This window comes from Lampetra planeri, chromosome 1 (assembly GCF_965212315.1).
Source record: "Lampetra planeri chromosome 1, kcLamPlan1.2.h2, whole genome shotgun sequence".
Taxonomy (NCBI): domain Eukaryota; kingdom Metazoa; phylum Chordata; class Hyperoartia; order Petromyzontiformes; family Petromyzontidae; genus Lampetra; species Lampetra planeri.
In genome coordinates, this window is record NC_136107.1 from 31,689,603 (window position 1) to 31,761,691 (window position 72,089).

Here is a 72,089-nt window from a genome sequence, read left to right on the forward strand (position 1 = left end):
CAATATACTTTTGACGGTCACAGAACATGGAAACCCTAACATCACCTGCCAGGAGATTCCACTGCTGCAGTCTGGAGCCCAACAGCTCTGCCTTACTCTTAGTTCCAAATCCCTGACAAGGTCTTTCAGTTCACCTTGTGTTATGAGGTGTGGTTCAGAGAGGATGGGAGAAAATCTGGGTCATGTGACCTTGATGGTTCAGGACCAGAAGTTTCATCCTCTTCCTCGTCTGACTCAAGTGAGAATGATTCTGGTGCATCAGGAACCGGCAGTCCTTCTCCGTGGGGCACTGGGTGTATATCTGATGGAATGTTTGGATAATGCACAGTCCACTTTTTCTTCTTTGATACACCTTTCCCAACTGGAGGTGCCATGCAGAAGTAACAATTGCTGATATGACCTGTAGGCTCTCTCCAAATCATTGGCACTGCAAAAGGCATAGATTTATATTTCCTGTTCAACCACTGGCGAAGAGTTGTTGCACAAGTGTTGCAGCATATGTGTGGGACCCACATCTTGTCCTGATCTCCAGTTTTGCAGCCAAAATGAAGATGATATGCTTTCTTAACCATAGTGATTATACTGCACTTTTGTGATACCAAAGTCACTTCACCACAAACATAGCAGAAGTTATCTGCTTTGTTCACACACGTACGAGGCATCTCTGCTAACATTGGCAAAACAGAAATGTGTCCCTTTGCAAAATCAAACACTGACAAATAAGAGAGCACAACACTGTATGATTTCTAGAGCTGATATAGGGCAATTTGTTCAGCAGAAGGATGTAAGCCTAGTTATGATTGCATCATCCATGACTTTTAGGAATAACATGATGCAATTGATATCATGTATGATGCAAAACCAGGTTCAGAATGCATCATTCATTGTTTTGCTAAAAAAGCAAATACTTTCCAAACCCAGTCATAGATGTATTCATAGATCCAGTCAAAATGCATTTTAGTCATTTCTGGTTTAAGTTGAGATCAATTCCCTTAATAACTCACTTCTCCTACGCCATTCCCAAGTCAAAGGTCGTATATACTGATCCAGTAGCATATCTTTAAAACGAGAGGCAATCAACAATTTTAAGCATCATTTTCATTCTCAGTGACCCAGAATTAGTAAAGTTGGACCACATTTTGGATGTAGACCAGTGTTATCATTCAGACCTCACCAAGATCATTAATTAATATCTTGAATGTTTAATTTCCAAACCTTGTTATGGATCTGCATGTCACGTCAAATCGATAAGAGCTGCAACACGAAACTAATAATTCTACGCGCTCGTGATTTACCGGCGCTCAGGGACCCAAATAATATTTCTCATCTATTTTGGGTTCCCATTTGCCACTCAAGCGGATTCGAGCACCATCACGAAGGTAATGGGCTAATTCACATCAGCTCCCCCCCGCCCCCAGTGACATTGCTCACATCACACACCTGCGTTGCCATCTGACACACCTAGAGAAGGTGGGGGGTTGTTTTTGCCATCCTCATCACGCCGTCTCTCCCACTCGTGCACAACAACAACACCCGCCACTAAGTGGTGGTGAGATCACCACGGCGCCCGTGTCAGACCAGGTGTACTTTGAGGCCACGTGAAGTGTCGAGGGCTCGCTGACAGGAGATTATGGGACAGACCCAGCAGGTGCCATGGGTTGACTTAGATGACTGGCAGATACACCAGCTGTGCCACCTACTGTGCCAACTTGATACATTTTATCCACCCGGCGCTCCGCTCATTGTTGTGAGCGTCGCTCCTCTGCTGTCCGTTGTTGTTGGAGGGCGACTGCCTCCAACTTGACCAGTAGCGTCCTTCACGAGCCTCCTCCATCGGGGCGGATCTTGACACCGCCGGTACCAGCCTTCAGCAGGTCCACTCAGCTCTATGCACACACACCACCCCTGTCTCCCACGCACTAACCAAGCCACCTCTCTGTTACATACATCGGTACCCTGAAGCGAAGCACACGTGGAAAAAAATCCACCAGAATACCATGACATTGTATTGTTTATATCCACCGGTGGGTATAATCACGTACTTTTATATATTTTCCAACGGTTTTACTTAACTTGACTACTGTGTTTGTCGTGGTCAAATCTTGTAATCAAAATGTAGTCCACTTCCCGTTGTCCAATCAATTCCACATTTTGCACACGTACTCAGATTCGGTGGCAATGCACGCCTCTATCAAAATCGGCATCAATTAATTCGCTACTTTAAAGCAATTAATATTTTGTATGGACGCCTTATTATTTCTTTATATATTTGTGTAGGTAAAAAACGCCGCGGTCCCTAAACTCTAGAATCGCCTGCTCCGTGTGAACCAGTTACGGAAGTAATCAATCAATTCAAGTTCGCGCTGATGTGGGAACAGGAGCCGCATCATTGACGTACTTCTCGACCGCGAGTTAAACGAAGTTGTTAATAAAACCGTTGTTTAAAAAAAAACATAGTTTATTTAATTTACACCCATCTCGTACTTATGTGCGCTAGGGTGTGTGTGAGAATGATTGAGCCGTGGGTGAATGAGTGTGCCTGGGCAGGTGAACGCACGTGGGTGGGTATAGGAGGCTGGGCGCATGTTAGGACAATGTGAGTGGTGGTCGTCCCCCACCCCCTCGTGTATCGTGCTGGCTTTCATATGTGCTTGCCTCAACAGAATATTCAGGATAAAGCGGATGATCTTTGTCTTTGTGTGCGCTATATTTTCATCGGCTGCAGGAAAGCTGCCTGGCAGGTCCCTCCATATGAAAGCTCTTAGCCTTCTCTGCCGTAATTATGCCCTCCCTTCTCTACGCTTGCGATACGTGGAGCCCTTTGAATGAACTTCTGCGCCGGCTTGAAACAATCAGGCTGGCCTGCCTACGATCAATCCTGTATTTTGCCGGGACTGGCTTGTGTGAGCTCACAGTTTCTGGAAAGCTCTGGACACAGTACCAGCAGTCAACGTATTTGTCCGGAGAGACGGGGCTGAACGGGCGCGGCACGGACTGGATAGATGGGCTGATGCGGTACAGAAGGATGTGGAGGCTCGCGACGATGTCTACTGGACAGCAGGAGGCAGTCACTTGCTCCAGCTACAGAGAAGAACGGCGGAGCGACGTTTACAACAACGGGCAGAGGAGCCCCGGGATGATGATGATGATGGTGATACAGTCCACAATTTACCTCCGTAAGCGGACACGGTACACCCAAGCACGCCCCGCGATCTTCCCGTGAGCCATCCGCACTTCGCGCGGCCTCAAAGTGCACCCAGCCCGGCACAAGAGCTGTGGCGACAATCACGGTCAGCGGGGAAACCGGCGGTTGTGAGCGGGTGAGTGAGTGAGTGGGAGAGTGAGCGGGTGGGTGAGTGAGTGAGCGGGTGAGTGAGTGAGCGGGTGGGTGAGTGAGTGAGCGGGTGAGCGGGTGGGTGAGTGGATGGGTGAGTGAGTGGGTGAGTGAGCGGGTGAGCGAATGGGTGGGTGAGTGGGTGAGCGGATGAGTGGGTGGGTGAGCGAGTGAGTGGGTGAGCGGGTGAGCGAGTGGGTAAGTGAGTGAGCGGGTGTGTGAGTGGGTGAGCGAGTGAGTGGGTGAGCGGATGAGTGATCCGAGTGCGCACGCGTGGGATGAATAATGTGCACCTAGCTTGGCACAAGCGCCGCGGTGACGTCAACGCCATTGATCGGTGAGCGGCGTTTTGTTGTTCTGGGTGAATGTGCGGGGGGGGGAGGTCTGCGTGGCTGTGCATTGGCGAGCGCGGATAGATTATTGTGCGTGGGCTACTAATGGGAGCGCGTGGCGAGTGTGTGGGTGTGAGCGTGCCTCCCTGTGGCCATCCGCACTTCGCCATCTCTCCGCTCTGTGGCAACAGAGACGGCGTGTGCGCGCTGGAGAGATAAGAGGGGGCGGGAGAGAGAGGGCAAGGGGTAGGAGGGGGAGAGAGAGAGGGAGAGGCAGAAGGGAACGAGAGACGGAGGAGGAGAGAGGAGCAGGGGAGGAAGAGAGAGACGGAGAGAGAGGGAGAGGGACAAGACATCTCCTCCCTGTTTCTCCACTCTCCCTCCCACGCAGCCAGCGTGTCCACATTGTATCCACCACAATCCACCTCCATATTTCCCTCCTCATTCATTCAGACACCCACATCATCCTCGTCATTCTGCTGTGTGTGTCCCCCCACACACCACCCCCCCCCCCCCCGGGCCGTTCGCGACACAACGATGAAGACCCACGCTGGCTGCATGTGCGGGCGACGAGGCGAGACCAGGAGCCACATCGCCAGGTGGGAGACGAGGCGATGCCGGGTGTCGCGTGTGTCGTGTGTGATGCCTTCCATGGTCGCTCCACGACCTCGTTCAAGTCGTTCTCTCGCTGTGCCAGCAGGGAGCGAATCCACGGGTGCGTCTGGCGTATGGGATAGTCACGCGTGCACTGTATGTGACCGTGTATATCGTGTGCGCACATGCAAATACACACACACGTGTTTGTGTGTGTGCGTTTTGTGCGGGGAGCGGTGGCGCAGCGGTTAGCGCGCTGCGCTACGAACCTGGCGATCCGAGTTCGATTCCCGCTCACGGCCAACGCCGGTGACGATTATTTGCACCAGTCCCTTGACTCCCTAGATCGACTCGGCGTCGAATGAGTACCTGTAGCGCTGTATAAACATCGCCACTAGGGAGACAAAGGCGGCCGGGCATGGTGCTGACCATCCACTCCCTCGTGCGCCGTGCCGGCCTTCATCGGCGCTCGCTTACAGCACTTGCCCCAACAGTCTATTAAGGCTACAAGGGGAATCTTTGTGTGGGGAGCGGTGGCGCAGTGGTTAGCGCAATCTATTACGAACGTGGTTAACCTGAGTTTAATTCCTGGCCACGGCTAATCTCAGTGGCGAGTGGTATCTGAATGTACCGGTCCTGGGATTCCCCTAGGTCGATCAAGGCTTTTTGAGTACCTGGTGTGGTGTGTACTCGTCAGCACTGGAGATACAAAGAGGGTCGGGCGTGGTGCTGGCCACCCACCCGCTCGCGTGCTCGCTAACAGCACTTGCCCCAACACTCGGTTAAGTCTATGGCGGGGATATGATAATCTAGTGTGTATATGCATACGCGTTTGTGCACATACTGGATATGTTACATTTGATACGTTGCTTTAAATATATGCAAATGAGCACACCGTTCACTCCGTCTTCCATCACGACCTATTTTACGTGGACGAACTTCAGTGACGTAATTCTGATTCTTTTCTGTAAGGGCGGGAAAGGTAACATTTGGTTACGAGTGGAATCGATTCTTAGAACTAGCGAAATTCACAAACTAAACTCTTTCAAATTGGTCACCAAGGAAATACAGCGGTAGAGTTTGATTGGTGTCACATATAGGACAGGTTCAGACTAAATCTCTTGCCTATATCCAGACAATAAATATATACGAACTCTGTCGTAAGTCGAGGCATTCTTAAGTGAAGCAACTGCGTGCTCTGGTTGATTAGAGTCGTGTGTTTTGCCCATTATTGAAGCTTCAAACTGGCGTCGGAAATAACTGCGTTTGGATCGAGTCCTCAACATACAGAAACGAGTATTTCTTAAATAATTTAACCTACAGCACATTATTATACGTTAAAGTATGTGTGTTTAGGAGCGATATTGTTTGTTCTTGCAATGACCCTATATACTGCGACCTAAAGTTTAATTAGCTGGACAGGAGGCGCCATTGCTTTATACCAGGCCCGTGTTTCCACCAATGTCTACTCAGCCTTAAATGAGTACATTCCTTGAAGACACCAGTGTGTTGTCAGCCGCATCAGAAAATCATCAGGCTGATGAGAACATCTCCTTTATGAGTGGAACTTTAACGACAAGCCACAGCAGAGCGATTGTGGCCATGCGACCCGAACTATGGACCATACATTTAGTAAACAACTCAAGTCTGCACTTCTTCAATGGAGGTGGAATAGCAAAAACTACACGAACTCTCTCTCTCTCTCTTGAAGCCCTCTCCCAATGGATAGCAGCAGACCTCGACATTGACACCGAGCTCCCCAACATATTGTTGCCACCATACACAAGAGTAGAATAGAACGAGTACTTTGGAGTCCTGGTGAGCATCAATGAGCGTTTGGGAGATAAGGCTCATTGTGAGTCTGAACTTTAATAGGAGCTCGTTCTTAACAGGTGTCCTGCCCCCAGTCGATAAGGCTACACGGCGGATATGTGTAGCTGTGTGTGGAGGAGGCTCGTGAATGACGTTACTGGGCAGTTGGAGACAGTCACTTTCCAACAATAACTGAGGGCAGAGGAGCACCGGGTGGATAAAACACAGCAAGTTGGCACAGTATGGGGTACAGCTGGTGCAACTGCTAGTCATCTCCGTCAGCCAAACCATGGCACCTGGGTCTGTCCCGTGACCTGTTAGCGAGCCTTCGACACTTCACGTGGGCTCTAAGTGCACCTGGCCTGGCACAGGCGCCGTGGTGACATTGCCGTCACCTCGTGGCGAATGGCGGGTATTCGTGTTCTATAGTGTCCACCAGATTCCAGGTTGGAGCTGGGTCGTAACCGCTCTGCTAATCCACAGGGGGTGCGCACACTGTGGATTACGGCACTGTGCCGTGCAGTCATCCAGGGCGCTCCAATCCAGTCGTATGGATTGTCTCTCTTTACTTACTAAGCGTATTTAATTGCAACCTCGAGTTTCTGTTTCCCTAAACTTATAATTAAAATAAATTAAGTAAACGAAAACTAGCATGACCCACATTTTGTGTGCTCGCTAACTACACACAAACATCTATGCAGGATAAAGGAATCTCACTTGAATAATATATCTCCACCTAGATTTTATCTTCAAAACTATTTGCACTATCACTAGGTCCTTTCTCACAACGTGGTGTTACTATCACAGTATGAAGAAGCCAGTCATGTTTTACGAACATTTTGTTTGTGTTTCTGTGTGTGTGTTTGCCTTTTTGTATTTGTGACTGTGGGTGCATATTTTTTTGTTTGTTTATGTGTATGTACCCATAATACCATCAATAGGTCAAGGCTTTGGGCTATTCTTTATACTTTCAGGGTCCCTGACCCTCTGCCTACAACTATTAAGGACCTTCATGATGGTGGGCAGTCCTGAATAATCCTGCGTGGCTGGGAGTCAGAGCTGTTTCCTGTTCACCTTGAGGTGCAACAGGAATGTCATCTGGCCCCTACACTAGTTAACATGTTTTTGTTTCCACATTGTTCAAGAAACTTTCCATGGCTGCACTGGAGCAGCCCATCTGGCACAGGTAGGAACAACAGGTTCCACACTGCCCACCAAGGATTATTTGTCTGTCTGTCGTGCACGAATGCGCTGTCCAACCAAGTTCCTACCTGCCCACTCCAAAGGAACGTGTTGGGGAGCTGATCAATGCCTCGGTGTGGTCAAGGGATGGCTCCCTATTGCTCAAACATGTTATCTATGCTGATGATCTGGTAATTGCTGTTCACTCTGAGAAGGAGTTGGAAGTTATGGGCAAAGCACCTACCTGGGTATTTTATGTCATGATGGGGCATTTGTGGAAATCGTGGAGGAGTTTCCATACTTGGACAATGTGCTTATGCTATATCCAATCTATCAGCTTCATACAAAGTTCTGGGTCTTCTCACCCATGATTATGCATTATCTTCTCGATGCTTGTGAAACATTAACCCCTTCAAATGAATATCCGCACCAGTTTAAAACATTCAGACTGGCCTGTCTGCAATCCATTCTGGATTTCACCAGACTGGAGTGTGTGAGGAACTCGCAGAACCTTGACATATCTGGACACAGTCCAATCAGTGAGCGCCTCAGGCAACGCGAGTCTGCTTTGGGTCGGTCATGTAGCTCGCATATCCAACCACACCGCATGCCCAAGCAGCTTCAGTTTGGCTGGATAGAGGGGGCTAAAACATGGGGAGAAGATGGGCTTATGTGGTACAGAAGGATGTGGAGCTGATTGGATTTGTTGAGATCACCTTCTGTTGAGGAGGCTTGTAAAAAAAACGCTACTGTGCAATTGGAGGCAGTTGCCCTCCAACAACAGCAATGCTCACAAGTGGAGCACGAGGCGTCTAAAATACAGCAAGTTGGTACTGTAGGCAGCACATAACACCTGGGTGTGTCCCGTGACATCCTGCCAGCGAACCTTCGACACTTCACGTGGCCCTCTGCATTTAGCTTCGCACAAACGTCCTGGTGAAGTCATCGGCATTCATCAAAACTGATGCAGGGCTTCCCCTTTTATCAATTCCCCTTGATCACCATTGGGGAGATAAAGGCGGCCGGGCGTGATTCTGGCTTGCTAAGCTGCTCGCTAATGTCACAAAAGTGTATGCGGGGCTGTACGTGGGAGGATCTGTCAAATATTTTGTCTCTGAGCATGTGAGTGTGTAAGGTTGCTGATGACAACATGATTTTAATCATGCAGCTGGTTCAGCCTGTTGATTTAAGCTGCTCAAATGCCTGTTTGCTGAGCAATAGCAGTGCTTGAAGAAGAAAAAAACCCGGCACAAAACCACGCGACACACGCCAACGGATCACGTTACCACCGATCGTGTCGGTCGTCTCTGTGTTTCTGCTCAGCCGTTCCCATTGTACGGCGCGTGTCTATCAGCCTGCGCTGTCGCCTCCGCTCACGACCGACGGTGTCACCATTCACTGCCACCCACCCCACATCTCCCAAGGCGCCACTCGGGGCAGCGTTGCAAGTTCGAACGTTTGGTCCCTTTTTTTAACACGCTTTTATTTAACTCTGTCTGTTGTTGTTGTTGTTGTCGTATCCTCAAATATTGTAACTCAATTTTAACCCACTTCCCAATGTGGTGTCGACTGCAAACTTGGTATACTTATGTCATTCTGATGACAATACTATATTCTATCATTAAAATAAAAAAAATATTTTTAAACCATGTTTTTTTATGTCTTATGTTTCGGCTTGGGTCTAATTGTCCACGCTCAACTGACGTTGGCTGTAATTGACCACGCACGGTCCCTTACGTTATGGCAAGCCTCAGGGCCACTTCCTGGAGTCGTGGAGTTCTGCCATTACTCGTACGGTACATTTCATTAAAGCGTGTTTAAAAAAAAAGTATTTTTAAATATTATTTATTTTGTCTCCATTGCGGTGAAAGTGGCGGCCTTATAGTGGCAGGTCACGAGATTCCATTATACGTTGCGTGCAGTGAAACGTGAATGTAAAATGATTGATTCTCATGCGGATTGATGTAAACGGTATGAGCGTAACAATGGCTGCGTTAAGGATTCTAATCTGTGTTACTTCTTTGTCGGGCATTGCATATTCAAAAACTGAGTTTTTAATTCACACATGCTCACGGTGTCTCCCTGTTCAAACGAGCTCATCGGGTGTTGCTCAACACCGTTGACAGAGTGGAGATTCCACATTTACATGGTGGGGGTCAGTGTATCGATAACATGGTTGTTGTTGGTTTTCCACAAAGTAGTACTTTTTTATCGACCCCCAAATGCATGATGAGTTCAGTCGAAATCGCATCCATTGTGGCTGTGAGTCACTATTCATAGTCACAGCGCAACTCGCTGTTGACTTGGCAATGTCATACTGTGCTCAAATTAGTGTTTGGTGGCTTAGAATTCCAAATTTTTATGCCAAGGGTAATGTAGATCCATGCGCGGACTGAGCAGGTAACATGAATAAATAAATCACAGTTCAGAAACTTACTTGCTGTACTTCCATCTACTGGCCACACCCCACCTCTCATCACTGCAGTACAGGGATAGGATGTCGAATGTGATGCATTCTGTTTAACAAAGTGAATGTGTTCATTGGCAAACATAACCCATAGCATTCTGTTGATTTACGATTTTTTCGACCGGGCTATAAAAGTGTCTGAAATACACACACTGGGATAATCACATTCGTCCAATCCATTTGCCGCTGACATCTCGGTAAAACAGTCTGCACCGGGGAGTGACTTGGCGGCAAAAATCAATGCCTCTGAGTTGTGTGGCTGTGCATGAAATATACAACGGCAGTCTCTTCCGAGTCCGAAATCACTGGACTTGGGAACAATAACTGCACAGGATGCTCCGGTCGCAGCACCGAGCGAGTCCACGGTTCGATTCCCACCAGAAGCCACGTCATGCAAACAAACTGGCGTCATGTTGTTTAACAATGTGTTTATGTGTTCGGGAAAACGCGCTCATGCCAATTACCTAATGCCTACTATAATCACCCAGGGATGTCCTTAACGCTCCTGACGTCAATCCACATCGAACAGCCCCCCTCATTAATAATCATGAGCAGGTGACGTCACTCCACATGGGGGGTCGAGGCGCCTCCTCCCCCCTCCTCGGCGTCAACTCACAACCCTCACTACAAAGGCAGAACCCTCACGTTACGTGCTCTCCGTAACGCGATGAACAAGAGATTATAACCTGAAACTTGCTTGAAAGTTTCAGATTTAATGCAAAGCACCCGTCCTTGGACGGGCAAAAGGCTCGTCACCCCAGATAAGGCCTGATCTCATTGGATGTCAGATGGGTTGAACCTCTTTAGTAATTGGGAGATTGCCTGGGATCACCAGGCGACGCAGGCTTGGGTGGCAAGGTGGTTAGCAGATGGTGGGCACAGCAATGGATTATTACATTTATATGTATGGCGCTTTGAATGTATGTGTGTTGAACTTCTTTCGCACCGTACGTAGCTACCCGTGCTAATCGGAGGTGCGGCTTGGTATCCCGTTTGCATGTGCGGCGTTCCCTTCACCGAGTGTGGCTTTCGTTTCCAAAGGGCGTCACCATAATTGCAGCCTGATTTAAAGTGGCTGCTTAAAGACATTGTGATGTCATAATGCATGTGAGTAAGCCATCGGAATGCCGACCATGTCTAACACCAGTGGTGAGTGGTGTCTGAGCTGGCACAGTGCCTCCTCTTTATCAACCCGCACTGACCGGCACGGTGAAGTAGAGTTCAATAACACCATGACTGACATTTAGGAGTGAACATTGGAGTGAATTCACAAGTTGTGTCAAATATAAAAACTGTCCGTACCGTCTTCGAATGGAACCAAATCTTAGGATGAAACAATTGCAATTGATACCTATGTTTCCTGGAGCCACTGTTAAACAACTATTCGCTCACGAATCAACACATAGTTCTGATAAAAGCGAGTGCACCATTTGGTTTTGAAAGGGATTCGCTATTTTTCACTGCAACAGTGCGTTTGTTTCACCGAGCTCGCCGTTTTTCACCGCACCGTTGACACGCAACCCCCCCCCCCGCTCATCATTTCAGCTTATCTGGCCGGGGAAATTTGACAGCAGCTGCCACCATTCACAATTGTGCGTAAGCGGCATCTAGGGTTACCTGGGAACGATACCTCTCTCCGACTTTCTCTCGTCGCCAAATAAACGAAAACCGAACGTTATGAATCATACAACTCACCATGAATGTGCATGAGCCCGGTTTGCAAAGGGATACCCTCCCCCACCCCTTTTCCCTTCGCGTCCTCAACGACTCCCCTCGCCCCCACAGCCACCGAGCTGAGAATATATACTGGACTGTGCTGACGAGTCCTAACTCGGATGAAACCGGTGCCACAGCTGTCTATCACTGCACCGCTGCTGGTGTCAGTCGGATACATTTGCTCGGTCGGTCACACGTGCTCAAATTTATGTCGATGGTGATTGAATGCCAGAGGACCACTCGATGCACTTATTCAGGAAATGCGGATGGGGTTTTGCTATTCACACGTTTCCGTGTCTCATTGGAACCTGTACTGGTGGAGACGTTTTTTTTCAATGGAAATAAAAGGCATCGCCTCATCCAATGTAATTCTACAGACGTAATCCAAGATTCCACTGGAGACTTTGCTCAACTTCACAGTATCTGTGACGACACCGTAGCCTTACTAATCGCCATCACGAATGAACAGCAAACCTGGAAATCGATGCACAAATTGTCGTGGCAATTGAGAGCACGTGACCTCGAGCTGACTGTGCAATGGCCAAACCCTTCTTCCATCCTGCACATGCTCAAGACACGTTGCAATCCACTCTTCATGATCGCGTCGACAATGCAAATCTGTCTTCTTGGTTCTTTCGGTAAAGTCACGTAGAAGGGAAATAATAAAATAATAAAAATAAAACATAATAAAAGAATATATTATTTAGTCACGTAGAAGGGAAATAATAACATAATAAAAATAAAGCATAATAAAATAATATATAATAGCATAATAAAATAATATATTATTTTAAATAATATATTATTTTATTATGTTTTATTTTTATTATTTTATTATTTCCCTTCTACGTGACTTTACCGAAGGAACCAAGAAGATGAATCCCTGCAGTCACGAAAGCTTTAAATCGAAATTTAATGCAAATCTGCCCCGCTTGATTGTTGGACTTCTAAGTTGCCTCCCCAACCCTGCCGTCCAATTATTGGCATTCTCCGCAATATACCTGCACTTGGAAACCAACAATAACCTATGTATTATATTATTGGTTCTTTCGGTAGAGTCACGTAGAAGGGAAATAATAAAATAATGAAAATTAAACAATAAAATGGGAAAAAAGTGGCGTTTTTTTCAAATTTTCTTGCTGTGGTTTTCACACCTGGTGACGATTGCTTGTGTTGCAATCGAAACGTGGTGATAATTGTATTGTTTTATTTTTATTATTTTAATATTTCCCTTCTACGTGACTTTACCGAAAGAACCAAAAATATGAATCCCTGCAGTCACGAAAGCTTTAAATCGAAACGTATTTCTTTTTTAAAGCACCTTTCATATTGAAGTATCTCTCAAAGCGCTGTAAATAAAAAATGAAACTACACTCGTAAGTTTTGGTTGCTCTCTTTAAAATCCAGCTGGCAGTTCATGAATAGAAGAGACTCGATGTGTGTAGGGGACAGATGGGCACTGCACTTGAATTAATCTGGAGCATTAATATTTAAAGAGGCGTGTCTATTCAGGAAAGTGCAGACTAATAGCAATTGTCCCTGATGCCCTCCCCTCTCCCCCATCACTATGCATGAGTTTTCTCCGCGTGCTCCGGTTTCCTCCGAAACACGAATACATTGGCTGAAAACATCTTAATATGTACACGGCCGTAAAGCTTGGGCAATTGTTGGCAGGGTCGGCTCACCGCCCGGCTGCTGCCTTCCCCGCTTGTCAGCGGTTCCTCAGCGGTTGCGAAATTCAATTTGCATGAAAGACGACGCTATAAATATATAACTGAACGTTTTTATTTCTATTCATGTTTTGTGGGAGGGTGGTGGGAGGCTGCAAGAGGAATTTGAACTGCGCACAGCTGGAACGTGAACAATCCACGGGTCGCTCGCGACTCGCCATCAATTATGCAGAGCACGACGTCTATCCCAGGGCAATGGCGAAGCACCAGTTCGAGCAACGGGGCTGGCCGTGTGAAAAACGGCGTGGCTATTTAACGAGCGGCAGAGATGCCCCGGTCGAAATTGCACGAGCTTACGAGGGGTGGGTTGACTTTGCGCAGCATCATCATCGTCACCGTCATTATTTATGGGTATTATCACCTTTATTATCGACATCACTATCGTTATCGTCGTCATTATCAAATGGATGATTTTTGGAATCGAGCCAGCGTAATTATCATCATCATCATCATCCAGCTGATCACCACTATCATCGTCCTAAAATATTATTTTATAATTATTATCATCATCACCAAAGGCAAAGATCCCCCGTATAGCCTGAACAGACTGTAGAAGCAAGTGCTGTTTGCGAGCACCTATGAAGGCCAGAACGGTACACGAGGGGGTGGGTGGCCAGCACCACGCCCGACCGCTTTTGTCTCCCCAGTGGCGATGTTTACACATCGCACCAGGTACTCATTTGAGGCTGAGTCCATCTAGGGGAGGCCCAGGATCGGTTAAAATAATTGTCACTGGTGTTGGCCGTGAGCAGGAATCGAAGCCGGGTTGACGGGTTCATAGTGCAGCGTGCTAACCGCTACACCACCGCTCATCATCACCACCACCACCAACATAAGCATCAACAATCTGCATAATCAACAATCCTTAGCATTATCATCTTCGCCTTGGTCACCATTTTCACCATCATCACCAAAACCTTTATTGTCTATCTGATACCAATAACACTAGCCCCACTTTGTTGAAAGTCAGCATTGTTCTAATGGATAGACTGCTTTCTACCATAGGACTGTGGAATTTCCACCCACATTCAGATTAGACCTGAATCATTCACACATGTTTATAGTGATTACATATGTACTTCTAAATTACAAGTGTAAATTATTATTAGTTTGGAGAAGTGTGATATGCTGTTGACAACATTCAATCTGGCATGAATAATGTATCAGCATTGACTGTCGCTGGCATTCTTTAGCGTTGCCTTGAGGGTTCTTCACGCGATTGTCCACAACACGCCAGCAGAGCAGTCGGTCGCCTGGGCGACCGGTGACCCGACTGAGACCCGTCAACTCACTACACCTGAGAACACCGTTTAATCACAGGTGGCGGAGACCTGGACATTGCCTGTTTACATGTTAGTTAAACAGTCACACTTTATTGGTTTAAATTTTCCATAACTTAATTGTAATTGTGCTGTGGTCAGTCTAAAACTAATCTGCCCGAGCTGACTCACGCTACAGGGAATGCATTAGGAAACCTTGATTTATATTCGTGCGGTGTTTGTTTTTATTTTCCTGTAACACAGTTGCTTTTGGCTGAGATTTCTATTTGCTTCATCTCTGTATTTATTTTACTTATTTTGCTTTTGGAATTTCGTTGATCAAGGTCACTCTTGAAAATCCTCACCGCTTGAGTCCTGCATGTATCAAACTAGATTAGAAGCTTTCGTGACTGCAATAAGTACGCTTTGGTTCTTTCGTTAAAGTCGCGTAGAAAATAAAATCTAATAATAATAGAATACGACGTTTCGGTTGCAACACAAGCAACCATCATCAAGTAAAGTGAATGATAAAACACAGACACGGAAACAGCATAGGCAGACACACATGCAGAGAGAGACGCACACAAAGACACACCTTGGTGTGTGTCTCGCTCTGTGTCTTTGTGTGTGTCTCTCTCTGCATGTGTGTCTGCCTATGCTGTTCCTGTATGTATGTACGTTGAACTTCTTTTGCACCATACGTTGCCAACCGTGATAACAAAACAAAATTAACTTGACACTTGAAGCCAGGATCTCAGTGGTTTGACTCAGTATGTCTGAAATGGGCCATTATGAACCCTCCGAGGCATCCAGCCATGTCTGCTGAATCAATCGGCATCCAGTCATATAATTTGCTTGTTTATTGAAATGGCAAAAAATCCTAACGCAGGACCCTCATGAAAATGTTTTGAGACTTGGTGAGGCTTTCCGGGGTAAATACATGGTATTACTTGTATGAATATTACTGACACTGTTATCCTTAACTTGCGCGTCTGTGCTCATTCTCCTGCCAGGTTCATGAACAGGCGAGCCCCTGCGAAAGAGCGGTACCGGCCAACAGATTACGAGCATGCAGCGAACTGCGTGACACATGCCGTACGTATGGAGCTGTGGACACAACGCGGCCTCACTGCCCAGCAACTGACGAAATGTCTCGTGTCCAGTGTTAACATCCATTTTGAAAGTGAACTCCGCATTGAAAAATAATTGCTTTTGACCTGGGGCAATGACGAAGCGAGTAGACCCACAGCCGCGATGTTCAACCCACGTCGGTCACCTGAGTGATTCGAGTGCTCTAGGTACTACGCCACTCAGCCAGACATAACATCCGCACTCACAAACCACGAGTCTCGACACTCTGTTTCGGGAGGGTCCCGCTACTGGGATCTGTGGCCAATTCCATGAATGAACGACGGTTTGTTGTATACGCAGGCTCACCCGTTTACAGTTACCCGCTAAAATAACGAGGAGCTAAAGTGATAACGGCTTTGTGATTCAAAAGCCTCCCACACGTCTCGCACCAATCGCAAACAGCTCGTTAAATGCTTGGAACGCTCCCCTGATAACAATTTGTCCAGCACAGCCTGCGCAAGTCCTGTGTGTGCACTCACCTGTCGAGAAGCTGTCACGAGGTTCATCAGAAACCAGTGGGGTGTCTATGGATCGTCCTGTTAAACAACCTTGGCGAGCGCCGCGGTTAGAGTGCTCGACTCACCATCGGTAGTCTACGGGGTTCAAATCACGGCCGTAGGTCGACTCGATCCATCGTGTCGACGGGGTGGATGAAACGCAAGACAAGGCCGCCCTGCGCTGGTGGTCCACCCGGGGTCGATAGAGAAAACTGGCCCGCTGCCGCAGCAACGTGAAATTTGAACCACTGGCTAAAGGTTGCCGATACTGATGCGTTCCGGTGCACTGCCCCTTTTGAGCAGAAGGTCGCTTCTACGAGGTTGACCCCCAGTATTGTCGTTTTGCTTCGGCGAGCAAGGATTAATTTCCCACCCAAAACCCACGAGCCACAACGGATGTTCTGTTCGCTCAGTGCTGCCAATTGAGTGCATCGAGTGCACAGCTTGAATGGCCAGCCGTGAAGATTTCTTTGTGTACACAATTTGTGCGACAGTGCCCATAGTAGGCTAACTTTTATCCCTCTCTGCTCCAGTATTCGCTGATTTTTTTTTACATTTGTTTAAATTTCATTTTACCAGGTAAAGCTCACTGAGCTATACAGAGACTCCACTACTTACAAACGAGTTAGGTTCCAGAGTTCTGCTCGTACGTCGATTTGGTCGTCAATCCAACTTTACTCCTGTCGATTTCAAACATGTTGTATGGCATGTACACAAACCACGGGGAATGGCTTTAACAGTTGTATAATCTCCTGTAGATGCCACTGGTTCTTCATGTTCTGCAGATGTAGATTCCACTGGTTATTTATGTTCTGCAGATGTAGATGCCACTGGTTCTTCATGTGGCATCTACATGACATACGGACAGGTTTGTTCGTATCTCTGAAAGTTCTTAAGTCGACTGTTCGTGAGTAGAAGAGTCTCTATATAGCTGTTTTTAAAAAGCGTCCTGGCCGAGCTCAATAAAGTTGCTTATCATTTGGAAATATATAGCAACCGAACGCTCTAAACGCACGTTGATTCTAAATGTGGAGGGAAAACCTGGAGGACCCAGAGAAAAATCCACGCGACCACGGGGAGAACATGCAAACTCCAAGTATACAGGCCTCGGAGTCAGAATCGAACCCACGACTTCCTGTACACCAGGCAAGGTAGTTAACATATCGTCACCCGGGCACGCTATTTGGGTCACCCAGCACACAGACAGCACCCCCTACATGCACGCACATCTGAAATGAGTGGTGAGGAAATCACAACCAGTCATGAGTTTCACAGATAGTTTTATTCCTACCCATGACATATAGACATTCATTACAAATTGATTGAGTGACTCAAGCAGATGTTAACACGAAACATAAAATAATCCTGAGTCTTGTTGTGGAGAATTGAAACAACAAAATAGCTAAGCAGACAATTCACTCCCCGTCCCATACCTCTCCCCCCCGCCGCGTGAAGAATAACATTATCTTGTTACACGTCTCATCAGCCACACCGCATCCTGGGGAGTGCATCATGTCAGGGGCATTGGTTCAATGGAAGCGAACTCTGAACCGGTTTTGACATCCGCTGTCAAAACAGACTTGCTTGAACCACTTCCCATGAGCTTCCAGATTGCTTATTACATGGACACGCAGCAGCTCAATGGCATTGGTGCAGGCGAGTCGAGATTGTAGTCGTGTTCTGAAGTGGATAGAAATTTAAATCTTCTTCAAACTATGAAAAAAAAAAATCGTACCCCCTATGTTTTTTTTTATTTGTGCCCCATCAAAACAAATACAGGCCACAGGTTGATTGGTTTCACTCAAAGGGCAGGCTCAGACGAAAGTTCTGTAATAGCTTCAAGTCGTGTGGTGGGCACAGACGTGTATACGATCCCCATCGCCGGTGAACAAGCGTAACTTGTCTCCGACGGACACGAAAAGCCAATAGAAAGTGGGCAAATCAAGTCGGGTGACGAGCACGTCTGGCGATTGCGCTATTCCCACTAGGCTATCGCTCGCAGAGACCCCCACGCCTTACAGACACTTGTTTGCGCAAGAGCGCAGAAGCGCGGTCACCACATCTACGCCTCTATATGAGGAACGAAACGGATGGACTTCTCCACAAATCTGGCTGTCGCCTGATGAAGCTAGTTGTAATTACTGGCGAAACGTCGTACTCAGATTGTAAATGTAGTGGCTTGGCTCTCCAACACACCGGTGTGCTGTGCTAGTGACGAATTGGCCACGTTCTGTTTACGTGACAACCCTTACTAGTTGACTGTGTCGGGTGGTGGCGGGTTTAACGCCACATATATTTACATGATCTAACCCAAAAGAACCTCTACTATGGATGATGTTGATCACGACAGCCTGCCATGTGCTAAACTCACTTGTAGCCTGCCGGCAGGGGGTGGGTGGTGGGTTGGAGGCGATGTTACGATGTGGTTTAACCATAGCAAGTACATATTTAGGGCGATGTTTCGAAGTCTGGCAAATTAGGGGACCTCGCCACCGGCATCCTCCTCCGGGCCTCCTCGTCTGCGAACGACGCCGCGGGATCTCTGACGTCCACCGTGAAGCAGACGGTCCGCGTATTGGCTGGCGGACACATCCGCAACGTTAACCAGGGCGGCCGCTTGCCTCTTAAACCGCATACCTCTGCAACAAACGACAAAGACGCTACCACACGACCTTTTTTTACATGATATGTGTGTAAAGAGGTTGATCCGTATCTGTATACCATTTATACAGCGTGGAGAGAGGATCTGCGGTTGGCTACGTATGGCGCGACAGAGGTTCAACGTACATACCGTTCGTATATTTTAAAGAAAATCGACATCGCTTTTTTGCTCTAGCCACTTTAGAAGTGGTGCGTTCCGCGTTCTGCGAGCGAGTAAGTGAGAGAGTGGCGATTGGCAGACACGAGGAGGAGATTTGTGCTCTGTGACTGCCGCCGTTGTTTTCCGTGCGCATTAATTCAGCCGTTTGTGTGTGGTGGACAAAGGAGGCGGGGGGGAGGGCAGGAGAGAGAATTCTTTTACGGGAAAAAGGGGGGCGGCGGGGGGGGCGACGTGATGGGAAAGCGGTGGCCTCGGCAAACTCTGGCTTCAAAAGCCATCGCCCACCCAGCTCCCACCACCGCCAGCAAACGCATTGAGCAAAGTTGATGACTGTGCTCAGCCCAGCGGTGGTCAATAGATCCTGAACAATACGCGTACAGTCCGTCCTTTGGCTATTCCAAATGTGCGTGCGTCTGTGTGTGTGTGTGTGCGTGCATGTGTTTGCGTGTTTTGTGTGTGTGTGTTCATGTATGCATGCGCTGCACTACGGACTTGGCTGCTTGAGTTCGATTCCCGCTTACGGCCAATAGCGGTAACAATGACTGAACCGCTCCTGGGCCTACCCCTAGGTCTACTCAGCCTAAAATGAGTATCTGGTGCAGTGTGCAAACATCGGGCGTGTTTCTGGCCACACCAACCCCCATGTGTGCCATGCCATCATTCATAGGTGCCCACTAACAGCACTTGCCCCAACAGTCTGTTAAGGCTATACATGTGATCTCTGTCTTTGTTTTGTACATGTGTGTGTCCTCAGATGAACATCTGTTTGGCTAATTTAGGACAAAAAGATTAGCTAGAGTCATTAGCCCGAGTGGATGGCTACCCAGCTGACAATTAAAGGCACTATTGAACAACAATATATAAATACACATGACATTGAAGACACTATGAACATGTTTAAAGATTCACTCAACTACACAATAAATCACCAAACCTTCCATTCACCTACCCACTCAACCACTCACTCATCCAACTCTCCACTTACCCACCCATTCACATGCACAAATACGCACGCACACGCTCACACGCACACGTACGTACCTATGCATATGTGCGTGTATCAATATACAAAGACGAAGACACACCACGATCACTTATGAATCCAGGATGGCACAAGAGGGCGTGATGCTCAATGAGAATATTATGTAAAGGCATTTTACAAGCACCAAGTAGACCATGCCCGCAGCCGAGAACTCAGCCAAACCGGTTTTGTCGCTCCTGACAAAGGGTTTGCGGTTACACCGCAAGTATGCGCACTGACATTTCGTTTCGTGACCAGACTCGCACTTGTCTCAGAGAGTGATGCCACCTCTGAGACACAAACCACCGGGACAGCATGTGAAGTTGAAGAATAATATCTCGCAATACCGGAGGAGGGGAGAACTGCATGTGAATTCATTGTCTTCAGCAATGTGGTGGTGGTGGTATTATTATTATGCAACTCACAAACACCGGGACTTTTAGTGTCCCCGGAAGACTTCACAGATTTCCCAGGAGAGCATCTGCCCCGACAAGAGGGATGATCCTGGTTAATCCAGGACAGGTGGAAAACCCTACTGCAAAAAAGATAAAGATCCCCCGTATAGCCTGCAACAGACTGTTGGGGCAAGTGCTGTTAGCGAGCACCTATGAAAGCCAGCATGGCACACGAGGGGGTGGGTGGCCAACACCACTCCTGGCCGCTTCTGTCTCCCTTGTGGCAATGTTTAACACGTAGCATTAGGTACTCAATTGAGGCTGAGTCGACCTAGGGGAGGCCCAGGACCGGTTCAGATAATCGTCACCGGTGTTGGCCGTGCGTAGGAATTCATAGCACGTCGCGCGAATCGCTACACTACCCCACCCCACCCTACCGCACACGTTTATCCATACAGACGCCTTTTGTTTAGGTTTCATTTCCCCACAGGTAAAACCCCAGCGGGCAACAATTGTGAATTTTTGATGGGGACCTGGTTACATAAACCTGGTTACAGCAGCAACAACAAAAGGACAAGAATAAAACAATCCCCCCCTAAAAAAACTGTACCACGGTCATGTTCCAAATGTCAAGGTCGTGCTGTTCTGGGTAATTGCTGTGAGCGATGCTCATTTAAAGTTGAATCCGACTTTGGGAAGGTTTGGGCACAGCGCCAGTGTTAGCCACGGTCGGCAAATTGAACTCGGCAAGTGAACCCAATTGAACTCTGGTTCCCGTCGAGCACTGCAAGAACCACGAGACTGCCGCTCGCCCCCGAGGAGCAATGCACGCACGGTTCTACACAGACGCAGAGATCCCCCTTCGCGCCTTATAGACCATCATTATGTATGTTGATTAAGTGAATAACCCAACCAATCAGGTATCCTTTGATTTTTTTTATGAATACATTAACCCCCCCCCACCCCATCGTCTTCGCACCCGATTGGCTCACGTGATGATGTCACGTTGATCTCTCTATTTAAGACCGAAACAAGAGGAGGCTTTCTCCACAAATGTGGCTGTCGCATGATGATGCTAGTTGTAATTACCGGCGAAACGTCGTACTCCAATTGTAAATGTTGTGGGTTTACTCTCCAACACAGCGGTGTGCTGAAGTAGTAACTAATTGGCATGTTTTGTTTAGGCGACAAACCTTACCAATTGGCTGTGTCGGGTAGTGGCGGGTTTAACGACACATTTATATTTACGCAATCTAATGCTTAAAAAACCTCTTATGGATAATGTTGGTCGTGAAAGCCTACTACTCCGTGTTCAACTTATAGACCACGTGGGCCAGCGATCAATTGTAGCCGGAGCTGTCCCAAGGCTGGCGCTGTGGCTGAAATGTTGCACGAGAAATTATGCCAAGATTCGGGCTTCAGCATTTGTACACACACATACTCTCCCATTTCTATTTTTTTTACAAACGATAAAGACAAAAATACCCTGGATATCCATAACAGACTGTTTGGGAAAGTCTTATGAGTGAGCACCTATGAAGGTGGGCAAAGTGTGGTTGGTGCAGAGCAGGGGTCCTCAAACTTTTTAAACAGGGGGCCAGTTCACTGTCCCTCAGACCGTTGGAGGGCCGGGCTATAGTTAAAAAAAACCTATGAACAAATTCCTATGCACACTGCATATATCTTATTTTGAAGTAAAGAAACAAAACGGGAACAAATACAATATTTAAAATGAAGAACAAGTAAAGTTAAATCAACAAACTTGCCAGTATTTCAATGGGAACTATGGGCCTGCTTTTGGCTAATGAGATGGTCAATGTCTGGTTCCATATTTGTCACTGCTAGTCGTAACAAGTAATGCAAGTGTGCATCCGTTAGTCTAGATCTGGTTGGAGATTTCAAATGTTTCATTCTGGAAAAAGTCTGTTCACAGACATAAGTGCTGCCAAAGATGGTTGCCATTTTGAGTGCATGGTTCCTGAGATGAGGATATGTCTCAGAGGAGAGAGATGCATAGAAATTATGAAGGCTGCTTGACTTGATTGCGTCTTTCAGAGAGTCACAATTCTGCAGTTCAGCCAGTTCCATTTGGTAAATTGTATCCACATTTTCAATGTCAATAGAAAATGGGTTACGGAAAAGCTGTATGTCCTGTTCATGGATATGAAGCTCTTTAAATCTAAATTGGAACTCCTTTTGCAATTTTTTCAGTGAATCCACACATGTTTTGTTTGGGAATGCAACCAATGGTTTTTCCGCTAACAAATTTTGAGTTGTGGGGAGATGGCAGAAGTTTTCCTCCTTCACTTGTTTGATGAGGAGGCCTAATTTTACTTCAAATGCTTTGACATGTGATTGCATATCACAGATGAGCTTCCCCTTTCCTTGAAGTTGCACATTGAAACTGTTGAGTAGATCTGTTACATCTGTCAGAAAGGCAAGGTGCCATTTCCATTCTGCATCATTGAGCTCTGGTACTTCTTTGTTTTTTGAAAGCAGAAAAGCTGTAATCGGTGGAAGTAAGTCATAGAAACGTTTCAAAACTCTCCCACGACTCAGTCAACGTACTTCTGTGTGGTACAGAACATCTTCATAGTCAACATTAAGCTCAGACAGAAATTCCTGAAATTGTCTGTGGTTTAGTGCATGAGCTCTAATGAATTTCGATTTAAAGCTTTCGTGACTGCAGGGATTCATCTTCTTGGTTCTCTCGGTAAAGTCACGTAGAAGGGAAGTAATAAAATAATAAAAATAAAACATAATAAAATAATTCTCACGACGTTTCGGCCACAACGCAAGCAGCCGTCCTCAGGTGAAAACCAGGTCTGTCGAGACGACAGTGTCTGAATGAAACAGCACACGAGCTTGGAGCATATATATATAAGCTGGGTTGGAAGGGGGGGGGAAGGGCACCTTGACAAAATAATTTGCATATCAAGAGGAATTTAGCATATTTATGGGAAATACAGGAATGTAATTAGTACTACATATGCCCGTGCATTATGCAGGATTAGCAGCATCAAAGGGAGGGGTAGCATTAATACTTCTTCCCTTTATTAATGCTACCCCTCCCTTTGATGCTCCTAATCCTGCATAATGCACGGGCATAATTAGTACTATTCACATACCTTCATTTCCCATATCCCCTCCCTTTGATGCTGCTAGTCCTGCATAATGCACAGGCATATGTAGTACTAATCACATTCCTACATTTCCCATATCCCCTCTCTTTGATGCTGCTAGTGCTGCATAATGCACGGGCATATGTAGTACTAATCACATTCCTGCATTTCCCATAAATATGCTAAATTCCTCTTGATATGCAAATTCCTTTGTCAAGGCGCCCAGCTTATATATATGCTCCAAGCTCGTGTGCTATTTCGTTCAGACGCTGTCGCGTCGACAGACCTGGTTTTCACCTGAGGACGGCTGCTTGCGTTGTGGCCGAAACGTCGTGAGAATTATTTTTATTATGTTTTATTTTTATTATTGTATTACTTCCCTTCTACGTAGCTCTAATGAAGTTAACACAAGATACCACAATTTTCATAACAGAGTCCCACTTCAGTGATTTACTGCACAGCGCTTGTTGGTGGATGAGGCAGTGTATGGCTATTGGATGAAAATGGTTATGTTTGTCCATCTCTTGGTTAATGCGAGCAATTACTCCTTTCTTAGACCCCACCATGCTAAGAGCACCATCAGTTGTCACACTGGCTAGTTTAGCCCAGTTCAGCTCCAAACCATTCACAGTTGGGCAAACCTTTTCATAAATATCCTCTCCTGTAGTTGTCCCTTTGATGCTTTGCAGTGCAGCAAGCTCTTCTGTGACTTCGAAATAGTAATTCGTCCCACGAATAAAAATTAGAAATTGTGCAGAATCACGAACATCATTGCTTTCGTCGAGTGCCAAGGAAAAATAGTAAAGTTTTTTTGTGGAGTTTTGCAAATGCTGATGCAATTGTCTCCCATTTCTTCAATCCTCCGTGTAATTGTAGGTCCTGAAAGACTCACTGTACTAAATAAATCGGCCTCCTCTGGACACATCTCTTTGGCAACAGAAAGAAGGCATTCTTTAACAAATTCTCCCTCCACGAATGGTCTGCCAGTGCACGCTATTAGCTTGGCAACTTGAAAACTTGCTCGCAGTGATGAAATATTTAGCTGCTTCTGCTTCACAAAAGTATTTTGCAGAGTTGTTAATGTATTTTTCAGTTTTAATATTTTATCTTTTCTCACTTCTCCGACCAAACAATCATATTTATCTTCATGTTGAGTTTCATAGTGTCGACGTAAATTGTATTCTTTGAACACAGACACTCTATTCTGGCATATCAGACACACAGCTCTTTCCTTGTACTGCATGAAAAAGTAATCATAAGTCCACTGTTCTTTGAATATCCTACACTCCAAGTCAATTTTTCTCTTTCTTGACTCCGCTTTTACCCCAGGCTCACACTGGTGCGGGTGCCATTAAAAAGTTAATTACACCTGCAGTTTTGTTCACAGCGCAGCCGGCCCCTCCCACATGCCCTGGCTTCCTCTGAGTCCTGGGAGGTGGGAGTAGTAGTCCGGCTGCGCAGTTCAGTTCCTCCTATCGCCTGAAGCTTGATTGTGGCCGGACTACAATTCCCATGATCCAGCGCTTCAGCCGGCCAGCCAATCGGCGGCGGCCGCCCCCTCTCCCTCTTCCACCAATGACCGTCCTTCTCATGTAGAAAAAAAGTAACAGACAGGCAGCGGCGGCAAAAACACCCGGCGGGCCGGATAAATGTTCTCGGCGGGCCGCATGTGGCCCGCGGGCCGTAGTTTGAGGACCCCTGGTGTAGAGTGTGCAGCCGGTGCAACTGCACCTGGGCAGTGAACAGGTGGGGAAGGGGATGGGGAGCTCATGAGACTGCTCGCAAGTCCCGTTTCATTTGTCGCACAAAGACACCACACTCCAACCGCGTGACGCCACGGCTCGTTACGGCCCTTGAGTTCCCTCGCGTTATAATCGGAGAGGCGAACGACTTTTAAACCACGGCCGTTCGAGCAATCGGCGGCGCAAGACGATGTTTGTGTGCGCTGAGCCGAGCCGGCCGTTCCGTGCGTGTCGCTCGTGTTTGTGCCGCTCGCAGCTGTGGATTCTCCCGAGCACCCTGGGAAGTCTGTTGCTGCACAGGCGCGCCGCCGGGCCCCTGGAGGGCGTCACGGCCTGCGTGTACGGCCTGGGCCTTTGCGCGCTCTTCACCGTCTCCACGCTCTTCCACACCATCTCATGGAGGAAGAGCCACCTGCAGTGAGAGCCCGGCGGGGTGCACTCGCCATGTCTCTCTCCGTCTCTCTCTCCGTCTCACTCGCTGTCTCACTCGCCATGTCTCTCTCCGTCTCTCCCTCCGTCTCCCTCGCCGTCCCACTCGCTCTATCTCTCTCATGAGGCTCTCCTGGGCCAATAGTTGGCATTATAATCAATAACATAATTGGCTTTGATTCATCCTTCACTAGTCGGGTTGGTGTTATGGTCTACACAATTTCTTATTGGGGATTACGCGCAGGGAACGTCGCCCCCCTAGTGCCAGTCTAATGCCCACATGTAGGCCAGGCTCCGAGTAACCAGGTCCACTGGGCATGCCCTCAGAGTGCGTGTCCAGCACTCTGAGACGACATCAAATGACGAAGCTATTTCATTATGGCGATAATGATGACAATGGTACTGATGACGATGGTAATTGTGATGGTAATGATAATGACGATGGTAATGATAATTGTGATGGTAATGGTAACGATGCTAATTTGTGATGGTAATAATGACAATGGTAATTATGACAATGGTAATGATGATAACGACGACAATGGTAATGATAATGGTAATGATGACGATGGTACTGATGCCGATGGTAATTGTGACATTGGTAGCGTTGACGGTGGTCATTGTGATGGTAATGATGATGACGATGGTAATGATAATGATGGTAATTTGTGATGGTAATGATGACAATGGTAACGACGACAATGGTAATGATGATGGTAATGATGACTATGGTAATGATGATGGTAATGATGACAATGGTAACGACGACAATGGTAATGATGATGGTAATGACGATGGTAATGACGATGGTAATGATGATGGTAATGATGACGATGGCTGCCTTCCCACACAGGCGAGTGGAGCAGTGCTTCCACATGTGCGACCGGGTCACCATTTACTTCTTCATCGCCGCCTCGTACGCGCCCTGGTAAGGAGTCCTCCGCTTCTCCCCCTTCGCTGTTCTCTCCTTGCTCCGCCCCGCACGATCCCTCGGTCCCTCGTGTGGGGCGATCGAGGAATGGGGAGATCCGATTTATGTAAGCTGCTCGATCACCCTGCCGATCATCGGTTTGTCGACCCGACTAAATCGGATGACGCAGCATAAATAGTTTGGGGGAGGAAGAGAAAAAAGGTCTCTCGCTGTGTCCCCACGCGCGCCGCTGGACGGAAAGGGGATGGGGGCTTGGTGACGGCATCGGCGTCATCATCAGCCGGGCCACTCTGGGCATCGCTCGTAGGGGGTGCGGCGGAGGTTCCCGCCGCTTTCGGGAGGCTGCCGCATGTCAAGGGTCCCCAGTAATCGACGGCGGAAAGCGGTCAACCGCGAGCTTCGGTCGATTCGTCGACGTATCGTGCCGGGTCTGAGTGCACGCTGCGGGCCACGCACGTTCACGCCGCACCGCTTTTGAACGCACACGCCACAGCGTTCCCCCCTCCCCCCCCCTCGCTCAAGGGAGCAAAGAGGCGCGGTGCTCCGCTCTGTCATTGGCTCCGAGCCGGAGGTGGAAATTCCATATTCCTGTGGTACTAATTTTATTGACCCCCCCCCCTAGAGAGATGATGGGCTCAGTTGCTTGTGCAATAAAAATAATGTATTTACCAGAAAAAAACATGTACGTGCATACGTACGAACTTATACGATTGCGTGTGCGTACTCTTTGGTGTATGCTTCGTACGGTTTGCTGGTGCATTATGTGGAGCTGGCCACCCACCCCCTCGTGTGCCATGCAGGCCTTGATAGGTGCTACTCGCTAACAGCACTTGCCCCAACAGTCTGTTAAAGGCTACATGGGTCATATTTGTCTTTTGTCTTTGCGTTCAGGCTGAATCTACGTGAGCTGGGCCCATGGGCTGCACACATGCGCTGGCTGGTGTGGGTCATGGCATGCGCGGGCACCATCTACGTGTGCCTGTATCACGAGAGGTGAGTCCAGCAAGGCCCCCCCCCAGAGCTAGCGGTGAGTCGCGCGTCAACACGGTCCAGTTTGGATGGATGCTGTAACTAATTGTGACTACATCTCAACACTGTCAATCAACCACTCTGTTACTACCCCCGCGCCCTTTACTTCTGTGGACCGGATCAGTTGTTTGATATTATAAAATACAATTGTAACCACATGTCTAGACGGTTCACAGGAAACAAAAAAGCGTTGACAGAGTTGGATACAAACAGGCCAATGGATACGCGAAATTGAGTAAAGAAATGTTTTTAAGTCTTGACTTGAAAAAGATGAGAGACTCGAGTGCACCGAGTTCAAGCGGAAGAGAATTCCAGACGCAGCAGCTGAGAAGGAGCGACAGCCTCACATGGAACGAAGGTCGATTACCGTGTGGGCGGCTTCGTAAGAAAGAGGGGGGAGGCGTTCTTTGCCCGAGTGGAGATAACGTGCCGTAGAGTCGAGTGAGATGAGAGCGCAGCGATAGGGGGGGGCAAGACCGTGAAGATTCTTCAAAACAATCACTGCAATCTTGATGTCAATCGACACTTGGCAGGAGGCCAGCGGAGGGGACTGCATATCTTGAATGGTACAATCGGTTTTCCGTGTACACGGAAAAAGCCTTGCACTGTGAACTAGTTTTACTTTACCACTGAGCTAAATGGCTCTTTTTGGAAAGTGACCTGGCCACAAATGATAGCCCAATGAAGTTGCTTATCAATGTGGAAATGTAGAGCAGCCAAATATTCTAAGTGCACGTTGATTCTAAATGTGGAGGGAAAAAACCGGAGGACCCGGAGAAAAATCCACACGACCACGGGGAGAACATGCAAACTCCCAAAATACAGGCGTCAGCAGAGTCGGGATCGAACCCACGACCTCCTGCATACCAGGCGAGGTAGTTAACATCTTGCCACCGTGGCGTTCGGGGAGGAGACAAGCGCAGCAACAGGGAGCATCTCCACAGGGGTTGGGAGGCACCAGGCGACCACCCAAGGCTGCAGCTCCGGAGACAATCGAGAAATCCCCCTCGGAGAAGCTGTAAGAAGTGGTGGCCGCTGCCACCAGATTACAGCGGCAGTTGCTGGCTGCGTCACCTGCCAGCCCCCCGTTGTCCGATGCTCCTTCTGTCCGATTGTCCACATGCCCCTCCCCCTCCTTTCCTTCGCTGTTGGCTTACAGCCCTTTGTCAATTCAGTGCTGAATTAAGGCCTTCCGATAGTGTGCCGGTCACGGGGGGGGGGGGGGGGGGGTTGCTTACCGCACTTCACGATACTCGTCGGTATAGGTCCGTGAAGTGGAGAAAAGGGGCAGGACTCGTTCCAATATCCCAGCTGCTCCACCGCTTAATGTTTATAGGGAAGATAGTCATCTGAATCACAATTTATCTGGACGCTCTGTGTGGACTGTTCAGATGGGTTTTCGATGCTGCGGTGAACTGGCAACTACTCCGACGTTTGTTTATCTGAAACTTTAAAAATAGAATGTGCGAAAGTGCAGCTTGCGTGGATGAAAGGCGAACGACGAAACCTCGGAAATAGTTCTGTGACGTCAACTTCCAGCGTCCGTTTTCTCTTTGCACAGCCCAGTGTGACACTGCGCCCTGAGAGCTACAGCTGCGTGTCAAGCTCGTTGAGATGGAGTCGTTTGTCACGTGTCAGTCGCAACAAAGCATCGTGACTCTCAGCGATGGAATATGCATTCATTAAGGGAAAACCAAAATTAACGTGATGTTCATTTTTGTGGAAATCATTGGTTACTTCACCCGCACTTGAGCAGCCGTTTTAATCGTGGGCGACTGAAACCCAAAACCGAATCTAGGATCTCAGCAGTGCTGGCCCTCCTGTTTTCACAGCTCAGAGCTCAGAGTGGTGGAACTTCCACATTCCTATGACGAGGGCAAGTCTATCCGTAAGAAAAAACACTATTGACTTCCCCTCTAAAGTGGTACTTATTTTATTAAGGGTCGAGACAACGCCCCCCCCCAAAACAGGATTTAAACTCGTGACCATCCGATTGTGAACTCCTCGCTCTACCACTGAGCTCGGTGCTCTCACGTGACATTGCCACACTGAAAGCATGCCGCCACCTCGATAACGATGATTATGATGACGATGTCCCTGGCCCTGCAGGTACAAGCTGTTGGAGCTGCTGTGCTATGCCACAATGGGACTGTGTCCCGCACTTGTCATCCTCTCATCCGTGAGTGACAGCACATATGTAACGCGCACGCACACCCGTGTACATGCACACCCGTGTACACGCACACCCGTGTACGTGCACACACGTACGTGCACACTCGTACGTGCACACTCGTACGTGCACACCGGGGGGGTGGGGGGGTGGTCTTTGTGACCTTTCAATCTCGACCCTGACGTCTGTATATTTGGAGTTTGGATGTTCTCCCCGTGGTCACATGGATTCCTTTGACCAGGTCGCTTTTGTAAAATAGGTTAGTAACTCAGTGGGCTTTACCTGGTAAGATTAACAAAAATTGTTTAGTTTTATTTGTATATATATGTTTAATTGATTCGGTTTTTAACCCTTCCTGTATTTTGCGCTCCTATCGTGTTTTTGTATTTTTGCTGTTGTAACGTTCTGACCCCCGTGCCCCGACTGGACATCGGTGGGGAGCAACGAGCATCACAGCTCGCCGTATTCCCCCTCCAGTCTGAATCGACTGATTCTGTTCCCCATTCTGAACGAAACAAAAATAACAACCCGACAGCCGGAGCAGGACGGCGTGTGGGAGCTGGCGCTGGGCGGGGCCCTCTACGCGCTGGGCGTGGTGTTCTTCAAAAGCGACGGGCTGGTGCCGTTCGCGCACGCCATCTGGCACGTGTTCGTGGTGCTGGGCGCCACCGTGCACTACTTCGCCATCTGGCGCCACCTCTACGGGCGGGGGGCCGGCGGCGTCGACGGGACGGCCGCCGAACCGCTCGGAGTGCGCGTCGTGTGGGACTTTTGAAACGGCGGCGGCGGCGGTATTTGTGCGCGTGGTGCGTACGTGCGGCGATCGGGACGGTGGGTCGAAAAGTCTTTTGTGGCCTGATGTGGAAGGGACTTGACGCTACGGCTTTACTTTTGAGGTTGCAATAGCTTCACGGAGGTCGTTACGGTGTTGCGGCAGTCGGATGGCTTGCGTTGTGTTCTTTTTACGGGTGTTTTTAAAAATCGTCAATGGATAAATATGGAGGGACAAAAACACATTTTGGTTGTTTTCATGAATGTCAAGAGATAATCCAGAGACATCTGGAGCAAAAACCCACACTTCCCAGACCTGGCTCACCCCCCGAGTGCCTTCCACACATGTCTCCGCAGGTAAAGACTCACTTGCAGAGGAGTTGATGTTCTTGTGACGATTAAGAAACGTGAGCTGGAAGCTCCGAGTATATTGAGGAGCGAGATGAGCAGCTGTTCTGGCTGGGGGTTAAAGCCTCGAGTCATCGATGATCGTGACGGTGATGATGACGGACCAAGAGAAATCATAAGAGAACCTGACAGGGAAATAATTAATTATTATTCCTTGAGGATACGAATTGCCATGTCAGGCCGCAAACTTTTCGATTACTTCGGCTTATACAGGAGAACTCTTCTTACCCGTGGTGATGTGAGGGACGCATATCTCCACGGATCCTATTATCCACGGGGTTGTGCACGAGTTGACTCCTCTTATCCACGGAATGAAAAAAATAGCGGATAACCCCGTGGATATTGGCATGCATGTTGTGCGTGATTCCCAATAATCTGCGAAAAAATTCACGGGCAATGAGGAGTAATGGGGTGACAGGCATTAGCTGCGGATAACCCCGTCAATAAGAGCACGAATTTGGCGTGCAGCTTCCTTTATCCGCGCAAAAATAATGGTGATTGCTAGGAAGCAATTTCACCATGTATCTTGGATAAAATTGTAGATAACTGCTGATAATAGGAAGAAATGGCGCCATGAACAATATATTTTTTCACGGACCCTACAGCTGCGGTGGATAATAGGAGTTGCGGATAATAGGGCCGCGGATAAAAAGGGGTTCTCCTGTATAAATGTATAGCTGCATGGTTGTTTTGAAGTCGCCAGAAGCAATTGTTGGTAGTTATGAGGACATACAAGTCATATATATAATAGACCTTCCACAGACAGCGCAAGCCACGCAAGTGATTGTGAGATTACAAATCGAGGAGAGGGTGCTGTTATTTAATATCAAATTCCTTTTGCCACCAGAATCATGGACCTAGGCAGTGTGATGCGTTTGTAACACTACAGAGAAATTGTAGCCGGCGTTTTATTCCATCGCCGGCAGACGTCTTCCACCAATCTGAACACACGAGGTTAACTCTCTTAACAGTGTCCTGCGATTTTATTACAACAATGATGCATAATTTTGCATCGCGCACACACACACTGTAATTGATGTGACCACACCAGATAAAGTCCAGCGGGGCTACGTCATTGGAGGTGTCAGTGGGGCTACGCCAGTGGGGCTAGTCCGGTGAATGCGAGGGCCACGCAATTTGTTTCACTTCAGACAATCCAGTGCGCAGGTGTCTCTTGCAACCAGTCATGCACTGCACCGAGACCAATGTCATTAGAAATCGGTGGGGTATCTATGAATCACTTTGCATTTGCGGCGGCAGCCTCAACAAAGCAGCTGTCCAGCATTACTTTCAAAGCCACTGGGAGTCGTCATCACAGCTGTGACCAGATATTCGCTGTTTCCATCACTGTGCTCTACGTCCATGATCCCGACTGCAAAAAGGTGTACAAAATGTATTATGTGCCATCACAGTGGATTGCGGTTACGGAATTAATTTAACTCATAGCTACTGTTCTCTTCCACCGAATGATGCTAAAATAAGATTCTGGTATGGCCAGCAGCCTCTGGCGTTCTGTACCAGTTCTTCCCAGCAGCATTTGTTTTCAGCAGGCAAACTCTAAACTGGCTTCAACTTCTCTTATATTAAATTTTCACCATCACAGTGGCTTTCCCCGCTGGCTATTTGCCGTGCCGAGTTGAAAACAAACCACGGTCACCTGGCCTCACGATAAATATGAATCTGGCTTAGGGCCAAGGGGCAGGGTTCATCATTTCCATCGTGTTCCTTCGTTGCAGGCGACGTCGGCAGCACGGCTCGGATCCTGTGGTGGACAAACAACGTGGGGCCTCTCCTGTGCCACGCCGAGTTGGCTCTGCTGGCTCTGCACAGCTCCAGTATGGCCCCGTTGTTGTACAGGGTGATACAGATGCCTTGTGACCCCCATTTGATTATCTAAAACTTTGACATCTTTTAAAATAAAGGTGTATTTTTAAAACAGAAATTAATATCAATTTGCGAAGGACATATTTTTTAGGCATCAATGTGGGCTTCACAAGACATTTTACAACCATGCACGATAGAACAAGAGGTGTTAACTTCAGTATGGCCTACTTGGTTTATAATTTACAATGTTGCTGTACTGCACTGAGCGGTCCCATGATATTCGTGGAACACCCCCGCCTGTGACGACTGGACACCCAGGAGGATCTGTTTAACTGGCCACACCCTGCTAATAAGATCCAGAGACGTCAAAACCAGTCTAGGGTTTACTGCTTAAACACCACGATGCTGGGGGGAAAAATTGGACCACAAAGTCCGTAGACTGGTGGGCCTAAACGTTATTTACATTTTTATGCGGTGACACAGATTCTCATATATTATGTAAAGAAAGTTGTTTGGCCTTTGAAGCCTGTGATCCCTTGTGGGCCTTGTGTTTTGCATACAGTGTCAATTTGACATGACATATACTGCTGTATTTTACAGATGTATAGATGGTTAGGATGTGCGGTATATCATAGACACCAGTGTTGGACATATGCCCATGTTGACCCGAAGGGGATTATGGACTTTTTTTTCTTCTTTTGAAGGCAAAATGAATGGGAAGACATTTACTCTGACTCCATAGATCGTATTACTACAATTGAACTGGAATACAACATAAATTCTGCAGGTGTAGGGTGATGCGTGCCTGTGGCCCAGCACGTGAGGATGCAGGGTTTATGGATCACGCAGAGATCATCATATGCTGTCCAGACTCCTTAAACCTGCTGGGCTTCCGGGTGGCCAGGAGATGACAGTACAGCAAGTTGGTTATTGCCTTGCACGGTGGGGTTTCTCTGGGTACTCCTCTGACAGGCAAAGGATCCTCAAAACACGGAACTGGGAAAACATCCAAAAACAAGGTCCTCCTGTGAGCATATTGTGAGACCCAATGAGGCTCTTCTGGATGAATGGCGTCATCATAAGCGAGGACATTAGTGCGTGAGTGTAGCGGCTTGCACAGAGCAGTGATACGTGTTGAGGAAGGGGCAGATAGTAGCGCCAACTACAAGGATGGACACTGAAAAGAACGGAGACACCCTCGGTGTCCATACGGAGAGTATTCTATGATACCTGTCGTGTTTTAGGCAGTTCAGAAGATTTTTTTAATACATGGGAACTGAACTGGCCATTCATTTCTTAACTAACATTTTGTCAACGACTAGTATGTATATATAAAAATACATCTATTAATTAATATTTGGTACATTTTAAACAGTGAGTTTAAAATGAGCAGAGGGTACAAACCTGCCCAGTTCGAAAAAATGTGGCATCTTTAAACACATTCCTGCGGAGGGAGCTGGTAGGAACGTTGGGTTGCTCGGTCAATGGCCAAGGTGAACGGCGGCGTGGTGTATTCCGCAAATATACCCGACTATGAGGGCGGGCACAAGCCGGCGTGAGTAGGTTAAACGTTGAGTTTTATAAGGGCACCACGGTGTGACCAGCCCCTCCCCACCCAGCCCCACCCCTCCCACCCCCCACCCCTCCCACAATCCCCTCTCCACCCAGCCCTCCCCTCCCCACCCAGCCCCTCCCCACCCTCCCCTCTCCACCCAGCCCCTCCCATTTTGGATGCACGACGGACGGACGGACACAATAATCCCCTGTGGGCTGGTGTTACCAGGAGGTTCCTACCAGGACAAATCTCGTGGTCAATTATCCTCACCACCGACCCAGTTTATAACGATCAAAAGGTTCAATCCCCAACACAGTTGCCTGGTAATTTCTGGATTATGAAGATTTTTTTTTTAATGTGCCGGTATCGTACGGATTAATAAAAAATGGTCAAGTAAAAAAATAATCCACAAAATGTAGCGAAACGTAACCGATTTGTAACATTGGGTTGCCCAGATCTCATTCAGGAGAGGAACAATGATGGTCACTGGGTTCTCGTCTGGTTAAACGAAGTTGAAATGGGACCACCACACTTTGGTAGGGTGGCTTTTGCCAACTTTAACCAAAAACAAGCTCATACGTGCGCACGGAGCACACTTAAGCACTTATCGCACGCTGAGTCGTGGGGTCGATTTTTAAGTTTGAGAAACAAATAGCCATGGGGGACCCACGTGTGAGTAAGCCAAAGGGACCCCCATGGCGGCTATTGAACGGGGGCACTTCCACGACTACGAATTATGGTCGCCCGTGGGTTGAGCTTTGGCTGCCGCGTGAATGTTCTGTCTGGTGGTGATATGAGAGCTCTGTATGGATGGGGCAAACTTGGAGCTCTTGCGGGAAAACGGATCACTTTTGTAACGGTGGTCAAATTCTTGTTCCTGGCGAACAGGCGTCGCGCCCGCAGCGTGCTAAGGGGACGCGCCGCGCGTGTGCGGGTTAATGTGTGCATGGAAGGTAACACTTTTATACCACAGTTTATTATTGTACTAATGCACTTTTAACTTTTGCACGCTGTTTTACAAGAAGAGAAATAGGCTAAAGTAACGTTTGCGAAACAAGATGGCATTCTTACCTTTTAGAGAAGGCAATGGTGATATGTTATAACTGCTTTTATTTAGTTTTTGGAATAAAAAAAAATACATGAAGCATTGACAGTTTGAATCTTGTGATAATGGGATGATCGTCAGACCTAATTTCAACTCGGGCCTCTTCTTAGGATCAACTACAAATATTCATGTTCCATGATGATCCTGCTCCATTCTAAATACCTTCCGCTGGGCATGTACATACGATGTACTCGGGATGTGTTCCCAGTTTTCGGACTAATCCAAAAAATGAGCCGAGGTACAACAGTTGAGACGATCCAAAAAAAGTTTGTTTCGGTTTGAAACTTGGACTCGCAGAGCGCGCGCTGGCCGAGCAAGCATAAATACAACAAACGAATATTGCCACACTCCAAATTCATCACTTAATGTTGTGCTCTCACCTCGTTCAAAGTCCACACACCAAAACTCTCACCCATTCCTTCAGACGCGAGTGGTGTTTTTTTGCACGCAAGGTGGGGGTTAGTGGATCACGTGGAGATTTGTGAATCGCCCCCAAAGCATGACACTGGACTGCTGGCTACGAGGTTGGGGCAGGATGGCGATGGGAGTCGCTGTGCCCGTGAACTCATCTGTGCTTGGTGGGGTTTCTCCGAGTACAATAGGGGCCATCCATTGAGTAGGTACGCAAAAATCTGTAAAAACTTGACCCCTCCCCCCCTCCCTGTACGCATGCGGACTTTTTACACCACTACCCCCCACCAAATCCTATAGAACGGCCGATATTTAATCCACGCAGAAACGATCAAGGATTAATCATATTTACGTGTTTAAGCAAACAGATAGTCCACCGCCGGACAGTCTATCTCATTTGAAGGCCAATGTAGACAAATTATTATCGAGGCTTCACCCCCCCCCCCTCGTTTCCTATGCGTACATTGTCAGTAGACCCCCCATACGCAAGCGTACGCATTTGGGTTAAGCCCCCCTCCATGCGTACGTACTAAATGGACGGCCCCATACTCTGGTTTCGTCCCATATGAAGCCGATCGCTCAAACGTAGCAGTACAAGATCCTGCTGAAAATGAAACTTGAGAGTCGGCGAAGTTCTTGTGGCTGAACAGGTTTAATGTCAATGAATTATAGTCGTAACAATTATTGTTATATTGCTATAGAATACCCCCTGAAGCAGTGTTTCTCAGAGCCTAGTCGCCGCACCGCAACAGTGTCTCGTGACGGGTCCTGTCGGTTAGTCCGTCGGGCTGTGATGCAAATGCAGGTCGATCCGGAAATTGACAATGTTCACATTTTTTTTTCGTTTCGGACAATTAATATATTTAATTTTTAATAAAGTTGGGGAAGCTACCCTAAATGGCACCCCTAAAAAAGCTAAGGCTGCATATTGTTTTGGTGTATGTCCCGGTAACATGCATCATTGTCTGACTTGTATTTAGAGATGAGTGAAAGCTTTTTGTCACCCGGGGTGGGGGGGGGGGTCCAGGGGCCAAACAAGTTTGAGAAACACTGCACTGGCGCTTCTTCACCTTCACTGCAGCCTTGCAGCCCTTTGGCTCTCAGTCGTTAAAAAGTATAATGTTAATAAACACATGGGTTTGATGAAACAAAGTAGTTGTATTTCGATTTAAAGCTTTCGTGACCGCAGGGATTCATCTCCTTGGTTCTTTCGGTAAAGTCACGTAGAAGGGAAATAATAAAATAATAAAAAATAATTCTCACGACGACGAACAGGTCTGTCGGAAAGACAGCGTCTCATTCAGACGCTGTCTTTTTCGACAGACCTGTTCTTCACCTGAGGACGGCTGCTTGCGTTGTGGCCGAAACGTCGTGAGAATTATTTTATAATGTTTTATTTTTATTATTTTATTATTTCCCTTCTACGTGACTTTACCGAAAGAACCAAGAAAACAAAGTAGTTGTACGTACGTGCCCATGCTTAATTTGTCTTTCGATTTACCTTCTGAAAATATACCCCCAGCAGGCGCGTAAGAACCACTGCATTAGAGGGAGACTCGAGACTCGAAATTCCTCGAGTGGAAGCCCTTCCGCCAGCAGGGCACGTGTGCAACCAATTACAGGGTTGCACCTTTACCATATTGTTACACGCATATATATACAGGGTGGTCCACAAGTAAACTGCCTGATTTGTGTTGCCTTTAACTTTAGATAAATGAAATTAAACACAAATACAAACCGATGGAATATGCTTTGATTCACGGAGATTGTGTGAAAATGAATATCGTGTAAATGACCGCCTGCGGTGTGTTGGCAAAATCCGTGCTCTTTCAACGGCATTTTCCATCACCCTCCGTGTCAAGAAAGCACGCGAGGCCACTCTAGGCGGCTTCGATTGTCTCTGGGCTGCAATTCTTGCACCGGCTGAATCTGACATGGAAAGAGATGCAAGTCCTGTACCCAAGACTCGCCACAGCGGTCGTCGTGCGAGCCCCAATTGAGCGGTGCAGCGTCTCCTCGTCGAAATCTCGAGGTGCGCATAGACACTCTCCCTTAACTCGCTCAATTGAAGCCGCAGATCGACCGGTTCGAGGTCTGCCAACACGACGCTTGGCATTCAGCGTCGTTCCCGATTGCCGGAATCGGCAAATACACGCCCGAATACGGTGCCGATTTGGAGCCTTTCGGCTTTTTTAAATATCCGCCATCGCCTCTCTGTGTTGAAATAATGTAACAATTGTTTCTGAAATAAACGTCAACTATTCTTGCAAGCTACTGAGACGTACCGGTTCGTCATCAACTTTATTTCTTACACAAAATACCGCTATTTATAATCAGGCAGTTACTTAGGGCCCACCCTGTACATCATTTTGCACATATACGTGCGCTTATTATCAGGTGTGATTTCTTAACAAACGTTTAACTTCAGAATAGGGTTTTCCTATTTTTTCTGTCAACAAAACAGGTGTTAAGTTGCTAAAACACCAAACTGAAACCTTTTACAAGGAACCATGTCTGCATTAACCACAATACCAATCAGTTTCAAAACAATATGCATTGTCTTTGAAACTGATTGGTCCACACCGCACCAGAGACAGCTTTCTTTTGAGCCTCGTCTCAAACGGTGTTAGACCAGAGGACGCCAAAAGGCGTACAGCGTTTAACTTGTTTCTTTTAAACTACTATCGTAATACTTTTCGATCGTTTAAAGCGTTTTTTTACTCTATCTACGAATAGGTAACTTTTCATATGCAACAGGGAAACATGTCAAATAGTATTCCTGTTAGGCTCCACGGTGTCACCGTGCAGTCTTCAACTCGTATTGTCCACTCAATATCTCTGGCCTCTCTATGCATGTGCTATGAAGTAGGGTCCTTGCCCGAACGTCGCCGATCAAATAAATATATATATTTGCCTATTTAAGGACCAGTGTTCTTGATGCACGTGTTGAGCGCACGTGTGTTGTCTGTCTGCTTCTTGCACCACTTGCCCCCCGCTGGGGACCCAGAGGTATCGCCAAATTTCGATGTAAAGCTTTCGTGACTGCAGCAGGGATTCATCTTCTTGGTTCTTTCGGTAAAGTCACGTAGAAGGGAAATGATAAAATAACAAAAATAAAACATAATACAATTTCGATGTAAAGCTTTCGTGACTGCAGGGATTCATCTTCTTGGTTCTTTCGGTAAAGTCACGTAGAAGGGAAATTATAAAATAATAAAAATAAAACATAATAAAATTTCGATGTAAAGCTTTCGTGACTGCAGGGATTCATCTTCTTGGTTCTTTCGGTAAAGTCACGTAGAAGGGAAATTATAAAATAATAAAAATAAAACATAATAAAATTTCGATGTAAAGCTTTCGTGACTGCAGGGATTCATCTTCTTGGTTCTTTCGGTAAAGTCACGTAGAAGGAAAATGATAAAATAATAAAAATAAAACATAATACAATTTCGATGTAAAGCTTTCGTGACTGCAGGGATTCATCTTCTTGGTTCTTTCGGTAAAGTCACGTAGAAGGGAAGTAATAAAATAATAAAAATAAAACAAAATAAAATAATTCTCACGACGTTTCGGCCACAACGCAAGCAGCCGTCTTCAGGTGAAGACTAGGTCTATCGGGGAGACAGCGTCAAATCGTTCATGGATCCGTGCAGAGCCGCATTTGACCACGAGGCGGCCGTACAGCCACGCGAATGCGTGTGGCTTCAAATTGACTCTTAACGTGTTGCACTTGCGTGACCCATTGATTTCATCTCAAGTCGAACACGATTCGATTTTTTTCGTGCGACCTTTCGCGGCTGCAAGGGGCCACTTGAACCTCTTTGGGAGTGGCCCATCCGTAGCGCGTTCGTCCGCTTGTTGTAAAGGGTTCACGGTTCGAATCCAACGGCTGCCCTGGCAATTATTAATGCGGGTATAATACCCATAAACCAGGGGTTCTTAACGCGGGGTACACGCACTCCCTGGGGGTGCGATTTTCCCTTTCTGGGGTTGTGAGACATGGCCAGGTTTCGTTTCGAAGGTAAATCATCTAAACACAAATTAAACATGGGCACGTTAAGTACAACTACTTTGCGTCATCAAGCCTATGTATTTAATCACATCATTACATTGTTTTTACACGATAGAGAACCAAAGGCTGCACTGAAGCTTTAAGAACCGCTGCCGTAAAATATTCGAACGCGCCGTCTGATTCACAGTGGACATTCATGAGCCCGTCACGTGATTCCTAACAGGAGGTCATTGTGTGCTGGCGCCGTGGTCCAAATTTGCCAACTGAAAACATTTATTTCAAAGTACTCCATCGGATTACCTCCGATTAAGCACGGTTGGCTATACGTATTGTGCGAAAGAAGTTCAATATCCATACCTACAATCATCGCTCCCGACGACAAAAAAAAACTTGTCACGAGACTCTGAGGCTTTCCTGGGTGAACGAGCGTAAGCATGATGGTGATGGAATGCGCACGAGTCGTAAGAATCGATGCTTACCCCCACACGAGTTTAGATCGCGACTTGAAACGCACTGGAATGTACACACGACACCAGCCAGGCATCGACTCGGCGGGCACACATAGACATGGTTGGAGAATTTCGATTTAAAGCTTTAGTGACTGCAGGGATTCATCTTCTTGGTTCTTTCGGTAAAGTCACGTAGAAGGGAAGTAATAAAATAATAAAAATAAAACATAATAAAACAATTCTCACGACGTTTCGGCCACAACGCAAGCAGCCGTCCTCAGGCGAAGAATGAGAAATGTTTTATTATGTTTTATTTTTATTATTTTATTACTTCCCTTCTACGTGACTTTACCGAAAGAACCAAGAAGATGGTTGGAGAAGTGGTGGAGCAGTGGCATAAATGGAGCGGTTCCACGAAGTCCGATTCACGCGCATGACGAACATCAGTGGCGAGTGGCAAAGTATGTCCAAAAGGAACTCCCAACACAGCATGGGGGAGGCCTGCATCCAGCAGATCGTAAGCGCTGGCCGGGTACATTAAAGGCGCATTAACGAGGTGTGTTTGAAGAATCTAAGTTAAAACAACAAGAGTAGTAAATGAAATAAATGAACACGCTTTGGCCAATGAACCGCGATGTGCACGATGTCCCTGCGGCACTGAGCACCACTCGCGTCTTGGCTATTGTATTCGTTTGGCTTCCTCCTGAAGCCCTGCAGCAGTTCCCGTTAATGACTTGAATGCCCTACCGCACATGGCACGCAAGGGCAAATTCAGAGAGGAGACACATGTCCTCTTCGTCTTCTTTGCGCTTAAAAGACACCGCGGCTCGTGGTGTTCGGGGCCGTCCATAAATGACGTCACGCACCTAGGGGGGTGGGGGGTTCAGACATTTGTGACGATGTGTGACGAGGGGGGGGGGGGGTTAAGAAATGTGACGTCACGTCAAAATGCGCAACTTTAAATAAATATAGACAACACGTTCTACTTAATTAAATAGTGCAGCGGCACATTATATACGCACTACAATGACAATAGTTTAAAGCGATTTTAAGCCTTTTTTTAGGGGGGGGGCAGAGCTTTGTGACGTAATATTTGAGGGGGGGTCTGACTTTTTGTGACGCCGTGTGACGAGGGGGGGGGGTCAAAAATCGTCCAAAATCACGTGACGTCATTTATGGACGGCCCCTTATGGAGTAATTTGCATGTCAGCTGGTTTATTAGGTCCGCCAGTTGCAATCATGGGCCCACCAAGAGAAACTTGACCACATTGTTGACATTGTCATCGTCATGATCATCAGCAGCAAAAGATTACTGTAATCGTCATGGTCCCCCATCCGGCAGGAGCCATAACAGTAAACGACCTTGATGCCTTACTACCTCCCAGTAGAATCATCATCAGCAACAGTGGCAGCATCCTCTTGATCAGCAGGAGATGTTATCAGCTGCAGCAGCAACAGCAGGAGTAGCAGCAGCAGTGGAAGCATCATTATCATGATCGCCATCAATTATCCAGCAGCAGCAGTAGCAGCCATACAAGTGGAATCAACATCATCATCATGATCGCCATCAATTACCCAGCAGCAGCAGTAGCAGCCATACAAGTGGAATCAACATCATCATCATCATCATCATGCAGCAGGACGAGTACTGTAGTAGACGCATCATCAGCAGCAGAAGCATTGTCACGAGCATCAGCTGCGGCAGTACCAATTCAATTGTCATCAGCAACAGGAACATCAGCAATAACAAAAACATAATCATCATTAGCAGAAGCCCGGAACAATAAACCAGAATTGACAGCATGAGCAGCAACCATAATCTCAATGATCATCATCAGCGCCAGCAATAGCAGTGACATCATAATCATCATTGGCAGCAACAGCAGCAAGTTAAACATGAATCGTGATCTTCCTCCGCCGGTGTTTTTGAGCTGCACTGTGTGTTGTTTCCTTTGGGGCCGTCCATAAATGACGTCACGCGATTTTGAACGATTTTTGACTCCCTCCCCATCGTCACACGGCGTTACAAAAAGTCAGACCCCCCCCTCAAATATGACGTCACAAAGCTCTGCCCCCCCCCAAAATAAAACATGCTTCAAATCGATTTAAACTATTGTCATTGTAGTGCGTGTTGTCGATATTTATTTAAAGTTGCGCATTTTGATGTGACGTCACATTTCTCACCCCTCCCCCCCCTCGTCACACATCGTCACAAATGTCTGATCCCTCCCCCCCCCCCTTGGTGCGTGACGTCATTTATGGACGGCCCCTTTGTGAACAAGACACGCTAGAATCAAAACACACGTCACAGTCATACTGCGCCACCGCAGACAATTCTAATCTCTAAGGTTGGTATAATATGCACCGTTTTGTTGAGGTTGCGAGTTTGACGGCATTTCCAAAGATGAGCCATCGGAGCTGAACGCGGCCACGTTTCGATCATCCCCCAGCGGAAGGTGCGATTGCAACTGTGGCCGTGAAATTCGCTCCGCTGGGGACACGGCTTTGACAACCACGGTCGACTGCCCAGATTTGGGTCACATCGGTGCAAAAATTGGAAAAATATAATACTGCACGTGAGCTGCCACTGCTTCTAGCACCACTAACGCGACTGCTATTGAATACAGACTCGTTGGCCTGGGGCCGCACCTTCGTAACTAGAGCCATGCCCTGCTGCACGTGTTTGATTCTCTGTCTCTGTCGCCTTAAATCAACAGGGAAGTGTAACAGCTGTAGCTCCCGCCTCTTCCTCTTTCGGAGCCTTTCCTTATTGGCCCCGCCCCTTTATTCTTCAGACCACGCCCCTTTCTGCTTAAGACCCCCTTTGTTTCGACTTAAAGCTTTCGTGACTGCAGGGATTCATCTCCTTGGTTCTTTCGGTAAAGTCACGTAGAAGGGAAGTAATAAAATAATAAAAATAAAACATAAGAAAATAATTATCACGACGTTTCGGCCACAACGCAAGCAGCCGTCCTCAGGTGAAGAACAGGTCTGTCGAGGAGACAGCGTCTGAATGAAACACCACCACGCTTGGATTTCATTCAGACGCTGTCTCCCCGACAGACCTGGTCTTCACCTGAGGACGGCTGCTTGCGTTGTGGCCGAAACGTCGTGAGAATTATTTTATCATGTTTTATTTAAATTATTGTATTACTTCCCTTCTACGTGACTTTACCGAAAGAACCAAGAAGATGATCCCCTTTGTTTGTTTATGCCCGAGTGTGCCAATAGCTCACGGATTCGCTCGTTATACTGCCCTCTGCTGACCAGCGGTTTTGTATAGTCGTTAGCGCGCATCTTGATAAAGAATGCGGCAAACCCGAGTTCGATTCCCACTCACTGACGAAGAACAGTGACGAATATTTGTAGCGGTCCTTGGGCCTCTCCTAGGTCGACTCTGTCTCAAATGAGTGGTACCTGGTGCGGTGTGTAAACATCAGCACCGGGGAGACAAACGCGGCCGCGTGTGGTTTACTGACCACCCCACCCCTCGTGTGCCGTTCCGGTCTTCATAGAAGCTCGCTTGACAACACTTTGCCCCACCAGTCTGTAAAGGCTATACCGGGGGGTGGGGGGGGGGGTCGGTGTTTGCTGGCCACCTTTCCGCTCAGTGGGGTGTGGAAGGATCGTAGCGAGTCTTCATCTCCGCACGAAGTGCCACTTGCACGTGGAGTAGGGCGTGACACGGCCGTGGATGTCTTCTTTGTCACCGTCCGCCCACGGTACGTCATCGAATCGATTTCCTCCGACACTTTCACTGATGAAGAAGACACGCTGACTTTGCTCGGAGAACACGCCTCTTCTCCTAATCGAGTGTCATTAGAGGCAAGCTGTAGCCATGATGAAATTAGTGCGAATTCCTGAAAGTCGGAGGAGATATAGATAACAACTAATATAGCCCACACTTGGAAGTTTGGAATAGGACACGGAGTGAATGAGTACAGACCCGAGTGAGACCCGATTTGCTGTACCCATGCCCTTCCACAGCTGTAAGGATGTCGGAAGGAGGAGGTTGCGATGGGTTGGGGTATGTGCAGGATGGATGAGGGCAGGTGACGGAGATGCCACCCAGAGAAGACCTGTGGACAGACGAGGTCAGGGTGATGAGGCTGTAAGAGCCAACATTGAAGTTCCGGGTGTCGACTGTCCAACAGTGGCAGATTTGGCAGAACGAAGGAAACGTTGGCGAATTGTTATTTTCTGTGAACTCCAAGAGATGAACTTAAAGTTAGATGCTTAAACAATGGAATTGTATGGGTACAGGTCTGAATAAAATGTATAAATTCAACATTTATAATGATTTTGTTGGGCTCAGGGGGGTCGTAATTGCTATATTGGAGCAATGAGCGAGTAAAGTTGACAATCTGGGTTCGAGCCCAGCCATTCGTGGTTTTCATCCGAGGCTCCTAGATGTCATCGAGCTAGTTTTCTCTCTGTGGCAAAGCGGTTAACTTATCCCTTTACGATTACAATTTCAAAATGCTGATTAGGATCAACCCGGGAATTATCCCTTGCATGGTCAATAACATAGGCATCGCTTTGTGGGGAGTTACCAGAGGTGTGGACTCGAGTCATGTGACTTGGACTCGAGTCAGACTCGAGTCATGAATTTGATGACTTGCGACTCGACTTGGACTTGCATAACAATGACTTTGTCCCACCTATGAGATGTGGACTCGAGTCATGTGACTTGGACTCGAGTCAGACTCGAGTCATGAATTTGATGACTTGCGACTCGACTTGGACTTGCATAACAATGACTTTGTCCCACCTCTGGGAGTTACTACGGAAAGACTGCACCAAGCCATATATATAGCGGATGTGTTGTTTACACCACTGGCTCACAGCAAGTGGTGGAGATGGACCACACTCCACGCTCATTTGAGCAAGGAACCACTTTAGTCTTTTGCGACTTTGAGTGTCGAGAACAAGTTGATGCTCTGAGCTCGGTCATCAATGACTGCACGCCGCATGGTTAGTTTAAGATTTCACTCAGCCGAGCTCAACTTTTGACAGCTAAAATGTAAACATAGTTTTAATGAGGGACATCCAGTGGATGGCTGTTAACCATTGCCATTGTCGCCATTATCACCATCATCATCATGCGCAATTCACCTATCAACACACTTTCGAGTCGTGTCTTTTGTAGGCATGTAACGATGCACCAACTTATCGATTGAAATAGATTTTTACGGGCACAGAACACGCATCCAATTGTCCGTTTATGAATAATTAATTTTTCACGTGCAGTTCTACGTGGCTCGGGTTATCGTTATCGCATTACTATATGAGTAGTAGAAGAAGAAGAAACAAGTTTTGCTGGCTAGCAGGAAGTCACGCCCAGAGGAATGAACGGACGTTCAAGTCCGCACAGACTGACAGTCATTATTATTATTATCCTTCTGTGGTTGTATTATTACGCTGTTATAATACTAATGTATATTGTGTAGTGGGTTCAAGAAGAGAGCGATATGTCTCTTGGAGGCAACACGTTTATTGTAACATCAAGGAACATAACACAAAGGGGTAATAACGGCCCCGTCCACCCGATACTCAAGGGAGGTATCTCCTCCGGACTAACGTGCCCTTCACTCTGGTTAAAGCTCTAACCCTACACTGGTTCAGCTCTTAACCCGACCCTAGCCAGGGGTTCGGGTTCTGCCCTTCGGGCTCTTCTCTTCATGGCTTCAGGTGGCTCTTCAGGTCTTCAGGTGGACGATGACTGCCGGACCCGTTCAGGGGTTCGGCTTTTATACACGGTCCCGTCTCACTCCGCCCTAGCCACACCTCCCTTCTGGAACTCTCTCGAGGGGCCTGGAGTATGTCGACATCCCCCAGCCCCCTCTTGGGGGTCTGGGGTCTGCACCTCTGGTCACAGTCCTCACTGGGGGTTACTTTGGCCCAACGGCCCGACTCATCCCACAATGCCTCTCTTCCGCCCCCTGTTGACACGTGGCCGCTACTACAGGTAAGGAGTAGTGGCGATTACACATGGCGCTTAACAATGCCACTACACTTGTATGTATTGTTCATATTATTTTATAGTGTCATAGTATTCTTAGGTCTTTGTTAGAGGATAGCATTACAATTGCTGGTGGGGTGTATTGCAGAATGCATTGTAGAACGCTCATGAAGGTTGTACGAAAAAATAAATAAAGAAATACAAAATAATATGAATTAAATACAGTTGAATTAATATCAAACAATTGACAATTTAATCAGTGCTTTCATATCGTCCGTTTATTGCACTTTTTGCGGAATTATGTTATTGCATTTACATTATAATTGCATCTTAAACAAATGCAGTAAGCTCCACACCACAAGAACCTCCTGTACAGCCACAGTATGGACCTGCAGTATTCATAAAGCATATCCAGAAATACATTAACGCGGGTATTTTGGCTCCTAACTCTTTCTGAATTGTGCAATAAATTTAAATAATATACTCGCCTCGACCTTAATACATTACCACGTGTCGTGGATGAAACATAGAGACACACAAACACACACACGCTCATCTTTCCTTTCCAGTCGAGTTTTACTTACGTTTATTTGTTAATAACCTAGGGCTTGGGGATTGTATTCCCAGTCACAGCTCTAAGCGTATATCTTTCTATTACCGGGTTTGAAAATCACTTTGCTTATTTCATTATGCCGTTTTTGATATAATAAAAGCGTATTTGTAGGATTGATAGGATGGATAAACATGCATTTGTCCTTCCAAAAATAATGTGCCTTCATGTATTTTAAATAAATATATTAAGGATGCTGTGAATGGTATTTAATTTGAATTCAGTGACAGGTGAAGTAATGTTTTCTCTGCAATCACAATTGTTATTTATTCAGGAATTCTGTAAAACAACAGGCGAATGAACGTCACGTGGTGGCACCAGTCATGGCCGTAGAGAAAAAAATGTGAACACCGGAAATCAATTATGTTACTCAACTTATCTTCCATTTAAGATGTCCGCAGCCTTGTTGATAAGCTCACTTTTTAATTATATTCGGGTTTAGCTGTGTGTGTGACGTAATCACCGGTTGTAGCTTTACGTTTGCCCTCCTTCCACCTGGCGTCCGGAGACCACAAAAATCAACCAATAAAATAAGGGTGGGAATTTAATAGGAGGGTAAAAACAGTACCGTCTGTGAGCCCCTGGAGCTAATTAAAGTGGACACACACACGGACGAGCAGTGGTGAGGACACGCGGTTTTGTATATTCCATCTTCTACTGAGGGGAAGATGAAATCTAGGAAAGGTTAGGGCCTTGAGGTGGACCAAAAACAAGGTGCCTTTATATAATTGTGGGGTAAATTATTGATCGTGTATGATTACACATTCAACTTTAATGAATGTTCAGCGCTATATATGTGTGTGTGTGCATACTACAGTATATATTTGCAATGTGTATAACCGTGCTCTGAAAATCATACATGTCAAGTCCTAGCGATTACCCTTGAGACTCTTGGGTTTTCACGATTTTGAGTGTCTCACTGCTGTGCAATGCATTGTCTCGTTTTGTGCGGTTTACTTGAAACGAATGAACCCAGAATTATTGATCACGGCGCACCAGCAGCTGTCAATGGTTCGGGTCTTATGCAAGAGTTAAATTCAAAAGGGGTGCCGCTGTGGCGAGAAGTTATCTCCTTCGCCTGGTATGCGGGAGGTCGTGGGTTCGATCCCTGTCCCGACCTTGACGCTGTAGATTTGGAGTTTGCATGTCTCTTTCTCCCCGTGGTTACATGGATTTTTCTCTGGGTCCTCCAGTTTTTCCATCCACAATTAGAATCATCTTGCGTTTAGAGTATTTTGGCTCTACTATAAATTCCCACATGTGATACGCCACTTCCATAATTAAAATCAACATGCGTTTAGAGTATTTGGCTCTACTTTAAATCCCCACATATGATAAGCCACTTCTATAATATATGTTTTTATGGGTTAGATCGCGTAAATATGCGTCGTTAAAACCCGCCACCACCCGCCACAGCCAACTAGTAAGGGTTGTCACGTAAACAGAACGTGCCAATTCGTCACTTGTACAGCACACCGGTGTGTTGGAGAGCCAAGCCACAACATTTACAATCTGAGTACGACGTTTGAGCAGTAATTACAACCAGCTTCATCAGGCGACAGCCAGATTTGTGGAGAAGTCCACCTGTTTCGTTCCTTATATAGAAGCGTAGATGTGGTGACCACACTTCTGCGCTCTTGCGCAAAGTCGGGGGCGGGGGGAGATTACTGAGTCAACGTACATTATGCATTAGGCACATTATGATGCAAGCCCTTTGATCTTGTCCTTCCTGTTCATTGTGTGCATTAAAATAGCCGTGACAATGGTAATCTCTATTGAAGTATGGTGCCCTTTATTGGCATGCATTTAAACAATGTGTAATGGGTTCAACTGAGTCTCAGATGTAGACTTGGAGGCAACACATTTATTCAACTCCAACACACGGAGTAACTAACTTCCCCTTAAGAGAAAAACAACCTATGATGGTGACCACCAGGCTAACGACACTAGTTACAATGTAACTGCTACTACGGGCCGGGACCAACAGCTTGGGTCCGGGTCCACGTGTTGGAGACTCGTTGAACGGAGATCGTAGACGAAGGTTTCTTCCAGGATGAACAACCACCCTGGTCCCTGTCGGGACCCGCCTTATAATCTCTGCAGCGTGGCCGGCTCGGCCCTTGGCCACGACCACCGTACAGAATCCTCGGGAAGGATCTGGGTCCCAGTCACGTGACCACCCCTAGCCCCCTCTAGCCCCGTTGTGAACTTAACTGGTCACGTGTCCTCCCGGGTCAACCAGAGTGCCTTGGCCTCGAGTAATCTCATTCTTCGGCCGGCACTCCCACACCCTGTCCTGTAGGGGTTGGCACTGCACGAAAAGCGTGGTGCTATCTAGCACTATCAATCAGCGCTCACTGGGCGCCTCGAGGGCCGGTAATACACCCATACCCTTGTGGTGTCCGCGATGTCGTTACACCGCACGTCTTGCATGGAGCAGCACTTAAAATAATGGTCGGTGCGTGAGAGGGGGGAAAGCCGTCCCAGGTAAGAGCTCTTTGTAAGATCGAATACAAAGTATAAATTCCTGTAAGTGTTGCATGCCGATGGTTTTAAACTCTTATTTTGGTGTTTGAGCTGTTGCATAATTGCTGTCAATGCGATCAATAAACAAACATTGTATCTTTCCATTTTGCTTGTGTTTAATACGGTATAGCAGACAGCACAACATGATTACCCAAAGGACTCTTACCCAAGGACTCGTGTCGCTTCAAAATGCTTCGCATGATGGGACATTCTTCCGATGGCAGATTTATTCGAAGCCACCGAATTTTCCACAACGATTGGCTGTTCCATTCGATGGCTCTAAACTGCTTCTCATCGTGATCAGCATAGACCCACCGAAGCCCTCCATCACGTGACTGTCTAGCGACTTGGGGTGTGCACTCTCTCCTTGGCAGGAAAAGCTGTCCCAGTGATTGCGTTGGGTCACATTCGTGACCTGGCAGGTCCCGTCTACGTTTGTCTCATCCCAAGTCCAAACATTTGACAGGACGCGACGTTGTGCGTTCTAGTGTATGTGTGTGTGTGGAGCGGTAGTGCAGCGGTTAGCACGCTGCGAACCCGGCGACCAGGGTTCGATGTCAGTGACGAATGCCTCAACTGTTCCTTGGGCCTCCCCTAGGTCGACTCGGTTTCAAATGAGTACCTGGTGCGGTGTGTAAACATCGCCACTGGGGAGACGAAGGCTGTCTGGCGTGGTCCTCGCCACCCACCCCTCGTGTGCCGTGCCTGCCTTCATAGGTGCTCGCTAACAGCACTTGCTCCTCTCGTCGGTTAGAGGCTATACGGGGAATCTTTGTGGCATTAGTGTATACTGTTTTAATATGTTAAGTCGCCACTGACAATAGGCTGCCCTGACTTGATATTTGTCCAGTTGTTGGTTGCCCTATGCATTGCATTAACCAGTCTTGATGGGGGGAGGGGGGCCTTAATGTCATTGGTGCGGTTCCAGAGAGTTCCTTTTGAGTGAACTAATCTACGTTCCTTGAATTAGTAGAACCAAGCTGTTCGTGTGGTGGTAATAACTGGGGAGATGGTGGTGGTGGCTACATTCATGTTAGTGTTGAGCAATGTGAAACTTTATGCGGCCTAATTGGTGGCTGAAAAACGCCTGTTGGCATAAATTCACATGTTCTCTCTGCACCGTCACTTTTCCTTGTCTTTCCTAACCAACAGAGGGAGTGGTAAGACTACGAAAGGTTCGGTTTCAACATAGTACTCCACAAAAATGTTTAATGTAAGGTGTAAACATTATTGAGTCTACTATGTAACATTGTGTGGTCATTATGGTGACCACTTAGTGGCTGCAATAGTTAACGTACACATTGCAACATGACTAACCACGGCTTGAGCATTGATATTGAGCAGAACCGTAACCATTTTTTATATATAAAATGTCATCATTCAATACTCACACGTTTTAAATTTTCAAAAGTTTAACTTGACACAAAACGCCTTTGTAAAAAGTTTCCCATTTTTATTTCAGGTCTTTTGATGACGCAATTTCCCACAATTTTACGCCGATGGACTCACTGTACTGCCAAGAGAAATGCATCCTAACAAAGCGGCTAAACTTTCATTCTTAAGTCCCCCATCACTTTTCGTCCCCCACTCCTTCCCAGGAAAGAAAAATTGACACGGGCAGGCGGGGGGGGGGGGACGTGTCAGTCATCGGTTTGAGGTGTCAGGCTAACCCATAGATATGACACACCACCTAAGCACGCTGTAGTCATTCATAGGTCCTCGCTCACAGTACCTGCATGCCATTTCTCTCTCCGATTATTTCAGCACGGCGACTGGTGCCATGCGTTTGGGACGGGGCCCCGATGTTTGAGCCCCAATTTTTTTCACCCCGCCATTGTGAGACGTTGCCACTGGTGGATGGGACCCGTGCTCACCCCCCCAGCACGTCCCAAGCAAACGGGGGGTGGCTTGGTGTAGCGATTCCAGATCTGAAGCTTTCGTGACTGCAAGGATTCATACTCTTAGGTTTTTTCGGTAAAGTCACGTAGGTAAAAAATAAAATGAAAATTAATAAAAGTAAAATAAAAATCACGACGTTTCGGAGGCAACACAAGCTTCCGTCTCCAGGTGGAAGCGTCACAGCACGATTGCTGTATCAAGTAAAGAGAAATTCTAAGAGACCTGACTTTGTATATATACTGCTTGAGGGGGGGGGGGGGCAAGGTAGGCACCTGGAGTTTTGTATTATTATTGTGAGGTTGGTGAAGCGAGGTTGGTGTAGCGAGCCAAATCATGGGTACAATTAGAGCAGCATGCACTTGACTTGTTCTACAGACTGCGCTCTGCTGATATAGCAATTAATATTACAAGCTTAGATGATCCGGATTATGAGCTCATGTTTTCAATTGTAAAAATCCTGATAAAAAAGGGCATTGTAATTCTGAAACGCAGCACGCTCACCACGACACGGCTGCGTCCCACGCACACACGAGTGTGCCTCTTCTCGCCTATCGCTGTGATGGAATTGGTCATCACGAATAATGCTGCGGTTTGTAAGCCATGCTTTGGCTCCCATTCCTCAATGTATTGTGCAACAGTAATTGCCTTTAAATCGCGATACATTAATGCTTGCAGCCATTGACAACACAAAGCCGCTGTTGACACCCCACAAAGCAGTACTCATCATAACCTCGGAGGAATGATGGACACTCAACCCCTGGCCTGGAATTGAATCGTGACCATTCTGTTTGAATACAAGGCCCAGGCACAAATCACCACCTGGCCAAACTTTCATGCCTTGTGATTTCATTCACTCCACTTTCTCCAACCACCCCATTTCTGTACTCACTTTTTTAAAACCCTATCGGTTTTATTTTCCATTTCTTTTCTCATCCAAATAGTTTGCAGTGTTTTCTGTGCCACTGGGAAATATCGAATCTTTTTCTCCGCACCATTTCATTGCACAGACGATTGATCATTTAACTCCACAATTTGCGAGGGACTCGTGCACGAGGTGCCACGGAGTTGGGAGCAGGAAGCTCTGATCCATGTGTGCCTTTTTGCAAGTGATCTCTGCATCTGCTGCTTGGCTCGTGTGCGTGCAGCTTGTGGACGCTTTTATCCAGCAGTGGATTGGTCACGGCTAATGAGTGTATGGTTAATTGATGGTCGATGATGTGATTGAAGATACAGTTAGTCGTTTGCGACGCACCTGGGCATTGTGAATATTTTAGTGGTTAAATGAGCGATGAGTGACCTCTGTGCGTGGTTGTGCGTGATGGTGAGTGATAAATGTGTGTGGGTGTGTGGCTGAGGTGAGTTGAGTGATGTGCATGTGTGCTTACATGCAGGGTACGTGCGAGTATTGGTGAGCTGAATTGGTTGGTGCTCTTTATCGTCTTGCGCAGTTTTGATACGCCTCGGCTGACGGAGAAACGCACCCGTGGTTGCTTGTGAATGAAAGCGTGCGAGGGATAAGACGAGAGCGTGCATCTGCGAACGTGTGAGCATTTGGCTGAGAGTGATTTGAATACGGAGTCTCTGTGCGTGCGTGTGTGCGCGCACACGTGTGTGTGTGTGTGCGTGCGTGAATATCTGAGGGTAGTGTAAGTGGCGTGAGGGTTGGACCGTGGTGATGAATGGCCGGGATTACCACTGAGCACAAATTTCATTTTCAAGTGATGAAGGGCCGTCGCTGGAAAAAGCAATTTAACCCGCCGGTGATTACCAGAAAGGTCGGGTGTTTCCACGGCAGAGGGATGCCCATGCAGGGCTGGGGGGGGGGAGGTTAGGTTTATGTTCAGATTGTGGCTCCAGGTTGTTGGGTAAGAGGTGGTGCGGGTCTTCTGTACCATATCCTTCATTGGCGAGCCATTGATGCCTGTGCATGAGCTCATGTGATGCCTGCTCAGCCATGCTATCGTTGCTGTCTCGGTAGTCGTAGTAAAAATAAAAACTCGGGCAAAGATCCTTCATTTAATTGGGGTTGCCACCTTGTCCACTGCAGACCAAACCCAGGCCTCTTTCTGTCGGCCTCGGTCAAACAAATACCCCCAGGTCATGGTGCAAATAAACTCGTGGCCGCCTGAAGAGATGCCACATCCCAGACCAGCCGTTATAGAATCGGGGCTGCGTGTGTAGTCAACACTTGCCCCAACAGACTGTTCAAGGGGGATGTTGTCTTGTACACGTGTGTGACGGAGTTGTTGGAGGAGGTGGTTTGGGAAATGGACACGGGGAGGGGGGGGGTGACCGCGACCCTGGCTGGTGCAGCAGGCCCACGAGGCGGCCGGTGGTTGTGCTTTTTAATCAGAACTTCACACATTCGTGCAATATTTAAGATTTCTAGAGCATCGAGAGTTTACACCAGACATTCACGATTGGCTGTACAGCTACCTCTCATTCTGCCGGACTAACTGTGCTTGCGACTATAAATGATTAAATTTTGGTATCCTAACTTGTGCATTCTTGGCATGTTTTTGTTTGTTTCATCTAGGCCACCTCTTCACCTCATTACCCTGCATTAGCTTCTCTGTGTGTGTATATCGCCTGCGTGTCAATGTATGTGTGTCTTTGTGTCCAAACATAACAGTTTGTGCATTGCGCTGCGCACCCGGCGACTGGAGTTCGATTCCCACTCACGACCAACACCAGCGACGATTATCTGATCTGGTTATGGGCCTCCCCTAGGTCGACTCGGCCTCAAACGAGTACCTGGTGTGGTGTGTAAACATCACCACTGGGGAGACAAAGGCGGTCGGGCGTGGTGTTGGCGACTCACCCCCTCGGCTACCGTGCAGGACTTCATAGGTGCTCGCTCACAGCACTTGCCCCAATGGTCTGTTAAGGCTATGCGAGGGATCTTTGTCTTTGTCCAATCGGAAACCTCATTATTTATACACTGTCGTATCGAATGGCTTTTCAGAAGTGTCATCAAGCGTAAGCTCATGTGCATTAGTCTTGCACCTTTGTATTATTAATACAATATTGTAATGAGTAATGATTTCACCCATTGTGTAAATCAATGCGTGCAGTAGTTTTGCACCCTATGCAATGAACCTGGAAAGCGGAGCTGGATTTTCTTGACCTCTGCGAATATCTGAACCCCTCCTGGGCTTCCCTTCATCAACGAAAGTCTCAAATGAGTAGCGGGTCCCTGTTTTAGCTTCGAAATTCAATGGCCTGAATTGCACCCCCATGAGAACATCCCACTGCACCACAAATTCACAATTTTAAGAAGAGGCAGCAGTGTACACACATCAGCACTGGGGAGACAAACGCGGCCGCGAGTGGTCCTGGCCATCCACCCCCTCGTGTGTCGTGCCGGCTGTAATAGATGCTCTTTAACTGCACTTGCCCGAACAGTGTGAAGACTATATGGGAGGTCTTTGTCTCCGTATTTTTTATGTGGTCCAAAAAGGTTGCTGATAACAGGCTATTTGTGTTTTTCAGAACACGAAGTCCCTGTGTAGTTGCTCACATGTTTCGCACGAGTAACGAGCTCACTGAGAAACAATTAATATCCCCTTGATGCCTTATTTCTGAGGTTCGAGGCGGCTCGGTAATTATGTAATTGTGAAGCAATTTTCCTCTTGACCTCTCTTAATGATTAAATTGAGCTGCAGAATTGCTTGAATTCGTATTGCTATTGATACCTCTCTTTGTAATTACTGCCACAATCTCCAGCAAGATGTAACAGCAGGATCGGTAGTAGCCCCAGCAGCGTTCTACCGGGGGCTGTACACGTAGCAAATATTGAGAACTTAATTTAAGCACGGGTTGAAGCCGAACATCACTGCCCGGTTGGTCTTTCTGACACGGCGAGTGAGCCCCAAAAGCCACCCGGGTCAACGTGTTTGTAACTTCACAGCAGCACGCAAGGTCGCTTCGTCACGTCGATAGCCAATGCTTAAACGCCACAATTGGACGTTGCCGTGAGTTTGAGCACGTGCTGCCCAGTACAGAAATTGGAGTGGCATCAAGAGGTTAGCGACCAAAGGGAAGACCTGGAGCCCGCTGGCTGTGACTGTCCGATCATCCCCTGCATAGATGCTCGGTGATAACATTCTGTTCAAGGCTCTACTGGGGGGGATTTGTGTGTTGCTGTATATAATGTGGATGTGTTTGTACTTGCCCATCGTAAGGATCTGTTGTGTGTCGTATTTGTACCAACTTTGCAACGTGTGTCCAAGCAGTCTTGAGGCTCAACGGGATATGCGTGTGTGCACGTGTGTCCAAGCAGTCTTGAGGCTCAACGGGATATGCGTGTGTGCACGTGTGTCCCGTGCAGGGAGCGGTGGTGTAGCAGTTAGCACGCTCACGGCCAACACCAGTGATAGCGATTATTTGAACCAGTCCTGGGCCTCCCCTAGGTCGACTCAGCCTCAAATGAGTACCTGGTGCGGTGTGTAAACATCGCCGCTAGGGAGAGAAATGCGACTGGGCGTGGTGCTGGCCACCCACCCCCTCGTGTACTGTTCCGGCCTTCATAGGTGCTCGCTCACAGAACTTGCCCCTACAGTCTGTTAAGGCTATAGCTGGGATCTTTGTCTATGCCCGTTTGCTTCACCTAGCCAACCCGTGTCACTCGGTGACGCTGGGCGGACGCCGTTTGCACGCGCGTATTGACCCGGTGACCCTGAGATATCCAGCTTTTGGATTAATTGGAAGCTTGAAGGAGGGCTTGTGGTATGGGGAGGGAGGGAGAAGTCAGGGGGGAGATAGAAAGATGTTGGGCGAACACAAAATGCAAGCAAAGGGGAAGAAGAGACCGCGACAGATTGACAAATAAGATGGGTGATTTAAACGGCTGTGGCCTAACACGATAAACAACGAGTGACCTTGTAGAGACCGTGTTGCTTGTCTCCTTGCGAGTAATTGCCTTGAAGCGAGATGCTTTTTGGTCCATTTAGTGCCCCGAGGCTGTAATGTAATTGTGCGGTGGGTTGAGGTGTTAATCCCATCCATTGCAGTCGTTTTCTTCGGGAACCTTTGGCTTTCTACAATCTTACTCGGCATTCAATCGCAAAATTGGCCAAGCTTGCCATGTAGCACCCCCGGTCGTTGGAAGTTCGCGAGGCTTTCCGCGTTAAATAAAGGGCATTATGAGTGTATGTTGAACTTATTTCGCACTCTATGTAGACCACCGTGCTAATCGGATGTGCGATTATGTTACAAACCACTCGATCACAGCACACGTTACATTATTTCCGTTGTAAAATGCTTAACTGAAAAAATGTCGTATCCGTGGAAACGTGTGGGTTTTCTCCGGGCACTGTAGCTCAGAATAAATGTACATTCATTGATATTAGATGAATACTGCGCAACCAGCGATCCTTTAACTTTGTGAACGTGCAGTATGATGGGTTTTCTATGAACTCTGTTTTCCTCTCGCCAGATAACATTCCTGATTTAGCGATATAAAAAAATATATAGGTGTTCAGTTGTGGGGAATTATAGGTAATCGACATGAGTGGCAAGTGATGTCTGAACCAGTCCTGGTTTGCCTCTCATTTACACTTACCAGTGTGGCGAAGTATGGTCAATCAAACCCCCTTTCACTTCCACGGCACGGAGGCCTTAGTCATTACAGGCCGGTGATGGTGGCGATGTACGGTGGCCTGTAATCCAGCACTGTGGAGGCAAGGGTTGGTGGATCACCGCACAGATGTTGTTGTGAAACTCCCTTCCAGTGGGCCTCGAGGAGGTGCCACGGCGTGGCTCGTCAGGAGGAGGTGGTACAGCCATCATGTGGAGTGTCCACCTTGTTTCATCTTTGGGATGCATGTGGGCCCCTGCTCCTCGCATGCGCGTTTTCCCTGGGTACTCCGGTTTCCTCCCACAAGTAAAATGTATTGGCGGATAACAAGTTTTTTAATTTAAACATAGGGGATGGCAGAGCTTGGGCAATTGTTGTCAGCGGCTCAGCCGCGTGGCTGCGTTCCCGCTTGGTCTGTGGTTCCACACCTCCTTGAGCCAATGCTGTCCGCATTGCAAGTAAAACAAAACAACTCTCACCTGGAGACGGTCGCTTGTTGTTGCGATCGAAACGTCGTCATCTATTATTTTTTCTACCTACGTGACTTCACCGAAAGAACCAAAGAGTAAGTTAAACATATTTTTGCCAGTGGATTGACAGGGGGCTGTAATATCTGCAACGTTTTGTGACCTAAAATGTCATGTTTTCATGTTGAATTAGTCTCAAAAACTCATTTAATACGACAATTATATCAAGTCATTGGTGACCTATGATCATGTCTAATAATAGTTGTGCTAGTTATTTACCCAAGAGCCTCACTGAGTCACGGGAGTCTAGAATCGGGATGTTTATCCAAAACCCACCAACCATGCGGAATAGAACCCAAACGATCCTCAACACTGACATCTAACAATCACCTCGCAGCCCCACACCTACAGCGCCTGTAGTGGTCATCCAGATGAGCACTAAGCCAGGCTCATCCATGCTTGGCTTCTGAGATCGAATCAGACCGGTCCTGACAATGCTTGCGATCGCAAATGTCGACGGTGTTACACTCCTGCTGCTGTGGGCTGTTATTAATTCACGAGCCAGATGGCAAATGAAAGGAAGGCTTCTGCACCCAGCGTGGTGATTTGGCTTCCTTCGGTGAGCCCTTTGTGCGCCGCGCCTGTGTGTGTCCGCGGGGAGCGGTGCACGTAGCGGTTGGTGCGCTGCTACGAGCCCAGTGGCACCGAGGTTTTATTCCGGCGCGTAACCGACATCGGATGCTGCAATATCTCAAGCGGTCCTGGACCTCCCCGAGGTCGACTCAGACTTCAGCGAGTACTTTGTGCAGTACAAATCTTAGCACCGGGGAAAACAAAGGTGCTTGGGCCTGGTGATTCTGGCCACCCACTCCCTCGTGCGCCGTTGCCGGCCTTCATAGGCGCTCGCTAACAGCACTTTACCCAACAGTCCGTCAAGCCTATACGGGGGATCTTTGTCTTTAGGCAAGCGCGCACTCGTGCCTTTTTAAGAACTTGGCTTACTCATTCGAATCTCAATAAAACGGCAGTGCTCGTCGCTCAGCGTCCATTCGCATCCCCGAGGCCACGAGCCACCAAACGCACGCACGTGTCTCGCCACCGTGCGTCACTGCCCATCGCAGCCACCGCGTGCTTGCGATGCTGACGACGAGACCGGCGATGCGACTGACGAAGCGAGCGCCGTGCCGAGGGCGCGAGTGACCCGCTCACGCGCGCGTCGCGACGCAGCTGGGAGCGGCTCCGCTGTGGCGAGAACGTGACGGCCGCGCTCAGAGACGAGGCAGCAACTTCAAGTCCCAGGCTAGACGTCTCTCTCCGTGTACACGGTTAGGGATGTTTACGCCACGCGCATTGCTCTCCAACGCTGTGGAATGGGAACGATATCCACCCCTGGTCGCCACCTGCGGTTAGAGCGGTGGACGCGCAAACATCGGAAGGCCGATTTTGAAAGGCCCGGCTGAGGGCTTGCAGTGATAAATTGTTCACCGCAATTCAATTGAAGACGTTGACACGAAGCCGCTCGACCTATAGAGGCGATCCCTTGCCACTGGCTAGCACTGGAAATGGGTTTATTGAGCAGAGAGACTCTTTGATTACACAAATTCTGCTGCATACGTTGCAGAGCAGTCCGTTAATTCAGACCACAATACACGGATCATGAATTCACGCCTCCTCGTCAACACGGTGCTAGCAGGGTAGTTTGTGTCGCGTGCACTGTAGTGGGTTTTATGGCCGCGACTTTGTGCTGACGTTCCGGCAAGCATTCGATATTTGTCTTCTTGGTTCTTTCGGTAAAGTCACGTTGTCTCCACCGACAGACCTGGTCTTCACCTGAGGACGGCTGCTTGCGTTGTGGCCGAAACATCCTGAGAATTATTTTATTATGTTTTATTTTTATTATTTTATTATTTCCCTTTTACGTGACTTTACCGAAAGAACCAAGAAGATGAATCCCTGCAGTCACGAAAGCTTTAAATCGAAATTTAAATTCGATATTTGTTTTCCTGCACAGTATCCATGCTGCGGCCTGTTGAGACAGCCCACTTTTGAAGGAACGACTCTTTCAGCAAGTGCATGTCGACATGTTATAATAATGATACGTAGGCTTTCGCGACCAATATTATTCATAATAACGGTTCTTGGGTTCGATCGCGCAAGTATAAATGTGTCGTAACCCTCCACCACCCGACACAGCCAGTAAGGTTTGTCACGTAAATAAAACGTGAAAATTTGTTGACTACTTCACTATTCTGGTAAATCGCCTGATGATGCTGGATGTAATCACCAGCGAAACGTCACGGTAATCAAATGGTAAATGTTGTGGTTGTACTCTCCAACACACCGGTGGGCTGAAGTAGTAACTAACTGGCGCGTTGTGTTTACGTGGCAAACCTTACTGGCTGTGTTGGGTGGTGGAGGGTTACGACACATTCATACTAACGCGATCTAAACCAAAAACCGTTATTATGAATCATAAGTGTTAATAGTTATGACGTCTTTCGTAAATAGTACTTGATCAGTAAAGCCTCTGAAGTCGCGAAACTATTTCTCAGGAAAATGCTGGATTGAGATGTTTGGCCAAATCGGCGTTTCTCTTGAGATATCCAGAGCAAACCCAGCCACACGTTGTGAATAACTTTCACAGTTCCACAGATAGATTGAGGCATCTGTTGCTGTCCATAATATACGTTTTTTGTGTTGCCTTAGATCGCGTAAATATAAATGTGTCGTTCAACCTGCACCACCCGACACAGCTAAACAAAACATGCCATTTGGCTACTAGTTCAGCACATCGAGTTGTTGCACAGTAAACCCACAACAGTTACAATTCTAGTACATATTTACGTGATCTAACCTAAAAAAAACCTCTTGCGTGATAATATTGGTCGCAAAATGCATTGCTGTGCTACCATCTCTCGTGCTATGCAGTGCCCTCCAGAGCTCAACTCGTGTGGAGGACCTGCCTCCAACAGGGGCGCGAGCGAGCAATTGCAGGGCTGCACCTACACGCCTCCGCTGGTATCAACCGGTACCGTGTGTCTCGTTGCCATTTTCGAGTTCTGAACTTCACGGAAAGAATGCATTTTAATTAACATTTCATACTAATGGTTTCTTTCTGGACGACGTGGCATTTTAACCTTGTGTCCTGTTGCAGCATTGACCTTTCGGTACGCGTAGAGCATTCGTTTTGGTCTCGACGTGTTGCGTGTATTGCATGTTGAATTTCTTTCGCACCATGAGTAGCCAACCGCGCTAATCGGAGGTGCGGGAGAAGGGCAACACTATAAACACAAGAAAGCAGTTCTAAAGAAATGAGATTTTTCCATCCAAATTCAAAAGTGCATCGCTCCAAGTGACTTCCTAACATCGCAAGGAAGAGCGTTCCAGACGGCCGCAGAAGCGCATCTGAAAGCGCGCGATCTGGTGACCGTCGTTGTTTGAAAGGCACACGGACTGCTACACGTGCGTGTCTGTAAACGGGTTACCATGATGTCTACAGTGTTCTCTTTCCACATGTAATGAGTGCGCTTCTATAATGTGGCCTGGTTGCTCCGTTGCGACTAGTCTTGGGAGAAGGTCTATTCCGCAAACAATTCAAAGGGGAGACGGATGGTAGGAAGTAGCTTGGGTTAAACATCAGCAGCAGCCAAGGCACAGAGCCTACATTTTATTGGCTAGTGCCATTTAACTTAAGCTTAAATAATTTTATACGCGATAAAAAGGAACCACACGATATGAATAAACACACACACAATTGGTGTTGCATTGTTACATTCGTGTTTACATTACCACAATATTACTTCTCAACTAGTAACGTGGCAGTTGAAAACAGGGACGGCACGCGGGCATAGGAAGAGGGGCAGAAGGAACGGTGGGGGGGGGGGGCTCAGAGGTCTCCCACATTGCGAGTGGAGGTTACGCAAGAGGTGAGTGATCGTCGTCGTCGTAACGATTTGTGTTTGTTGGACGCCACGGCGCCTCGGAGCTTGACATCTCAACACCTTTGGAAGGGCACCCCCGCCCCCCAGTGGCAGCTGTCCTTGTGGGGGGCACACGGTGACTTCAGTAGCGCCTGGCCTGCAAACGGACATTGTAATTCTAGTAAGGGAGGGGTGGGGGGATGATTGCTGTGTAACCCCAACTTGAGTAATATGCGAGTACATTTGTAAATGTGGACCCTTATTGCCGGCAACGCAATGGGCGACTCTTGCTAAATGCGTCAGGGGGATCTTTTAGCGTCCACTGTGAAGCAGACGGCACGCATTTATCTTTTTGTATACCCACAGCTTGTATACCCACAGTGTTGATCAGGGTGGCAACTGGGTACGAACCATGAATCAACAAGGGACAGGCACGCTACCGATAGGCCATGCCACCAGTGAAGGCTGAATAGGACTTTGATTTTTTTTTTATCCGGACCAGCCACATTTACTCACATACCTCCATCACGATGTCACTCATAATATCAGTTTACTTTGTTGGGTTAGATCGCATAAATATAAATGTGTATTTAAACCCGCCACCACCCGACACAGCCAATTAGTAAGGTTTGTCACGTGAACAGAACATATACCGCGTAAACAGAACACGTCACTGAAAACGGCCCTTGGAGTGAGGGTAGTGAATGAATTGCGCCAAGATGAGAAGTAGAATTACCAGGCCAAGTGTCCACCCCCCAGCACCCGATTCCTAATGCCACTATGGTGCTTTTCCGTGAGTGCTAAGTGTCATTTTGTGGGTTGTTTCGAAGGTCTATACACTTCGTGTAGCCGCGGATCCGGTGAAACGAAGGCGTGGGTTGCATCTTGACCTGTGACTCATCGATTACCCTTCCCCGAGGGGAGGGAGAGGGACCGCCAGCGTGGCTGGGTCACGAGGGGGCGCTGTTGTGACGTCACCTGGAAGGCCCGTAACTGAACTTGGGGTCTATTTGGAATGAAACTTCAAACTTGTGTCGGACAGCTTGCTCTACAACACAACGTTTGTCGATACTTTATAACCAATAGATGTTTTACGAATGTGTATTTTAAACTGAGAACATTAATCATCAACGGAAGCAAACTTGGGAAATTTCGAACATTAGATTAAAGTAATTGATAGTGTTTTGTTAACCCATACCTCTCATTTGCTGTTAGATGACACTGCTTTGCTTTGTTTCTAGAACTGAGAGTAATCTGGAATGGGACGGTAATACTTGTTTTTTTAAATGATCCCTCTCAAACACCACTGGCTCACTCACACACGGTTAAATACGAGACGCCGCATTTAATTGATTCACTGGCTGGAAGTGTGTACCGTGCCACGTGAAGCGAAAGGGCAACTCTGGCTCGTACAAATTGCTTCGCCTCGAGAGACGAAGGCGGTCTCAAACACGAAAGTTTGGCTCTTGAATATTGCAGCAGCAGCAACTCTTTTTTTAAACCAAATGACCAACATTTCAGGGTACATTTTATTGACGAGGACTGTTAACTCGAATGAATACACGGTCTAAGGTCTAAAAATGTGTGTATTTTCTTCTTAGTGATCAGCCGATAAATCACTATCGTAAAATACTGTACACGTCCAATTCGCAAACGTCTGCTCCGTTGCGATTGTTTATATGCAAAAAATAATGCCAGTTTTGTTATTATAGAGTGGATAAAAAGAGGAACACGTGGATGATAAAATATATGCAGGTTATTGACATCAAACTGCAAAGAAGAGTACGCTGACTTGGTTATGACATGCCGCTAAAAGATGACGGCAGGTGGTCAAGACTAATACCAGAGTGGCAGCCAAGGAATGGAACGTGTCTGAACACCCAGATGAGATGGAGCGATTTTAAATCTGTTTGCAAATGCTAGGCGGATTGTTACATCGCATGATCCAGAGATGTCAGCAGCTTAGAAGCCTTCAATTAGCAGTGGATTGACCTACGTGACTTTACCGAAAAAAACCTAAGAATATGGCTGAAATCCTCAGCGAGTCCCAATATTATATTTCAGGAGGGTCCTGCTTCGGAATGCTTGGCCATTTTTTCTTAGTATTTTTGTTTTCTTGCAGGAGGAAACCAGAGTCTCCAAACCCATCCTGCAGCACATGTTTCAAAAGTGAAAGGCTCACTGCCTGGGAAGTGATCTTCTCGTGTCATTTAATGTTACTCTCTGCGTACTCTTGAACTCGGAATTTAAGGAGTGAGACAGAGTTCCTTTGGTCAGGGATTGTTTTAACAATAATTCCCTTTTATTTATCCAGGAATGTCTCACTGAGTCTCAGAACCTTTTAGAGGAGGTTTCGGTCATTAATTGGGATGCTTGGCCAATTGCATTTGAGTGTTAGGCTTCATGTGGGATGGACACACAATGCCCTGACTAAAACCACCACGCATACGAAGGGGGTGACGCAGCATTGCCATCTTCTTTGCAAACACTGGTGGTTACCCATTCAAGTACTAACCAGGCTCAACGTCTTCACAGCCTCCGAGATAGGCTGAGAGAGCGCACTTCCTGATGTGGTCGTAGGTCATAAAGGGTCGGATTAAAGCAGACGTAACAATCCAAGCCACCGATTCCACGAGACCTCTCTCCATCACTTCCTTACAATCCGCTCAAGGGCCCAGCTGTGGCACAGTTGACACTGGACCGCCCAATGTGTGTGTTATCTGGCCTTTAGCTCTTCCCCCTGTGCCCCCGAACATTGATATTCACATACGTAGGTCTGTCCAATGAATGCAAGATTCCACTCGAAAATTGAGCAAATATTGATACATTTGGACTAATAGGGGCCAGAGGGACCCTCGGAAGGGGAATAGTCTAAAACATTGATTGGTTGACCTTTGACATATGAGGAATAATAATGTTCATGAGACGGTCAATTTTAGAAGTAACAACAAAGTTCTGCATTTTTTATTGAATAAGTGGATTAAGTTTTCTTAACCATTGCCTACTAATACTGTCATTACATCTTTCAATGCCCTTATCAGTTGCAGTACCCAAGAGGTGAAAAAACAGTAGCATCCTTTTCAAATAAACGTTTTCAATGATAATGCAAATCGATTCAACCACTGACTTCTAATAAATTAGTACAGTACTCATATTTGGCATGAAAGAATGATGAGCTCGTGGTTGTATCAACTGCTCTTCAATCTGTACCACCTGGCTATATTTTATCCACCCGATGCTCTACTTATTGCTGTGAGCATCACTACAACATACTTTTGTTGGAGAATGGCTGCTGCCAAATGCTCAGTGTCGCGCGTACACATCCCAGACGACCGCAGAAGCAGTGCATCTGAAATTTGTGATTTTTTTTTGAGATCGCTCCCTTCCCCCGGATCTGCCTGTGCAGTCTCTACATGACCGCTCTCCACGAAACGGCACGCGCGCGCAAACACTCCACGGCGCACACAGCAACGCGTCTCCCTTCATTGTCAGGAGCCACTCGGTTGTTGCAACAACGGCGGGCGTAGGTGAGAGTTGAAGGTCCGGGTGAGAGTTTACGTTTGTTAGAAGGGCGGGTGGTGAGAGGGGGAAGAGAAGGATTTGGGAGGGGGGGGGACGTGAGAGTGATTGAGGAGAGCCGCGCGGGGCCGATAGGAGATGGGGGAGGGGGGCAGAGAAGGGTTGGATAGATAGATGGGGTGGATGTGCGGATGAGGGTGGATGGGCCGGTGTTTATGTAGATGGCGGGGGCTGGCCGTGGGAGTTGGCCCGGGCTGCTTGGGTATTGGGAGCCCATTGCCAGGACGGCGCAATGGGGATCTCGAAGGCCAGGTTTTGGAGTAAAGCGCCCCAGCGGTTTGATGCCCAGCCGAGGTTGTTGATGAAGAGCGCAGGGGCCGGACGTGCTTCTGCGCACTGGGGTCGCCATAACCTGACCTTGACGAAGGCAGGGATCGTCATTAAAGGCGCCGTGGCCGCTCATCCGTCCAAAATAATTGATGTTCCGCGGTTGTCGGCGGCGGCTCGGAGTGGCACGGGGGCCGCTGGGGTGCACGTGCGGAGGAGCTCACTCGTTGCGCACTCGTAACCTGTCCGAGCAAGCGAGAAAGCACAAAAGATCCCCCCCATCCCCATATAGCTTTTCAACAGACTGTAAGGGCAAGTGCTGTTCGCGAGTAGCGCCTATGAAGCGCGGCACGGCACAAGAGGGGGTGGGGCGGATAGCACCACCCCCAGCCGTCTTTGTCTCCCTTAGTGGCGGTGTTAACCTAGGGGAGGCCCATCACCGGTTCAGATATAATCATCACCGGTGTTGGTGGCCAAGAGCGGGAATGGAATCCGGGTTGTCGGGTTCGCAGCGCACTAACCACTACGCTACCGCTCCCGAAGCACACGCACACACACACGCGTGCGGCTTTGCGTCCATTGCAAACGTGAACGCACAAGCGCCGATGTGCACATTTACACAAATGCATTGTAAATAAGACAGTCTTATCGTGCAATCAGAAATGCACACATGCGATGGCACGTTCCATATCTTGTACACAGTTACACGCTACCCGGACGTGTGTGCACGCACACACGCACACAGTTTTATACTCACACGTTAAAATACCCGCAAAAAGTTTGACAATGCTGTCTGGGTCATGCAGCTCCGCACGCCAAGTCATCACAACCCGAGCATGTATTGTTTGGCTGTACGAAAGAAGAGATTGGTGAATGTGGTATAGAGAAGGGGCTTGGATCTGTAGACTCGCCAGTAAATATAACCTGTGCCAGGGGTGTGAGGCTCAGCCTCTATGCCCGTGGAGTAGATTTGAGAAAGACGGTGTAAGGGTGGAGGGAAGCGGACCACAACCAAGCGGCATCAGGCAGCCAAAATACAAAGGTGGCACAGTTGGTAGACTCATTTGATAAATTACCAGTAACTACAGCCTGTTAATACAACACGTATGGGGTGCAGCATGACCTCCTGTTAGAAAACCTCCGTCCTTCCATATTGGCTTGGAGTACACCTACCTTGGTGCAGAATCTCGCGCCTAACATCACCACTTAATGATAAATGATGGCCCATGTTGAAGGACTGAGGCCCTGGTTTATGTGTTGGAGGAAAAGCAATTTCCACCAATTTCCATGGGAGAAAAAAAGGACCCAAATGTGCAGGAAAAACAGCAGAGATTGTGGCATTGTTATCCACCAAATATCAGCAAAACTGTCCTCACACCGGTACTTAATTTAAGTCTATTATATACACGAAAATATATAATAAATATACACGTAATACAAATAGACAATTTGGACTGTGAGCTGCATGAGGGTGGGTGATAAAAAAACAGATCCTATCTCTCAATAAACCCACGCAGAGAGATGTTCCCAATTTGTGCAATTTTTTTCCGTGGCTGTCAAATCGCCAATTCCTTTCATTGTCACCTCTTCCTTACCAGAATGGACAGTGCTCCTGAGCCCGAGAGCACAACTCACCTCTGGCCGTTTGATTGGGTTCGCATTATTTGAAGTTAGGAAATATTAGTTCAACTTGAGCCATTTCATCAGCCATCCATTGCATGATTAATTCAAACATTGGATTTAAGCGAGTGTGTGTGTGTGTGGTTTTATCCTTGTGTGTGTGTGTGTGATGTGGCAGTGTCTTTTGAGCGGTGGCACAGTTTGTGCACTGCATTAGAAAGACATTCATATTCTTTGGTTCTTTCGGTAAAGTCACGTAGGTATAAAATAAAATAAAATATGGAAAGCTTTCCCACCTGATGACGGACGCTTGTGTTGCGCCCGAAACGTCGTGATCTATTTTATTTTCTACCTACGTGACTTTACCGAAAGAACCAAAGAGTATGGATTCCCGCAGTCACGAAAGCTTCAAATCTAGAAAGACATTGGCAAGTAATTTCAGAACAGGTCCTGGAGCATCCCCAAGGTAGACTCGGCCTTAAAGTCGCGCCGCCAGGTGCTGTGTGCTAACACCAGAGCTGAGGGACAAAGGAGCCGGCTGTGAATAACCAACCCCTCTACTCTACCTTCCCATTTCCAGCCTTAATAGGTGCTCACTAAGAGTAATTTCACCAAACTTTAAGAGGGGGGGGGGGGTCTTTGTTTTAGTAATAAGAACGCAGAGATCTGGGTTCATTTTTCTGTCCATGCACTGCATCAGTGGCAGGTGGTATCTGAACCTGCCTTGAGTCTTGCCTATGTTGACTCGGCCCCAAGTGAGGGTCTGGCATGGCATGTGCATGCCAGTCGTGGGGACACCAAGGGCTGGCCTCGTCGCATCTTTGCTTCTCAGACAGCACTTCCCCTCATAATCAACGTTTTTGGGTTTAGATCGCGTTATTTATAAATGTGACACATTTATAAATAACGCGATCTAAACCCAAAAACGTTGATTATGAATAATATTGGTCGCGAAAGCCTACGTGTTAAGCACTTCCCCTACTGCCTCTATGACTGTAGGGAATGTTTCTATGAAAGCAGAGGGCCAGATTATCCGCAATTGCACCCGATCTCTTCAGATCCTGGATGCTAAGCAAAATTAAGCCTGGAAAGTGATTGGATGGGTCACCACCATGCATGATACAAGTGCAGTAGGTCGTCGCGAGTACTAGGGGACATTGCAGCGCCATCCACTGTCCTGCACTCCTCCCCGACCTTTAAACCTCGACTCAGTCTGGTCAAATAACCCCAATTACCCGCAACGTGTGGCACGAGGCCTCCAACCAGCAGTTGATCGACACAACGGGCTGCACGTGTAGACAGTGGATTGTGGGTGATATGTTGCAGTTACTTTGCCATGCCCACAAGCCCAGCCATCAAAAAGTTAAATTCATGGCCATGGCGCACACATTAGTGGCAACTGACCTGGACTCAAACGCGGTTAACTGAGCCTCAAATGTGTATCAACTGCACATCACCGTCCGTGGGGGATTTGATGTGAATTCACCCATGCCTGTGTGCGAGAGGCTGACTCCAACCTTCTAAAAGTATGTGGTGCCATCCTACATAGGAGCTCGCGAACAAAATTGTCCCAGAAAGCAGTCTGAAAAGATATGCAAAGGAAATGTGTTTTATTAACATGTCTACATTCTATAATAAACCTCATCGGCCCATCTAAATCGTAGCAGCACATATTTTAATTTAGTGCCGTCAAGGAAGGGCTCATTGTGAGCAGAGGATGCCAGGGACCCGTTGGTTTGTGACCTTTGACCTCTCAAAACTACCAAAAACCACGCAATGTAGATGTATTAAGAATGAGTAAAAGGGAAATTAATTGATCTTGTTTATGATTGTCTGGTACTGGATTTCACTGGGTAAGCATTTGCAAACCGTGAGTGTATTAATAACCACCATCACTGCCATTATCGACACCAACATCACTATCATCAGTGCCATCATCACCATCACTGCCATCATCAGCACCGTCATCACCATCACTACCATCATCATCAGCACCGAACTCATTACACACAAAGTGCTTGCCACAAATGAACCATAATAATAATGTGCAGCCATTTGTCAATACCTTGCTGGTTTAATGCATCATCCCCATGCCATGATTGCCATGGTGGTTTGACCATACTTCACCACGCTGGTTAGTACAGGTGTGTGAAGGGGAGAGGGTGTGCAGGACCGGTTCAGATATCACTCGCTGCTAATGGGAGCCGTGATGGTTTATCAAACTCATGTGTATGTAGATGTAAAGTGCTTCACTATAGTTCTTGTCAACCTGGGTTCAATTCCTGATCTGCTTTACATAACAAGACTGTAATGGCTACTGATATTGTTTGTTGCTTAGCCTGGGCCACCACTAGGTTGACTTGGCCTAAAATGAGTCTCTGCTTCAGTTTGAACATTGGCATTAGAGAGACAATGGTTGCTGGGAATTTACAGCGTAGCTTCACTCTCCTCTTGCATGCTGTGCTGGCCTTAAAAGATGATCGCAGCGAAAAGCTGCGTGTGTTTAATTTATGCACATGTATTCGTGCATGTGTGGATTTATGCAACTGTGTACGCACAGCATGCTAGGGCCTATCTATTAGCCAGTCCAGACGTTTTTTGGTATTCTCGCTGAGATTGATTTGCTGGGTTTGCTTTCCAGGTGGTGGGCAATGGGCACGATGGTGGAGACGGAATATCTAGGACCCTAAATAATGATTTTTCTTCAAAATTTCACGACGCAACTTCCCCCGCAGTAGAGCAGCCTCCATTCGAGCTGAGTTGTCCCTACCGTGTAAAGCGCAGTCGTAAGTGACTCCATTCGAACCGCAGTCGGTTCAATTGCTCGACTCGTGTGCATATGTATGCAAGCGCTTGATGAACTTCTTTTCGCACCGTACGTCACCAACCGTGCCAATTGGAGGCATTCGAGAAATGAAGGTTGCTAGTCGAATGACACGAACATAGTTGGGAAGAAAGCCTCACCTTTGTTATCACGTGTGCCACTCATACATTGGGCGACGGCGCTTAATGGGAGCGTCATCGGCATGATCAGCCGAGTCACCCTGGGCACGACTTGTCAGGAGGCAGGCTGTGGAGGTGGCCGCGATTTTTTTTTTAAAGGCCTGCGAAAAGTAGTCAAATAAAAATTAGCATGTGTGTATATTTGAACTTCTTTCGCACCGTACATAGTCAACCGTGCGAATCGGATGTGCGAATAGGCTTAATAGAATGATCAGCAGTTCAATCAGCAGCAGCAGCGTCGTCATCGCCATCCATCCCTCAGTCCTTTAACACCACTATCCTTCTAATTCCTCGACGTGAGTTGACGCCACAGCTCCATCTCTACGGCAGGACATCGTCTCCTGTGCCTTTCCTCAATTCCCCTTTGGATGCCATTCCATCAGCAGTCTCTGTATGTGGTAAACTCAGTTAAGATTTGGCATCCTACCGATTTAAAACTCGTAGGGTTCTAGAAGTACGGGAACCCTCTCCACCAACCCGCACTGACCAGAGTGGTGAAGTACGGTCAAACAAATCCCTGTGACTGACACATTGTGATTGTGGGGAGGCCTTCGTCCAGCAGTGGAGTAGACAAAGCGTTGAATAATGAATGGTCTGTGGCAGCGAGGGAAGCTGCACGCTGTGGTGGTGAGAAAATCAGCCGAGCGTACGAAATATGAAAAACATGATCAAGGTGTCAAGTTGATTCGCATTTTTTTTGTTCGCATTACATTCCAGCTGCGATGAGGTGCGTGCCAATTTGAAACGCTCGCAGCGAGCGGTGCAGCTAGCGGTGCATCACCATGTTTCCGGATAACTTCAGCTGAAGCCACTCCAGTTTGGCCACTTCATTATCTCCCTCTACGCGTGATTCACCCTCCACCCAGGGACGCAACGACTTGTTACGATTTGGGATCGAGATTCAATTAAATAAGCAACAAAATCTCGCCACTTTTTTTTTTACCAACCCGTAATGTTTTACGTGATTGTGCGTTACAACGCGTCTATAAATTGCTTCTCGGTTGTGCTGTCTCGTACGTTATGTTTGGTTTATATTGTAATCCCGTGTGTTATGTCTCAATTATATAGCATTGTATGTTCCGTCTCGTATGCTCTAATTTTGTATCCCCGTTCGTATTGTTACTCTGCTGCCGTCTTGTTTAAGCCGTCGTGTATCTCCCGTGCTGTCACTCTCTCGCGTCTACTGTCTGTCTCATTTGTCTTTTTCTTCTTTTGCCTGCAGTAATGTCGCACGACCGACGTTGTGCTTCGCGCGAATTGTAAAATCGTCGACTCGTTCGCAAAATTAACTCGTAAGCGTGCAATCGCGTGAGCGCGGAAATTGATTTCAATCCCGAGTCGATGCACCGTCGCGTGCCCTCTGTCCATCCACACTATTTGTGTATTTGTATGCCAAGCAGAGAGAGAGCTCGTCCTGAGAGCAACGGCAGTGAACGTGGCAGTTGATGCACTAAGGTCGGAGGCGGACCAAACTTCCTAACGAGCAGGCAACGTCAACGCCTCGGCATGGCCACGAGCCACAAGACACACGAGGTGGTCACGCCGCCGGTCAGCCTCGCGCTTTGGAGTTCTGAACTTAGGCATTTGTGTGGAGTGCTCGCGTCTGGCTCGGTTGACAAGGAGCAAGTTCTTCCGCGGATTTCCCCCCTCCAACCCCTCCCGCTGGGTTAACGTAACAGCTCGATCGAGCGGTTACAAAACTAGCCGCGCCTCCTATCGAGCCTCACTTGACCTGGCCGCAAGCCGAGTGCGGCGTGGTTTGGCCCAATGAGCCACTGTGTCATTTAAGAATTCGCAGCCGTTTGTTAATTCGCCGAAAGTGGCTGTTTGCTAATTTCAATAGCGCTACAATTAAAGAGAGAGAGATGACTTACAGCTCCCCCACTGCCTGAGTGATGGGGCCTCTATGGCCATACTTTGCCACGCTGGTCAGTGGAGGTTGATGGGCCATATTACCACAATATATTACAAAAGGGCTGTATCAGCAGCAGGAAGCTCAGCTCGAGCCGCTCATGGGCAGAAATGGTGGCCGACTCCGATAACTCAATGTTTATTATGGGCTGTTATGGTGGATTATGGGTAATGCATTAATAAATGAAAATCTATTTTGACATTCATAGCCCCATCGGCCTATTGCTCTTCAGTATCAACATCTTATTTTTATGTTGCATAGAGAAAGGGTCACTTGTCTGTTTATTTGCGATCTCTACAGCCCAACTGAACATTAAATATATAAATATAGGAAGTAAAATGAACTGGCGATGACACCAGATGGAAAGAGCCCTCCCATGTGTCGTGCGAATTCCCTTTCAAACAAACAGACTGGAGGCCGCTATTATACGGGTCGACGAATGAGTTGTCCTGTAATATATATTTTTAATGAGCTCGATGGATTAGACTGGACAAGTG

General features: G+C 47.4%; 1 protein-coding gene across 1 annotated transcript; it reads left to right on the top strand.

The window, feature by feature from the left end:
* The first annotated feature begins 3,951 nt into the window (after positions 1–3,951).
* On the top strand, positions 3,952–32,274 carry LOC144721284 (monocyte to macrophage differentiation factor 2-like). The gene is made up of 7 exons (XM_078598784.1): positions 3,952–4,265; positions 15,440–15,521; positions 25,412–25,572; positions 26,438–26,512; positions 27,407–27,508; positions 29,654–29,723; positions 30,250–32,274. Exons 1-7 carry the CDS (start codon positions 4,204–4,206, stop codon positions 30,487–30,489), a joined length of 792 nt encoding a protein of 263 aa, XP_078454910.1. The 5' UTR covers positions 3,952–4,203; the 3' UTR covers positions 30,490–32,274.
* The last annotated feature ends 39,815 nt before the right edge of the window (positions 32,275–72,089 follow it).

Excerpts from the sequence above, each read along its gene's own strand:
- LOC144721284 (XM_078598784.1), top strand. The coding sequence starts at position 4,204 with ATGAAGACCCACGCTGGCTGCATGTGCGGGCGACGAGGCGAGACCAGG. Across the intron at positions 15,522-25,411 it reads CGAACTGCGTGACACATGCC|CTGTGGATTCTCCCGAGCAC; the intron begins GTACGTATGGAG and ends TGCCGCTCGCAG. Across the intron at positions 29,724-30,249 it reads CACTTGTCATCCTCTCATCC|CCGGAGCAGGACGGCGTGTG; the intron begins GTGAGTGACAGC and ends ACAACCCGACAG.